General features: G+C 42.6%; 1 protein-coding gene across 1 annotated transcript; it reads left to right on the top strand.

The window, feature by feature from the left end:
* Positions 1–38,259: 38,259 nt before the first annotated feature.
* Sox3 (SRY-box transcription factor 3) lies at positions 38,260–40,628 on the top strand. Its single transcript, XM_052740059.1, has one exon. The coding sequence runs from the start codon at positions 38,573–38,575 to the stop codon at positions 39,896–39,898; it is 1,326 nt and encodes a 441-aa protein (XP_052596019.1). The 5' UTR covers positions 38,260–38,572; the 3' UTR covers positions 39,899–40,628.
* Positions 40,629–72,089: the final 31,461 nt, after the last annotated feature.

The raw sequence follows: 72,089 nt of genomic DNA, 5'->3' as shown, positions 1-72,089 counted from the left end.
TAGAGAAAGAGAAGGTATTCTTCACTGAACTAAAATGCAAAGTGTGGCTGGTGTCAGCTCTGAGATTCACACCCATCAAACAGCAAGGGAAAAGATAAGAATGGCATTTTCAGTTCTTAAACATAATGTGATCATCTTTAAAGACAAAGTCTCGTGTATTTCAGACTGGCCTCCAATTTACTGGAGCAAGAGCAAATTTTGGGAGAGTGTGCTGGTTTAGGAATGGAATTGAGGGAAGAACACTTGGAAAAAGACAAGCCTGGGATATAATCACAAGGCCTGGCTCTGCGACAGGAACCTTGGACTTGGGGATCCAAGTCAGGTTGTCAGGCTTCATGACGAATACCACTTGAGCAAGACGTTTTTCAGGGGAGAATGCTACCCACCCCAACAGGGAATCTATGACAGATCAAACTAATGATTCTCCTGAAGTTTATTGGGATTATATATGGGGATATGGAGAGTGAATTTTTAAGGAGTAAGGGACACCTCAAATGCGGCTGAGTCACCAAGATGCCCACCTCAGCACAAGTGGCCCCTCACAGCAGCTGCATCCCTGGAGTTCTCTATTTGACTTACAGGCAACCCAGAGGTCAGAGCCTCCTCTCTGTACCTTAGCTGATGTGATTCTTGGCTGCCCTCAGCAGTTGCTTGCTGCTCCTGTAAGTTTCAGCTTTTTTGGCCAAGTGACACTCATTTGCTTACTGAGTCTCAGGAGCTTCCCCACTCTTTCTTGGAGGGAATGTTTCAACCTGGAGAAAACCAGATACACAACAGTGCCTTTACCTGCTGAGCCATCTCACAGCCCCAGGCTTTTCCTTTTAAATTAGCATTGAAGGTAACATGTTTTCTGGTAGTGCTGTTTTCTTTCATTCTTAGGTTTGGTCTTTCTTCTCTCCACATGTGCCTCTTTCCTATCTCCTTGCTAACCTCATGTTCCCAGTATTCCCCTTCCCACTTCTACATGTATTCTGTTACATTCCCCACTTTTTTTTTCAAGACAGGGTTTCTCTGTGTAGTTTTGGTGCCTGTCCTGGATCTCACGCTGTAGACCAGGCTGGCCTCGAACCCAGAGATCCACCTCCCTCTGCCTCCTGAGTGCTGGGATTAAAGGCATGCATCACCATGCCTGGCTCCACCTCTCCACTTTAAAGCCCCTTTTCTTCCTTTTCATGGACCCCTCTCTAGTTTCCTGACCTCTACTCACACTCACTCTCACATATATGCATAGATACATTACATATATGCATATATTAGAAGCTAGGATTTGTTAATGAAAGGGAATATGTAATGTTTGCCTTTCTGAGGCTGGGTTATATCAGTTAATATTTCTGAGTTCCACCCATTTTACCAAACATTTTATAATTGCAGTTCTCTTTGCAAATGAACAAAACCCTATTGTGTGAGTGTGTCACATTTTCATTAGCAGTTCATCTGTTGATGGACATGTAGGCCAATTCCATTCCCTAACTATTGTGTATAGGGTATCAATAAACATGGATGTGCAAAGAGAAAGTAGGCTATAGAGTCCTTTGGGTGTATGCCCAGGAGTGATATGGCTGGGCTATATAGTAGTTCTAGGTTTGGAAACTTCCACAGTGATTTCCTTAGTGCCTGTGCCAGTTTACATCCTCAGCAATAGTAGGTAAGGTCTCTTTCCTTATGTCCTCACCAGCATTTGCACTCATTTGTTTTCTTGATGATAGCCATTCTAACTGGGACAAGTTGGAATCTTAAAGTAGTTTGAATTTCACAGTAGCAAATTTGAAAAGCTTGCTGGAATAGCTGATTATGATTCGATGCAGTTTTTCTGAAGGGAGAGAAGAAATGTGGGGGTAAATGATCATTTCATCTCTAGTGGCAAGGATACTCAGTGCATTGCAGACACAGTTCATGTCTGCTTCTGCCACTGAGCAGGCAGTGCCCATGAAACCTGCCATGACTCCTTCCTGCCTACTCACAACCCATTGCACCTCCTGGCCTGGACTTCCCAGCATCCACTACTGACCATTTCCACTTCTAGTTTATGGAGCCATTTGGTGGCCTACAATTGGAAGTAGATTTAGAGCCACATCTAATTTAATGAAATGTCCAACAACATATGAAAGGTCCTTGGTATTGCAATGGCTCAGCACATTTTTTGTATGCTTAATTAAGTAATGGTTTAGAATTCACCATGTAGATCAGACTAGCCTTGAACTCACAGAGATCCCCCTGCTTCTGCCTCCAGAATGCTGGGATTAAAGGCATGCACTAACATGTCTGGGCCCATTTCTTTTATTAATGGCAAGAATAAGCATCATGAGATCTTGGTCTCTGATCATAATAACATTAAAGTCAATTATAAGTTCAAGATTTATTTCCTCTCTTGATGTCCCTATGCATGGGGTTCGTGGACAGCGCTAATTCAAGAAATGAGTTGAAATAAATCCTATGGAACCCTAATGAAAGGCTATGCTTCATGCCTTTCCTCACTGTAATGAGCCTAGTTCTTTGACTTACTAAAGAGAAGTTAGCTGTTTGCAACAGTTGGTGCTAGGAAACTTCCCCCACTGCCTTTGGGTATGAAGAGTGGGGATTGGGGTCTTCTCCCTGGCAACCTTGGGAAATAGCATTACTATCGGCTAATAATGAGATAGCCTACAAGCACATGGACTAATGAACACCAATGTTTAAATCATGTCTGAGATGTAACCTGTAGAAAACCATTATGCTTAATGCTTGTGGGGTGACAGGATACACTGGAGTGTACAAAAGGTGAGATATTTGAAGACAAGGAAACATAAAGGATGTAGAGCTCTACTCCATGGTGGGGGTGCCGGGGGTGACAATGCAAAAGTTGTGAAGTGAAAGGCTGTTAAATATAGGGGAAAGTCAAAACTCTTTAAAATGCCGTGTGCGTACAGTCACAACCGTGACTAGACTATTGGCTCTCCAAGGACAGGAACAGATACCAACCATGTCTGCTTCCTTTCAGTATCCCAAGAAGCCAGTATCTATCCCTTTTGCCTCTGCCGGCAGATAAAATGATGTCTCTACCAGATGGATCTCTCGCTGCAAGTCAGCCCCTTCTCCCAGCACAGCAGACCTGAGACCCCACCTGAAACACCAACAGTAAGACAGCACACCAGATTTGCATTGGGTTCTACCCTGACTTAACAAAGCATAGAGCAGCTGTTTATATATTCAGATTTGATGGGACAACAACACTACCCCTGTCACTTCTATTGCTGAATACAATGATATCACAATAGTCACTACTATTCTATCCTAAAGACTCAAAACAACAATAACATAAATTTCTTCAATCTTAAAATAACCACTGAAGTAGTTATTTCCCCATTTATGAATTAGAAGATTCAATAAAACACCCTGCTCAGATCATCCGAGAGGAGAGAAAGAGAGCAGGCCTACTGAATATACGGCACTGCAATTCACCCATGCATCTTTCCTGGGAATCCTTCAAGCATTGTCCTTCCAGGAGTAGACAGTTTCCCCAGGAATGGGAGGGTATAGATTCAAAGGCAAGAGACTTCCAGTATAAAAATAGGTCCATATTGGCAAACTAAGCTGCATGGGGACCCAAGTAGCAAGGACACAGACTTTATTCACTACCAGATCCCTATAGAACAATGCAGCATATTTGCTGAAGGAAGGGAGAAATGATTCTTTGATGTCTCTGAGACACCTTTTGGCACTACAGTCCCTTTCTGAAAGGTCCTTAATGTCACGTTCTCCCTCCCTCATCAAACAGAGAGAGGATCATAGACTTAACTGTGTGTGAGCTTTTGGAAGTTAAAAAAAAAAAGGAAGACTCGAGAGATACCTTAACAAGCAACTGAAATTGAGTTCTGCTTGTCTTTGTTGCCTTAGAGGGTGAAAATAAATGAGTAGTAAAGTTGATTCTTATTTTCAAATAAATTAAACGTTCAGAAATGTGTTTGTTGCCCACTTTTAACAGCATGCTCCTTTCTTAAGCCAGAGTCCAAGCCAGTCTCCTGTCCAAGTTTTCTGTCATGCCTTTTTGTCTAGTCTGTTCAGCTATTTTTAAAAATGTTGAATATCAACAAAGGCTCTCAGGCAGGCATTGTCAACTTTTATATGAAGCAATCTTGGTTGAATTAGAAGATCCTAGAGCTTACAGTCCCCTCTTCTGTGCTGCCCCAGGCTGGGCTCGAATGTGTGTGACTGATAACAGGCCACATTTCTACCTTTGTTATTACATTCCTGTTCCATAATTCATTGGCCACTCTCATTGTAGGAAAGATCTTTATGGCAAAGTGGACAGGACAGCAGGTAAGTGCTTTTAGGGGGAAAGTAAGTGCCTTGTAGGGCTCTTCAGCTAGACATAGGATCATTAGGGGCTGTGTTCTCTCTACCTTGTCATTGTGATATGGGTTTCTGGCTATTTCAGCCAGGTCCACAGCCCCCACCTTTGGGTAGCTTGCTCAGGGAGGATGTTTTTTCAACAATATGCAGTAGCACTTTATCAAAACACTTGCCCTGCATTAAAGGTGAAAGTGTTGTATGCTGATTTAGAAATGGTTTTCTTTCTTTGTGTTGGTATGTGCTCCTTTCAAGAGGACTTCAGGAGCCGCCAGTATATAGATTCCTTCATGTGTAAAGGGCTCCCAGGCTTGGAACAGGTCTTTTTACTATGGGCTTATACAAATGAGGGTCCTAACATGGGCTCAGGATGTTGGTTCCAGATAAGTTTCACTTAACATTTCTGAGATTAGAAACTGAGAACGCAAAAAGCAAGATTGTAAAATTGAACTCTCCATGATCATATAAAAATGCTAATTTGGGCAAGTGTGTGCACTCAAAAATACACTCACAGGAGCTAAGGAAAACAAGTACAAAGGAACAGAATATAAGAAAATACTCACTGGACAGCTGAGCAAAATACTCAGGAGAGGCCTAGGTGGAAAATTGTGAGTTCTAGGTCAGTCTGGACTACACTGAGAGTTCCAGACAAGCAAACCCATATCTCAAAAAAAGGAGATGGAGAGATAGGAAAGAGAGTAAGGGAAGAGAACTCATTGAAATATGTAGAAAGGATGATTTTGCTTTACCCATGTCTTCTCTCCTGCAATTGCCAGCAGTGTATAATGAAAAGATGTGTCATCCACAAGGAAGAAAGAGAAGAGAATGTAGTCCTATGACTTGTTCTTCAGTTCTAGGTTCTTGGGCAAATAAGGCATTGGACATGGCCCCAAGGGTCCTGGCTCCAGGCCAGTAGTACCTGTCAAGAGATCCTCTAAACATACTGTAGAGTCCGGCAAGCAAACTCTGTATAGACCCTGCATTCTGCCCACACCATTGCAGTGAGCTTCATTATCTGAAAAACCTTAATAGCAGACATGCCATGGAAACTGTGTGCTTTGTAGACTTATGTCATCATTGCCTCAGCTTCAGCAGCAGTGGGGTTCTGGGCTTGTAGTAGGTAGCCATTCCAGCTTTGATCTGGAGGTTCCAACCCCCATTGAGGCTTCGGCAACTGTCACACCTACAAGGCGGGGCCAAGGGAGGCGCCTGGAGACCCGATCTGGATGGGCCAGCGCTCTCTCTGTTCCGGGACCCTGGACGGTGGAGGTGGGTCAAGCAGAGCTCCAGAGAACACCACTGGACTGCGATACACCTTCCCCAGACCCCGCGACCTACCTATCCCTTAATTTGTAAGTTACACCATCAAAATAAATCTCCTTTTAACTACGTGGAATGGCCTTAATAATTTCACCAATACGGGCTGGTGTTGATCCAGCTTTGGAGGCCAGAGGATTGTAGCTCAGATGTTTTCAGTCATGGCTGAGGGTATCTCGTAGAAGAACAAAAGCTTCTACAGCCATGGGCTTCTGGGTCATATGAGAAAGGCTTCTTGGAAGCCTTAGACAATCTTACTATCAGAGAACATTTCCAAAAAAATCTGGGGTATGAAGACTGGGAGAGTAACTAGTGCAGTACACTGATATGACACATGAGCATAAAGATCACAGATGATCAGGGAACCATGACATCAAATGGACAGAGTAAGTTCTAGGTTGCTGTGGGATGTTCTGTATGGCAAATGTGTTGCTAATTAGTCAATAAATAAAACACTGATTGGCCATTGGCTAGGCAGGAAGTGTAGGCGGGACAAGGAGGAGAATAAAGCTGGGAAGTGGAAGGCTGAGTCAGAGAGACACTGCCGGCCGCCACGATGACAAACAGCATGTGAAGATGCCGGTAAGCCGCGAGCCACGTGGCAAGGTATAAATTTATAGAAATGGATTAACTTAAGCTGTAAGAACAGTTAGCAAGAAGCCTGCCACAGCCATACAATTTGTAACCAATATAAGTCTCTGTTTACTTGGTCAGGTCTGAGTGGCTGTGGGACTGGCAGGTGAGAGAGATTTGTCCTGACTGTGGGCCAGGCAGGAAAACTTTAGCTACACTAGGTGGCAGACATGATATACATATATGGAGATGTATTAACTGCTTAACAAATTCAAAGGACAACATGAAAGAAGAGAACTGATTCTTGCAAGTTGTCCTCTGACCTCTACACACATGTCATGATACCCTGTATACACGCACACACACACACATACACACAATAAATGTAATAAAAACCTAAAAGAAATAATAACAGAATGATTTCCAAACACAGAGAAAGATACAAATATCCAAGTATGGCACAACTAAAGGTCTCCAGTTAGAGTCAAACAAAATGAAACAACACACAACATATGATCAAATTTTCAAAGATCAAAGACAAAAAGAAGGTCCTCAAAGCAACAGAAAAAAAAGAGGTTGTATTAGTTACCATTCTATTTCTGTGAAAAAGACACCATGACTATGGCAATTTATAAAAGAAAAGCATTTGATGGGGGCTTGCTTACAGTTTCAGAGGGTTAGTGCATATCATCATGGTGGGAAGCTTGGCAGCAGGCAGACAGGCAGACAGACAGGCATGGTGCCGGAGCAACATCTGAGAGCATACATCTTGGAAGATAGTGCAAGACTGGGTCTAGCTTGAGCTTTTGAAACCTCAAAGCCCACCCTCAATGACACACCTCTTCCAACAAGGCCACACTTACTAATCATTTCTAAACAGTCCACCAACTGGAGACCATACACTCAACATATGAACCTATGGGGACCTTCTCATTCAAACCACCACAGACATCAATAACAAAGAAGCAAGTTCCAATACAGTTTATGCAGACTACTCAGCATAAACCCTACTTGCCAGAGAGAGGAAGAAAATGCATTACCATCTATCTTAACTAGGGTTACTACTACTATGATGAAACACCATGACCAAAAAGCAAGTTGGGGAAGAAAGTGTTTATTTGGCTTAAATATCACTGTTTATCATCAAAGTAAGTCAGGACAGGAATTCAAAGAGGGCAGGAACCTGGAAGCAGGAGCTGATGTAGATAGAGTTTGTAAGGGATGTTGCTTACTGACTTGCTCCTTGTGGCTTGCTCAGCCTACTTTCTTATGGAGCCCAGGACCAGCAGCCCAGGAGTTGCCCCACCTTTAATGGGCTGGGTCCTCCTCCATCAATCACTAATCAAGAAAATGTCCTACAGGCTTGTCTTACAGCCTGATCTTATGGAGGCATTTTCTTAATTGAAGTTCCTCCTCTAGGATGGCTTTAGCTTCTGTCAAGTTGACATAAAACTAGCCAGCACACCATACTAAAAGAAAATTAGTGCCAAGAAGAAAGGTTGTACCCAGCAAAGCTGTCATTCAGAAATGAAGGAAATATTTTCCCAAAAACAAAAACCAAAGTAGTTTATCACCATCAGATCTGTCTTACAATAAATTCAAAAGTAGCTGGAGATGAAAGAAGGGGATTATGATGATGATATAGTAACACAAAATATTTGAAAGTATAAAATTCATTGGTAAAAATAAGTACTCTGTCAAATAAAAATCTAGTATATAGTATCTTTAATACAAAATTTAAAAGATAATACTATGAAAACAAGAAAAATGACAATAATTGGTTAAGGTACATGTAATATACAAAGCTTTAAATTGTGGAAATGAATTCAAAAGTAAGTTGAGGGTGGTCCTCTATGATAGAGTACATATTCAGCACTGGGTACAGTGTCTAGCATCAAAATATAAAAATAAAAATTCAAACACAGAATTAAAAGATTTTTATCTTTTTATTTACTTTTGGTTTTTCTTTTTTTTTTTTTTTTTTTTTTTTTGGTTTTTCGAGACAGGGTTTCTCTGTGTAGCTTTGCGCCTTTCCTGGAACTCACTTGGTAGCCCAGGCTGGCCTCGAACTCACAGCGATCCGCCTGGCTCTGCCTCCCGAGTGCTGGGATTAAAGGCGTGCGCCACCACCGCCCGGCTACTTTTGGTTTTTCAATACAGGCTTTCCCTGTGTAGCCCTGGCTGTATTGGAACTACTTTGTAGACCAGGCTGGCCTCAATTTCTGAGATCCACCTGCCTCTGCCTCACCAGTGATGGGATTACAGGCATGCACCACCACTGCCCAGCTGTCTTTTCATTTTTTTAAAGGGAGCCAAGCAAGATTTATTGAGAGGTGGAGACAATGCCCCCCTGCATCAGGGAGGAAACTCAAAAAGAAGTTGTATTTTTTTCTTCTTTTGACTCAGAGTGGCTTTGAATGTGCTAGCAGAAGATGACCTTGAACTTTGACATTCTGGCCTCCACTTTGAGTACTAGAATCTAATCATTCTTGGGAAAAACACTACTTAAAATGAAACACTTTCTAAACTGCTGCTTAGAGCTCAATGATGTCATGTGCCTGATGATCAGACTGAAAAACTGAGGTCTCTGCATATTCCTCAGGCTCCTCCTCCAGTATCCATGGCCTCACTGAGGGATAAAGATGTGAATGAAGAAAGAAGACAAAAAGAGAATGAAATTTATGACAGGGGGCAGAGGAATGAATGAATGGATAGAAGGCAGACTGGCAGGCTTTAAATTTCTTTAATGAGATGGTTACAATGCCTGGTACTGGGAACCTTGCTAACTGCTCACTACTAGTGAAATCATGGTTATTGGAGGAGAATCTACAACCGTGAAGTTACTAACCCAGCATAGTTCCTAACAACAATCTATAAATATCTGTCATCCCCACAGATAAGTGCAGTCTTCACCACTCATCAATGAAGCTTCTCTTTTCAACAGACAGAGATGATTACAGAAAACCACAACCAATCAATATGTGCAGAGCTGTGGAGCCCAGTCCTAATGGATACATCTAAAAAACACTGCCATACCTAAGGCTCAGGGAACACTGGAAGATGGGACAGAAAGTTTGTAAGAGCCAGAGGATCAGAGTTTGCTGTGAGGTCGTGTCTCTTAGTAACATCAGAAGCAATCCCCATAAAGCCTCCCCAACATGATCATCCAAATGCAGCCAATATGTCAAACTGCATGGGTAAAATCCCACAAGAATTGAACCCTACACAAAGAACTATAGTTGAGTAAAACTGAGAGCAGGAGAGGTGGCCCTCTTCATGGAAGAGAGCACCAATTTGTTGCCCGGTGCCATATGGTCATCCCTGAGAACATACATACAAATAACATTATATAAACTCAACAGGTTTTATTTAAGAATACACATGAATGTATATACAAATACACATATTCCTACGATTAAAAAATGATGAAAAAAGAGGTTATGCATTTGAAGGAGAGTAAGGAGGAGTATATGGGAGGGTTTGGATGGAGGAAAGGGAAGAAAAAAATGTTGTAATGAAAACACAATCTCAAAAAAATCCCCAATATAAAAAGATATATGCATGCAAGTTTCCCTGGGAAATTAGTAAAACTGCTCTGAAAAAAGAAAATCACAATACAAAATAACCCAGACATATGTCATGAAAAGGAAAATGAACAGTCTTCCTGCTCTGATTTATTAGCAAACTGTTTATATATTTATAGTAGATTCAAAAGAGCATAGGCATTCACATTATTTGTCTTGTATGTCAAATGCTTTTTGAACTTAAAGTATTTTATTTGAGGCAACAGATCACAAAAGGAAGAAGAGTAAATAAGGACCTTCACTGTAGCAGGGTCCTTGCTGTTGTTCCGTTTAGGGGAGGGGGCCAAGTAGGCGCAGAGTCAAACCACATAGACTCAGGGAGAAGGTCGAAACAACAAGCTCAGTTTATTCAGGAAGAGGCAAGCCTTATATACCCTCCACCCCACCCTGGGTCTGATGAATATGCATCTGCTGGTGTGACATGGCTGCTTCTCATTGGTCCAGGTCATCTCCAGATCCAGATCATGTTTCAGCTGCTGTTGCTAAGACCATCAGGCAGACCCAGGCTGGCTCTCAGAAAAGTATCTTTTTTACTTGTTTGAGCCGTCTGGCCCTCAAGCCCATTAGGGATGAGTCATCCCACACTTCACCAACATGTTGGGTGACCTCAAGCAAATGCTTTCCTTTGCTGGGCTTCAACTTCTGCCTTTTATACAGAGGCCATTATGGAAGACCAGTCTGTTGCAGCTTCACTCTCCATGATCCTTTTCAATCAGTATGGAGGGTCACAAGCTCAAAGCCTGACTGGGCTACATAGGAGGACCCTGTTTCAAAATGAAAACAACACAGGATATTACATGAACTAGAAAGAGAAGTCATAGTCTCCATGTTTAGCATGTAAATCTCATAAATTAGGTTGAAAAGAGAATGACGTAGAACTTATTCTGGAAGGAGATCGAGACTATCCTGTTTTAAAAGCAGAATCCTGGGTTCGGCTTTGAAATGGGAGCACTATTTGAATGGAATAGCTCACCACCTTTCCAAGAGATGAACCAAGGGAAATGAAGAAAGTTCCTACTAGAGAGCACAGATGAGGGCTAGGAAAGAAAAAACACAGAAGTCGTCAAACCAGGAAACTGGAGAGCTTGGAGGAAGGATCCGGGGTTCACTGCAGACACAGTGAAGGTTTGAAAAGCAGGGTCTGTGTGCTTATGATGAAAATGCACTTCCAACTGAAGAGGCAAGAGAGGACTTGACCAGATTCAGAAGTCCAGGTATCAACAAACCATGCCTGGAGGGCAGGGACCAAGCTGCATGTTTCTCTGCCTTGCCAGCATAGCACTCTAGGACCTGGCATAAGCTGATGGAGGCAGCACCCAGAAGCCATCATCATTTGGAAGGAGAAATAGGCAGAAAGATGGAAAAGTTAAAGGTTGGCTGGGGTGGAGTAGCACACATCTTTAATCCCAGCACTTGAGAAGCAGAAGCAGGTGGATTTCTGTGAGTTGTTCATGGCTGCCTTGATCCACAAGCCAGTTTCAGGCCAGTCAGAGCTACATAGTCAGATCCTATCTGCAATGCCCTAATGCCCCCTACACACACACACACACACACACACACACACACACACACACACACACGCCCCCTACACACACACACACACACACACACACACACACACACACACACACACACACACACACAAAGTTAATGGCCAGAGGTTTACTGCTATAAATGCTCGAGAGAAGTCAAAAAGTTTTGAACCTTTAGAGACACACAAATGGAAAGCAATCAATGTGTAATTCTCTATGAACTATGTTTAGGGATGCGGAGGGGGTATGAGACACAACCCTTACTCTCTATTCATTTAATTTTATTCCTCCCCTCACCGTGTGTGTGTGTGTGTGTGTGTGTGTGTGTGTGTGTGTGTGTGTGTGTCTACAAGCAAATGAGTGCCACGCTGCACGGGTGGAGGTCAGAGGATAGCATCCAGGAATCAGTTCTTTCCTTCCACCTCCTTGAGGCAGTCTCTTTTATTTCTGCCTCTAGGAGCTTCACACTCCAACCTGCATAGCCCTGGAGCTGCTGGGCAATATTCCTGTCTCCAGTTCTCATCTAGCTATAGGAGTGCTAGACAAGATCACAGATGTGAGTCATTACTCAGGGCATTCCGCATTTACATGAGGGCCAGAGATCAAACTCAGGCTTTTCGTGAAAGTACTTTTACCGACTGAGCTATCTCACTGGCCCAGTCCTTAATGATTCAAGTGTGGTCCACAGCCCAGCAAGCTGGGTATCATCTTGTTACAAGCTCGTTATGCATGCAGATCTCTTGCTTCAGATCCATTAGATCATAATCTACATTTTAAGCATATCCCCCAGGAAATTCGGAAACATTTATGTGTGAGAAGCACTGCGCTGAACAAGGACAGCAGACTTTCCAGAAACTAAAAATGTTTTGCTGACAATACTCAGTCATTGTTATTACTCCTCCATCTCTTCCTGACTCTTTATAATCTATTAAAAATCTAATATCTGGCTATAGGTGTAGCTCAGTTGGTACAGTGCTTGGCTTGTATGCACAATGCCCTGGATTTGATCCCAACAACACATTAAGCAGGTTTGGTGGCACACATCTATAATCCTAGCACTAGGAGGTGGAGGCAGGAGGCTCTGAAGTTCACAATCATCCTCTATACAGTAAGTCCAAGGACAGTCAGGGGTGTAGGAAACCTTGTCTCACACACAACCAAACAATAGCCCTCTCCCTTGCCAGAAAAATGGAGTCTATTCTTTGCTCACAGTCACTAGTGACCTGAGACCACATGCCTCCGTGGCTGCTCGCTCCACTCTAAACCATAGCCCAGACCAGAAATCAAGGTCTGCAGGAAGAAGTGCTCCTGGCACAAGTATTTCTCTATATTACAATCTTTGTGTCTGTAAAATGGGGCCAAGAGCATGCCTACTCACAGAGCTGCTGAGAAGACAAACTAAGATCATGTGTGCTGAAGCAGTTCAGAAATAAGACTATTATCCTGATTTGTCCCATTCAAAGGGAAAGAAGAGCTGAGGGTCCTGGAATGTAGTATAGTTGTCCTATTGACCTTCACAAGTCACCTGCCCCCAATGCTTCTGAGGCCCAGAAACAAGGCAGTTATCAGTCCAAACCTCAGAAAATAAAAACAAAAAGAACAGGGTTGGAAATCATCAGGCCATAAAATCTCCAGGCACGTTTTTGCTTTTGTAACATCTTCTTCCCTTCTCTCACACTCTATAGTTACTCTAAATTGGCTTTTCACTTGGATTCCCCTACTTATCTAATCTGTGCCCCAAATCCCCATGATCCTATTGACCACAGCACATTTGTATCAATTTTGTCAGGCTCACCATGTATTTTTCGATTGTGCTAAGTGCTTATATACATTAAAGCATTATCCTCATAACAGCCCTGTTAAGTAGCTATTATTACATCTAATATTTTACGGATGAGGAAACCAATTCAAACAAGTAACTTGCCCAAGGTCTCCCAGCTGTGGCAGAGCTGGGATTCCAAAGCCCGTGCTGGTAATAGCAAACATAACCTAGTAAAGGTGAGAATGAATGCTGAGATTTACAGATAAGCAGCGAGATGGAGGTTAGGCCAGGCTTTTGAATGCTATGGTGCTCTCTGGCCAGGTGGAGGATGGTCAGAACGGGTATTTGACATTTCTGAAACATAATGTGTGGAGGTGACAAAAGGCAAGATGCATGACCATGAGGGGAGAGGTGGATAAATAAATTATCTCTTCTCTCCACACAGGTGGCTAAACTTTTCTAGCCTGAGGAGATACATTTGCAATATTATAGTTGCCTCCTGCTGGAGGGCAGTCATGTTTTGTTATTATCTAAAAGCTGAGCGTATCCAACAGCGTGCACAGCCTGAGGTACTGGTGACACAGGCTCTCATGGAGAAGCAAGTCGGTGCACAGAAGGCCCTGAGAGCCATCTCACCACGCTCCACGGTCTGTCAAGGTTACTATTTTGCCTTTTTGACATACTATCAATTATTCTGCCAACAGAGATACTGGACCTTTAGTTTTCTTATAATATAAGAAATTGACTTTAATTAAACCATCAGTAACTTGAACCTAATTATTTCAGACAGTATTTAATTAATGTTTCATGGGTACCTAACATAATTCAGGTTCCTTTAATAAGACCTTCTGTGACATTAAAATATATGACCTTTATCTTCCTTATCTACCACATTCTGACAATTCAGATTTGTCATTTTCACTAAAAGGTATAGTTTGATTAAATAGAACAGGCCATAAAATTAATCTGGCAAATTATACTTGTTTGTTTCTTTTTTTTCCTCCCCCCCAAGGCCTAATAAGTTAAGTCTTTTAATTAGCACTGCCGATCCAAGTGTTCATACCACCATTTTACTTTTAATTTGCCAAAGTGTTTCTTTTGTACATGAATTTTCGTGACCAAAGCAGATAACAACTATCCTTTATTAATCATGGTGAAAGGCTCAATCTTTAAAATATGAAAAATAATGCGCTGTTCTTTACTTTAACAATGACTAGAGATTGTCTTAAGAAGTCTCACCTTTAATAAGAGGCATCAGTTTCTAGTATTAACAAGGCAATCTAAATATTAAAATCCTTATTGGCACTGGCAGCAAACACAGTGCTCCTCCTAAAGTGACTCACAAGGGGGTTTATGTCCTTGTCACCTCCAGCTCAGAAGCTCCCCATGACCCACTATTATAAATGTCCTCACAAGCTTCTACCCTCAAACTGCAAACATGCAAGACCTCATGCTAAGTTTGTAATGCGCTGAGAAATGATCTTGCTTTAGGGTTAGGGGTTTGCATATACATAGCCCTGGATTCAATCCCCCATCACCAAAAATAAAAAGAAAGAAAAGAATTATCATGCACCATAAATGTGGAGAAAGGTATGCTAAAGAGAAACACAATTTAAGTAGGAATCCTTAAAGCTTCCATCTCACTTTCAAGACCCCTAAAGGCCAGTAGTACTTTAGCAACAGAGGCAACAGACTACTGCTCCCTCTGAAAAATTTTGATCTGTTTCTACTATAAAAAACAGAAGTTGGGAAGGGAGAAAAGTAGTGGAGATGAAGGGAGAGGGATGCACAGCCACCCTGAGGTTTACAGGGAGCCTGAAGTACACCTCTCCAGACTCCGTACCTGCCAGAAAGTTCTCAATATATAGGACAGAGGTTGCCACTGTTGTGGTGTCCAAGAGATCTCTTTGCTGTGAAAGTAGCCTTCTAACCTACAATAATCAATATGGTAGTCAGGGCATACTTGAAATGTGCCTAGTGGTTAACGTATTGAACAAAGCAATGTTCAACAAGCTCATCTACATCTCTGCTCACACAAAGAGAGAATGTGCAGAAAAGACAGCCAACCTGGTAGATGACTTCCTTTGCTGAGTAATGCCATATCTGGGGACTACCCTCCAAATCCTAAATTCTAGTCCAGACTCTATCAGTTTATTTGGACATCTTTCCCAAATCATACCACTTCCTTTCCCAGAAACTCTGGAATACGTCTATGCCATGGGAGGTAGAAAGGGAAAAGTCAAGAAACACGAACTCCTATAAGCCACTTTCCTATAGGAGAAACACACACACACACACACACACACACACACACACACACACACACAGGGAGGGAGGGAGAGAGAGACAGAGAGAGAGACAGAGACAGAGACAGAGACAGAGAGACAAGGGAGACAGAGAGAGACAAAGACAGAGAGAAAGCAAGCATGAGAGCATATAAAACAGAGCAAGTATTCTGGAGGTTTGGAGCTTCGTTAATTGGCTTTGAGATCAGGGCAATCTAAAGCCAAGTTCCAGAGCAGTGTGCTGACACAAACTTGTAATCTCAGCACTTGGGAGGCTAAGGCAAAAGAATTCCTGAGTTCCACAGAGAGACCCTGTCTCAAAATAAAATAAAATAACAAGTTCAATACCAGCTTGGGATATAGAAGACCCCACTTCAAAAACAAGACAAAACTAAAATTGATCTTTTTCTATACTTAAGATCTAGGGAGTTCACTGAATGTAGATTTGTATCTCAGTAATTTGTTTTTTTATTTTATTTTATTTTATTTTTTTGGTTTTCCGAGACAGGGTTTCTCTGTGTAGTTTTGGTGCCCGTCCTGGATCTTGCTCTGTAGACCAGGCTGGTCTCGAACTCACAGAGATCTACTTGGCTCTGCCTACCAAGTGCTAGGATTAAAGGCGGCTTTAATCCATCGTCCGGCTTGCTTTTTAATTTTAATTAATAAGTTTGTTTTGCTATGCTGGTGATCAAAGCCAGTGTCTCACTCATGCTGGGTAAGCATTCTACACTGACTAAATCCTCAGGTCTCAATTAGCAAACGTTTAAAAATATGACCCAGTATACAGCACAGTAGCATGAATGCAGACATCTATGAAGTAACGGACTGAAAAGAGCCAAAACCTATATGCTTTGGAGCCTCAGAACAGAGCTACACTCTTGAAAAGAGGAAGGTTAAAAAATGAGGGGCTAGAGAGATGGCTCAGCAGTTAAGAGCACTAACTGCTCTTCCAGAGGAACTGGGTTCAATTCCCAGCACACCCATGGCAGAACACCAATGTACATAAAATAAAAATAAGTAAATTAGAAAATGAATAGGAGGTGCAACAATACACCAGAATAAATCCAGTAACATTTGCTATCACTCATGCAATTTCCATGAGCAGCTGTGTTTACTGATAACAATTCATTTGAATTAACAAAATAGTTGCAGGATGAGTTTACGTGTAATAGCAAAGTTCTAGCCATATGTGGTGGTACATAACTATAATTCCTACACTGGAGGCTGAGCCAAGAGGATAGCAAGTTCAAGCTAAACTGGCGTCACAGCAAGAGCCTCCATTTTTTTTAAGTTCTAATATCCTGATATTAAATATAAAAAAAGTATTTCCTAAAACAGAAAACAATTCTATTTCAATGAACGAACTTCTCAAGTCAGATATGTCTACCATCTTCATCTATCGTTTTGTTAAACAAATAGGGTAGTTTTTGGCATACATTTTCCTCCTGTAAAATCTACTTCCATTTCATAAATGTGGAAACGTGGTCATAATAGAAAACTCACCATCTTAACACAGAAATCAGATAGATGTAGATACGGAAAAGCATACTTGGGTGAATGAATTCCAAAAGGAAAAAAAGTTTGAATAATTGCAGCCAGTATGTCACGACAGATACAAATCAGGCATCATTTTAATCAAACTGAATTTAGATGATAGACTTTCATGGAAAACCTAATTTACTTTGAATTCTGCGGTCATGACTTGTGCGCGCTTTCCAGGACAAGGTTAAAGAGATTACATCTGGGTTCACGTCAGCAGCATCTGCTGGTTAGTGTCCACAAGCTGATTTAATGAGAGGTCAAGCGTAGTGTGTCCAAAAGACTTCTGCTTCAGGCAGGCGATGGGAAGAAGTCTGCACTTCCACTGCTGCGGCTTAGCAGACTTTCAGAATCAGGAGACTGATGTGGCATCATCACGGCATTTACAAACTAGCCTGACATTTGTCACCATATTAAACTATGAAGCAGAAATCACAATCAACGCTATTTTTTGGAAGTTCAAAAAAAAGGAAGAAATGTTGTTCTTCTGAGGTTTGGCTTTTTCAAAAACTGACTTCTATGTATTTTCTTAAAGGTATAGTCATGCTAAAGAAGAATATTTCTATGTGACACGATGTTATGGGCAATTGCATAAATAATGTGTAGAAGACAGAAGAATTCATTAACAACTTATGCTTAATAAGCAGGGGATCAGAATACAGAAATCATTCATCCTGAAAATTCGAATCCAAATTTTTAAATAATTTAAATTCATTAAAACATTTTCTATTTCAATTCACAAGTTAAGAAAAGAGCTTAAAGATGTTCCTGTAATTATTGTAACAGGAAGGGATTCAAGCCATTAAAATAATCTTGGGCAATTCAGTGTGATTCCCCTTATTTATGCAGCACTCTTTTCTGAGTGTGCCTAAGTCCTGCTTTGCCTTCTCCGAAATGGTCACTTCTAAGCAGTATATCACAAAGAAACTCAAATTCCAAAATCAATCAAGTCATTTTGCCAAAGACGGAGGATTTACAATTGAGTAATCTGTAATCATATAGATGCTTTATGATAATTATCTTCCTTTTGAGCACACGTTTGTGACCAAGAGTGTTGCAGTGGAAAGGAGAAACAAGGTAGATGTGGTTTGTGTTATTTTATTAGGATGAGACTGCAAAATCCCAAGTATTTTATTTTTATATTAAAACCTACTTTTGCACAGGCCCTGCTCATACATCCCTGTGCAATACTGACAACTGGACACAGCTCTTGACAAATCACAGTTTAAATATTCATTTTGAGTATGCATAAAAATTATAATAAGAAGATGGGCAATTTTCTCAACAGGCCTATCATAATCATGAGAAGAACTGATTATTCGTGGTAGGGGATACAGGATGAACAGGTGTTTGGGCTCAAGAGAATACATTAATTTCTCCAATTTCAACAACTGAGAGCTCTACTAGAGATGACAGAAGTTTTCCCTTGCTTGTGTCTTTGAGGGAAGTGGGCATGAGCACAGAGGACTAAACTGGGGTGTTCTGAAATACCTTCATCCGAAGGCCTAGCTGCTTCAAAATACATTTGCCTGTGCTTCTTTTTCATGTACTCACTTCACTAGTGTGTATCAGCTTCTGTACAGTCTCTATTTCTTTCTCACAGAGAATTGTCACCAGACTACAAGACCATGGTAAAGGTCTTAACTCTCCAAGGATCTGGCACAACCCTCTAATTGCTTGAGACAAACCCAAAGGAAAATGGGTTCTATTACAAGCAGTGCAAAGGATTATGATATGTAATAACTTACAAGTTGTTACATTGAGCAATAATAACAATCCATCCAATTTTTAAATCAAACATTTAAGACTAAAGAGTCAGACCAGAGTAGTTTAATTTCAGGACAATAAAAGCAAAGAAACCATCTCGCTGAGATAAGTCAATTTCTGACAGAATGACAGTATGTCAAAAAAAAAGTTTCTCCTGCCCCACATCTACAGCAGCAAGTGGATACAGGATTTAACTTGACAAAGAGCCCGGTGTTCATATGTTCCAAGGTCTGAAGTATGCCTTGCCCAGTTTGGACAATGTGTGAAATAATAATAACAACAGAGATAGCCTACTATTTTTTGGTTCCAACATGCTTGTTGTGTGGTTGTGTGTTGACTAGGCAGGGGAAAGGGCTTATAAGTAGTGCATAAATGTCTAAAATTATGTCCTTTGTGAATCTTCTTGTACCTTTGTGAACATGCAGAAAATTAATACAATCATTAAGACTCGATTGTACAATATATTATGAAAACTAGGCAGAATGGTGTTTTCCTTACTGCAGAAGTACTCAGTTTGGCAGAAGTTGTCATGCTTTAGTATTTGCCACATTCATTGCCTGTTGGAATTACTGCAGGACACTTTTAAAAAACTAGATACACAGCATGTATCTATATTAATCCACCAGAATTCAAAAAAATCAAACCATAAACTATTTTCTTGTCCTATGGCTGCTCATATGTGAGATGTCCTTCTCCAATGAAGCCTGCAGATACAAACATGAGTCCTGACTGTCAGCCAGTTAGTAAGGTGCTCCCTTGAAGAAGGATGTGGTGGGGAGGGAACTGGCCTGAGGGACAATAAATAAACTCCCAAGTAAATGGACCTTGGATAGAGCATTCAGTGTACTCTGAAATGCCCATTTCCCCAAGACCACATGAGAATTTTCCCTAAAGCTTCTGCCTTTGGATCACATGAGAAACTCCCTAGGAACAGAAATATTGTGACTCCTTATTAGCTTCTGGATTCCTTTTCGAAATACAGGCTGCCCCCTCTTAGCTTAGGCCAAGAAATAGAAAAGGTTGAATTCCAGGAAGTGAAAACTGTTTCCCTGCCAAAGCCATCAACTCTTCAGGTCCAGGTGACCTCCTAGGCATTGTGCTGGGGAGCAGCTGGTCAAGACTTCCCACTCAGCCTCTCCCTTCCCCTCCCCCACACCATCCCCTCTTTCCTCTAACCTGAAGAAGCAACTGCTTTCTGCAAGACCCACTGCTAGGTGCTGAGGACACAGAGGCCCTGGCATGAAGAAGCTCGCATTCTTTTCACCAAGAAGCAGGTCATAGCATTACACAGTGGCCAGGGCTGACAAAGAAGTCAGTACAGGAGGCTCTGCCCACACAGAAGAGATAGCCAGTAGTCCTGCCCCCAAAGAAGAGACACACTACACCATCTCTTCCAGTGCCTTGAAGTAGCTAAAAATGTTGCCTCCTCACAGATTGAAGACTAGGAAGTAATAAGGGAAAGGGGCATTGGCAGCAGCAAAATGTGAGAGAGCAAGTAGGAGATGGTGAGAAACAAGTGGATGAAAGGATATATACCTACCTCCATCCCAACTCCCTGAACATGTAAACAGAGTGGCTGGGGCTTAGCAAAGAAACAAGCTTCTGCCAAACACAAGGCACAGTACTCTTTTGTTTAGAATGTTTTCATAGAGCTTAACGCAGTGTATCATACTTTGAAACAGTGATATCCAAACAATTGGGTTTCTGCAGTGGAATCCCTTTACCCTACCACCAAAACAAAAGCCTCTACAAAATCCCAAGAGTAAAAGAGACAGTCAGAGCTGCTCCTGGTAAAGACTTAAAGGCCTTCCTGAAGACTCTTCCTCCATAGACTATGTTGGGGTATTTCTTCACATTACACCATGAGACCCACCAAACAGCAGAAACTACTGCATTGACAGTCAGTGGCTTGAACTAAACTGAACTAAATCGAAAAACAATGTAAGGAATGGGAAAAGAAAATGAGATATAGCACAAAGATGTTTGATGTGTCAATGGGCACAAGGAGGGTAAGTTACTCACATCATGCAGTGACTGAAGGAATAGAATAGCTGGGATGGAAAATGAATAATGCTGCTCTCAAGTAACTAGAAGCCTGGTGAGGAGATAGATGAGAGAAACAAGCAAATAATTAGGACTCTCTATAATTAAAGCAGCATTTATAAAAAGCCAACATAGGCAAGAACACACACCATGAAGGGCCATTGAGGAAGGCTGCTTGGCAGAGGTAACAGTAGAACTAAAACATCAAGGTCTTCTCATTTAAATAAGAGGAAAGAAAGGCAACATAAGCCACAAATAACAAAGACACTTAAACACTACATCAAAAAGTTTATCTTTGTCTGAACATGTAGTTCAGTTCATAGAGTGCTTGCCTAGCATATATGAAGCCCTGGATTTGATTCCCAGCACTGAATAAGTGGGACATAGTGGCACATGCCTGTAATCTCAGAATTTGGGAGACAGAGGCAGGAGGACCAGAAAGTCAAGGTTATCCTTGGCTACATATTAAGTTTGAGGTAAGCCTGGTATACATAATACATACATACATATATACATACATGTGTACATACATATATACAAGTAGAGAGCCAATGAATAATTTTAAATAGGTAAGCAGAAAGGTTTGGATATTAGAAAGCTTAGAATTTAAGAAGTTATTGCCATCAACCAACTATTTTCATAAACTAGAGATGGTGAGACAATGCCTTTGGGGATAGAAAACAAACCATGACTGAAGAGCTATAAATTAGTGAGAACTTGATTGCTCACCTCTGGGTATCATTTATTTCTCCAACAGGAAGAGTATCACCTCTGCCAGGGGCTCCATGTTGGCAATAGTCAAATATTCAGTGAGCTGCAGAGCTTTGGGAAGGGAAGAAGAGCAAAGGACGAAATGAGGAAGGAGAGAAGAAAGAACCCAAAGGGAAGAAGGAGGGGTGAAGGACAGAAGTACACAGTTTGGAAAGGAGGAAGAGAAGGGAAGGGAAGACAGGCAAGTTAGGTCCACCTGCTAATTGATCAGAGGCCAGCCTGGCCTGGAAGGATGTCAAGGACCTTTCATATGCCTTTCTTCTTGGCTAACAATTCCAATTTTTCCAAGTCCCTTCCTTGTTGTTTTCTCTCAGTCAGCAATGTGAAGGTTAGAGTGTTCCTCTCCTAATGCTTCCAACCTACCTATATATTATACCTACTATCTACTCTATGGCTATAATGGAAGAAAACTAACGGTTTCTCTGTAATGAAGGGACACTGGATGCCACATTACAAACTCCAGGAGTTTAATACAGGGTTCCTCAAGGATGAGACTTGCTCACCTAACCACTCCAATGTGCCTACCTCAGCAGCTGGTAAGAGATCTTTGCAAAAGCCACATCCAGAGTCTACTGAAGACTTCTCACAAAGCAATGGCAATGAAAGGAATGGAAATCGGGTCACTGACAAAACTTGCTCATCTGAACATCAGTACTCTTCATCAGAGCCGTTTCTCCCCACATTAGCTGTTCAGCATGAAGAAGGGCTTCCCTAATTACACTCATTGCCTCCACTCCATAGTGTGGCTCACTTGGAGACATACGTCTACATGGCTGGGTTGTTACAAAGATTAAATGAGATCACATATATAAATAATGCTTTAGTAGGCACTCCATCATAATAGCCATCATTATTATCATCAGCATTTATTCATTCAACCAAGCAGGCACTCAATAAATATTGATTGACTGTATGAATGAATGATTAAAAAAAAGTTCCTTCAAGCAGACCAAGTTAGACAAAAGATGCAGACAATTTTGCACTTTTCAAGCCGTTCTACACATAGTTATAGCTAATATCTGTTTAAGGCTCTTCCATTTACCTTTCACAAAAGGTTTTTATTTAAATTATAAATTGTTCCCATGCCCAACAGACACAAACACCCTTACCCTATTTTCCCCACAGTATTTATAATATCTTCTCATATGTTATAGTTTAATTTTGTTTTATTTACCTGTTTATTGCTGGTCCCACAGTCAAACAGTATATAAGTTGCTGAAGAGTAAGGATATTTACTGTTTCCAATGCATCCTAAGTGCTTATGAACGTTCAGCATAGAATAGGGACTATAAAAGAATGGATGAATGAATGATGAAGAATACAGTTAGTTTTGCAAGTTGTCAGCTCTGGGGAAAATGTTAAAGTTGGGTTTATTGGGAGGCAGACTACAAAATCTGAAAAGCTGATATGAAGGCTGGAGTTGGAAATGAAAGGAACTCCTTCACCACTGACCTTAGTCTGAAAAGTTCAGGATGCTTGTAGCAACCTCATTTCTGAAACACAGCTTCATTTTATCCTTTTGTCCTCAGGAGATCCCAATTCCTCACCTATAGATGATATTTTAGATACAGAGTCTTTTCTCTATCAGCTTCTAAGATGGCATCTGTCCTAGTGTGCTGTCAGTTGCTGTGATAAACCCTGACCAAGACTAACTTGTGAGGAAAGGGTTTATTTATTTTATCTTACAGCTTGCAGTTCATCATGAAAGGAAGTCAGACAGGAGAAACTCAGGTCAGGAACTTGGAGACAGGAGCTGATGCAGAGGCCGTGGAATAATGCTGCTTACTGGCTTGCTCCTCATGGCTTGCTCAGTTTGCCTTCAAGGGTGGCACTACACACAGTGGGTTGGGTACTTCTTTGTTCCATTTTGAATTGATTTTGCGGGGGAGGGGGCTCAAGACATGGTCTCTCTGTGTAGCTTTGGAACCTGTCCTGGAACTCGCTCTGTAGACCACACTAGCCTCTAACTCACAGAGATCCGCCTGCCTCTACCTCCCAAGAACTAGGATTAAAAGTGTACACCACCACCGCCTGGCTTGAATTGATTTTTTTATGAGGTGAAATATATAAATCTATCTTCATTTTTCTGTTGGTAGAAATCCAGTTTTGCCATCATCATTTGTTAACTAAGCTATCTTTTCCCTCCAAAGTATGCTTTTGCTTTCTTTGTCAAAAATAAGCGGGCATAGCTATGTCATTTCATTTACAGTTCCTCTATTCTATTCCACTGTCTTCCTGTCTATTTTTATGCCAATATAGGCTGTCTTTATCACTGTAACTCTATGGTATAACTTGAAGTCCAGTATCATAATACCTCCAGCATTCTTACTCCTTAGGATTGTTGTGTCTATTCATGATGTTTTGTGGTTCCCTATGAATTCCTGTATTATTTTTTTCTAAACCTGTGAAATGTGACATGGGAATTTTGATAGGTATTGCATTAATTCTTTATATTAATTTTGGTAGTATAGAATATGGACTATGTCCTCTTTGTCAAGGCCCTGTGCTCCTCAAAACTAAAGAGTAACTGAACAAAATGGAGGGGGGCATGGAACCAAGGACTGGAGAAATGGCTTAGTCAGTATAGAGCTTGCCACACAAGCATGAAGAGTTCAGAATCCCAGCACCCATGTAAATGACAGTATGCAACACATCTGTAATCCCAGTGTTCAGGAGGCAGAGATAAAGTATCCCCTAGTAAGCTGGCTAACTAGACTAGCTGAATCTGCAAGCTCTGGATCCAAATGAGATACCTTGCCTCAATATATAAGATGGAGAACTGCCGCCGGGCGGTGGTGGCGCACGCCTTTAATCCCAGCACTCGGGAGGCAGAGCCAGGCGGATCTCTGTGAGTTCGAGGCCAGCCTGGTCTCCAAAGCGAGTTCCAGGAAAGGCGCAAAGCTACACAGAGAAACCCTGTCTCGAAAAACAAAAAAACAAAAACAAAAACAAAAAAAAAAAAAAAAGATGGAGAACTGCCAAAAAAGACACACAATGTTGACCTCAAGCCTCCATACACATATGCATGCATGCACACACACACACACACACACACACACACACACACACACACACAAGTTTATACACATATGCTCACTCACACACATGCACATGCAAAATCCATAACAGCCTGGTAAAATGGAGTCTCTGTTCTCACCAAGCTCTTCCTGGAGATCACTCAGTATGATTACATGCTTTCAGAGAATACCACCATATACTTAAAATATCACATGGAATCTTGTCCCCAAAATTAAATGGATATTATGTCTAGTGAAAAATAATAAATCCCTGTGAAATCAACTAGAGTAGAAACCCAGTTATGGGCAAAATAAGAAAGAAGAAACAACCATAAAGAACAAATGAATGAAGGAACTATCTAGACAAAAGGTCAACTAAGAGATGAGAAATGGTTCCTCTAAGCTGGGAAACAAAGCCAACTAAGTTGACCAGGTGTGGTGGCATACATCTGTAACCTCAGAACTTAAGACACAGGAGTATTTCTGGAAGTGTGAGGCCAGCCCTGGTTTATAGAGTGATTTCTAGGCCAGCTAGAGCTACATAGCATAATCCTGTTCCTTTTCTTTTAGGGGAGAGGAAGATGAGACAGCATGTACACCAGGCTAATCTCAAACTCACAGAGATTCCCTGCCTTTGCTGCCCAAGTACTGGGATTAAAGGCATTTGCCCTCAGGCTTGTGTGATCATTTGAATAAGAATGGCCCACATAGGCTCATACATTTGAATGCTTGGTCATTAGGGTATGGTATTATTTGAGAAGGATTAGGAGGTGTGGCCTTGTTGAAAGAAGTGTGTCACTAGGAGTGAGCTTTGAGCTTTCAAAAATCCCATGCCAGGCGCGCTCGCTCTCTCTCTCTCTCTCTCTCTCTCTCTCTCTCTCTCTCTCTCTCTCTCTCTCTCTCTTTTCTCTCTCTCTCTCCTTCTCTCTCCCCTCTGCCTCTATGCATGAATCAAACAATGAACATCTTTTGAGTAATAATCATTTGGCAAGGACTCTCACATATGTTACTGAACTCAAACACCCCTCCTAGAAGATAACTTAACAGCCAAAACAAATATTCCAACCCCAAAATCTGGCTATGTCTTCCACCCTATCTTAAAACCCTTCAAGGAGCCGGGCAGTGGAGGCACACACCTTTAATCCCAGCACTTGGGAGGCAGAGCCAGGCAGATCTCTGTGAGTTCGAGGCCAGCCTGGGCTACAGAGTGAGTTCCAGGAAAGGCTCCAAAGCTACACAGAGAAAACCTGTCTTGAAAAACCAAAAAAAAAAAAAAAAAAAAAAACCTTCAAGGATATGCAGTGACTATGGACATGGCTTAGGGAAGCTTCCTTTAAAAAGCATCTATAGCCAATTATAATTAATAATAACAATCATTTAAAGACTGGAGATTGATAAGAAGGCTACAACAAATTATAAATTTCTTGCTCAACACAATCTACAGAATGTCAGTGGTGTATGGATAATCCTCTACTGTGGAAGACTGAGTCATTCAAACTATTTCGCCACCTCCATTATCCCAACTGCTGCACTTTATAGATCATTGTACAGATTCATATAGGTTGGAGACCTATTAAGTGAAATTCCGAGCACGATTTTAACAATGTTTCCTCCTCACATTTAAAGTTAATATGAAGTCTTGGACAGAAATTATTTAGACTCTGGATATTATTATGGGAACTTTCTCATGGTTCTAATCTTCAGTTTCAGCATCCCTTTCCTTATTAGCAAAGAATGCAGACTTGTCCTCCAGATGTTCAAAGACTTCTCTGCTTGGTTAAGCCAGCAAGTATGAAAGCACATCCAGGGTGAACACTTTTTAAGAAGCCCCAATGCACGTGATCATTTGGAGACCTCTTTTGCTTATTCTTGGATCCAAATCATTGGTTCCACCAATCATATAGAATGCTGTTCAAAGTATAAGGTGGCGCACCTTGAGGAGCATATAGCCTCTTAGGTAGATGGCTTGGTAACTGGAGACCTTTTTAATAAAAGGAGCCCATTCCTCCACAGAAATAGAGGATTATATCAGGGTGCACAGCTAGCAAAGAGAATGTGTACTATGCACTTATTTTTGGCCATGTGCCCTTCTCCTCACTACCTCCACGGATAAAATCGGTAGGATGGGCAAGGGATCAGTAAAGGAGGAAATATTAGCAGGACATCCATGACCAAGCCAATACTAGAACTCCATGTATGTCTACTTGCTTGACATTCATTCTCCAAGTCTCATAGGCAATGCCAGAACTACACCCTATAAAGACAAGTTCCTCCCTACTAAGCTAAGAACACTTTGAGGCTAGCATGCAAACATTATGTGGTTCAGTGATACCCATTTCAGTACCTATAGTAATGTAGGGTAATCGATCTACTAACAAATGTATTAATTGGAAACATGTAAGCTGACTGCAGTTTGCTGGAAACATGGCTTGGCAAGGAGTCAAGAAGAATCCTTTCTCTCTGATTTTGCTAACAATAAACTCTACCAGTTTAAACAAGTTTGATCCCACCTACACTACATGGCTAATAAGGTTGCTGTGGTAATGATTGTATCAATAATCAAAAATTGATTGAGTCCGAGGACTAATATTCCTGTATTGTTTAATAGTTTGTTTACATAATCTGTATGTCCCACAGTCAAATTATGAGGTACCACTAATCTGTACCTTCTTTGTTTTTTCTGTTTTCTTAATATTTTATTAATTCTTTGAGAATTTCATACAATGTATCTTGATCATGTTCACTCCTCACTCCTCTTCCTCATGTCTCCCAAATCCACCCCTCCTCTTTAACTTCTACCAACTCTATGTCCTCTTCCGTTTTTTTAAACCACTTAGTCCAATTTGGCTTTTGTTTGTTTGTTTGTTTGAGACAAGAGTCTCACTGTGTAGCCCATGCTGGCCACAAACTCAAGATGCTCCTGCTTCAGCTTCCCTCCCAAGTAGCCATGATTGTAGATGTGTACCACCACACCCAGCTGTCAAATCACTTCTCACAGCCTTAGGCTAAAGCTCAGAGAACTTAAGCAATATCTACTAAGGATCAGGAGCAGGTTAACAAGCCATATCTGGGCTGTTGACCATTTCTTTGTGCTTCATTTTTCTCCATTGAGCCCTACTTACACTTTCAGCAAGATGTTTAACAAAGAGTCATCAATTCATGCTAGATTTTTGTGCTTCAAATGCAATGGTACAGACATACCATAAAACTATTTTAAACATGAACTAAAGTCTCTCTTATTTATTAAAAATAATTTTTATAATATTCTAAGTTTTTTTGGAAGCCCCTGTGAGAAATGATAAGACTTTAATCTCTCCCAGTGACTAATACTGCTTTTTCTCATTCCACCTGGTCAGTTGAGCTGATCTCTGAGGTGTTGGAGAAAGCATAAAAGCTGTGAAATTTGAACAAGACTTCTTCTCTAATTCCACAAGATTCCTGATAAAATCTACAGAGCAATAATACTTTCTATTGGGCTCTGAAAGGAAAAAATTAAATCTTACATTTTAAGCAAAAATAAAGGCTGTAAGATCTCTATGTCCTTAGTTGTATGTACTTAGCAGCAGGCCTGTCTCTTTAATAGAGCTACTTTATGTCAGAATTAAATAGCAGAAAACTGCTTGTCACAAATCCAAACCACATCGTTTCAGTGAGTGCTCTCCAGAGAGCCTTGACAGAAACAATCTCAAGTGACTGTGCCAAACTGTGGAAGTGTCATACATGATCAGCTCAATTTTTAAAAATTCCTTTCAAAAACGACTTCCTCAAATACTACAATTAATTCCACAAATATCTATGCAGAGTCCTTGTAAAGGCTAAGGCAAATGAGACATGTCCCTCTTCTCCACATTAAAAAAAAAAAGTTCAATCCTAGTTAGTGCTTAAGAAGTCCTATGTAAGAAACAAGACAGCTTTTGACTAAGCTTGTTCTGTGTTAAACAGATTTCAGGTATGTGCAGCTGTACTGAGAATTGAACCCAGCAATGACAAAGCTGACTTTCAGCGAAATTAATAAACTGGTCCAACTCATACAGATAGCAACTGTTTATACTCAAGCACAAACCCAGGTTTTGTAGACCTCTAGATTTGCTTCTCCTATCATAACACAGAACTGAAAGTAAATAACTCAAATAGCTTCAGGAAGTCCCTGAAACTGACCAGAGTCAAAAGGCTCCTCCCTGCCAGAGTAAACAGAGCCAAATTGCAAAGAAGCCTCTCAGACCATACCAACTGCTTGCAAGAGGTTTAGACCAACTCAGGGACCTGGAAATGGCACTCTCCAACTGGCTGAGCTGTTTGCAGGTTGTACAGTGTGCTCCAGGTTCTCAGCTTTGTGAGGTATCACCCATGCTGGGGTGGGCTTTGGTGATGCAGCTGTCTTTGAGATGTTTAAGTAACTCCTCACTCATATTCCTATAAGGAACCTTAATAAAACTAATTTGTTTGCCCCACAAAAATAAATTTAAAATGGTAAACAAGGTCTGGGGATATAGCTCAGATGGGAGAGTGATTAACTAGGGTTTAGGGAGCCCTGGGTTTCATTTCCAGCACCAAAGAATAAAACCAGACACACCTGTGCATGCCTATAATCTTGACATTATGGAGGTGGTGGTGGAGGTGGAACCTTCAGAATTTCAAGTTCATTCTCAACAACATAGAAAATTTGAGACAAGCCTAAGATACATAAGACTTTGAAGAAAGAAGGGAGGGAGGGTGAGGAGGGAGAGAGGGAGGGAAGGAGAGAGGGAGGGAAGAGTGGAAATAGTGAATCATGGTGAGCTAGTTGGTAGTTAGTGAGGAATTAGGCTTTAATGCTTAATTCTTAAATATTTACTAGAAGCTAATTAAATGCCAGTCCAAGGACCAGGGCAAGGCAAGGAAGGTACCTACAACACAACATTGAAGGAGACACATTTCCAGGGTCATGCAAAAGTACTCTGAATCGGGGCTGGAGAGATTGCTCAGTGGTTAAGAGCACTGACTGCTCTTCCAGAGGTCCTGAGTTCAACTCCCAGCAACGACATGGTGGCTCTCAACCATCTGTAATGAGATCTGGTGCTTAAAATAAATAGCTAAATCTTTTAAAAAAAAAAAAAGTACTCTGAATCATTGTACACAAAACCCAAGCAAGTATGTGTCCAGTTCTCTGACCATTAGAAGATCATAGTGATTTAAAACATTTAAACTCCAAGCCTTGTCTTCTGAGCACATCCAACTTAACTATATTATTTTTCTTAATTCTATTTAATCAAGGATTACACTGGCAGGACCTTCAATATCTATACTAGGTTCCTTGCTAATCTCAATCCTTGCTTGGAAACTTACTCTCTAGCTACAATCTCAGACCTCTAGGGCCAGACTGAAAAGTAAAAATCATTAGCAAGAAAAGATGATAATGGTGATGATTAGTGTACTTTAGATTTATACCTCAGTATCACCTCAGAGAAGCATGTCCTGAGCACTCCAAAACATCATCTCCCATCACTCTCCACCCCTTAGTCTGCTTTGACTTCCAGAAGCTCCGATTCACTTATTTACTGGTGACTATTATTTCTGTCCGCCACTAGTATTGCACGTATCAGGAGTATTAGGACTTTGTTTAATCCAGTGTGGTAACTAGAAGGGTTGAAGAGTCTAGCCTATAGTTGATCTACAATAAAAATGTATCAACTACATAATGACCTCATCTGTATTCACGTGGCACTAGGGCCTGTGCTCTTACTATCATCTAAGAAAGATCTACAGGTGCAGTAGAAATCTTCTACACAGTAATTTTGCCCTGGGACATTTCTTCTCAGACATTAGGAACACTTCGCTTTCTTCATTTTTAAAACAAGGAAATACTCAGATTCTATTTCTGTCAATATTTTCAGAAACAGCACTTTCTATTCATCTCCTGAATATGTTGTCTCTTTGCAAAGCCGTTGCCAAAGCCCAGGCTTGTTTGCCATGGGTTCTGTTACTTTTCCAAGCTCCAAATCAGTTGCCCACATCACATACTTGATTCCTTCCAAAATAAGCGTTAGTGTTATAATACACAGACCAGACTCATGAAAATACTTAAGCAGTGCTTAATCTGGGCAGCTTCTAGGCTCTGATTAGAAACCACACTTTGCTAAATCCTGCCACTACACCTCATCTAGAGGAGGGGGCAAGTGCTTCTGCTGCCAGGATCCAAGATCCGTACAACTCTAGGAAAACATGCAATAGCAAGAGGAATGTTCTCCCTATGCCATCCATTCTATATTATAGGAGACCAAAAGTAGGGAAGGAAAGGAAAGTGATTTGATTGTGAAGGAAGATTCCTTTTGTACAGCTGCCAAATAAATCAGATATGCTCTCTTCTCTTAAAAAAAATGCTTTTAGCAGCTGTGCTCTGACATCCTTTTGAACGGAGCGACAAAGAAGTTAATACTTTAAGGAAAAGGTAAACATAACAATGTACTCGATATGAAAAAATAAAGTGGGAAGCCATCAATTGGAAGCATCCTCCTTCAAGGAGGGATGCATGCTAAAACAGGAGCATAGGAAACAGTGAGGTAGCAAGTTCTGGGATTGTTCTTTAGAAGCATGTTGAATAGTGATCCTACTGGCTGCACTCTGTATCTTCTAGTTGGCCAGCAATCTCGTTTTAAGTTGTTTTGAAAGACAAAGGGAAGGAACCCAGCCAATGACAAGCCCACAGCCATTGTGTTATCTATTAAATGACTTTGCAGTCAGGTAAAAATATGTCCTTATTTTGTGAATAAATTGGCTATTTTTGGTTGTATTTTAAAATGATCCGAAGTCCTTTTCTGAGCACCAATAAAAACAAGGAGCTCACAAACAAACCCTCCTTCCCACTGCTGCTGCAGTTTCCTACTTTAGGAGATTTACATAGCGATTTAGAAAGAGCAAATCGATTGGCATTCGTTTTCAAAAGAAGTAAAGCCTTCTGAGCCTGCAACTCTATTTTAATGTTTCTAGAACATACATTTACAGACTTTCTAAGATTCATGGGCATTATTATTGAATATTTCCTTCATTATCACTTCTTATGTGATGATGGTTTTTATTTTCCAGCACACCACACTAAATGGGATATTTTCTTCTCTCCTGCTAGATAATTTCACCAAAATGGTGAAGGCAATATTTTAAAAATGAAATTATATCTAATGACACATAACCAATAGGGCCAGAAAATTTTCAAGATTTAGATTTTTAAAACACAGGGCTATGTAAACCAAATTATGATCTAAAGGCCATGGCAAAATTATGTAGAGATGGAGTGAGCTCTGTGAACAATTAGAAACAATGCTGAAAGCTGCTCATTTATACCCTTCCCGGTTATCACCTCGTCTGGGTCTTTCAGTGATGGACTAAGAAATAAAGGGGGGAGCAGGGTTTTCAATATGTTTTTTTTCTTTGAGAAACAATAAAAACATTAAACTTTATACACTGAAGGATCTCTGCTCCGAATGGTAGCCCTTTCATGGGAGTCCAGTTTGGGTTTTGTCTGGGTGGGGATGTAGGGAGGGAGAATGTGAATACCCCCAGAGTCATTTAAAATATATAGTATTAGCTAATTGATGAGAGGACTAAAAACAATAGTAAGTAGGCAGCCTGGCTACGAGCCAGCAGCAAGGCTTTATGGTGAAAGCGAGTTTACATTAGAGGCCTGTTTTTCCCCTTTCCTTATATGAAATGAACAGCTGTAATTGAAAAGCAAGGAGCTCTATGGTTTATAGAAATAGGTGTTGTGAAGAGCCTTGGCCGTCTAATTTTCTTCCTATTGCAGGGCAGGCTTCCATTGTCTGTTTTTTAGAGCTAATTTCTTTTCTGATCAAAAGGCCCACGTCGTTGAAAAGGTAGTAATGACTATTCATTTGGCTGAAGCCTCCATTCTCCAGACTGCAAGCTTTATTTAGAAATGGCTATTTCTTTCTAAAAGGAAAAGTTCATTTATGTCCTCTATAATGTCAATTAAAGTAGAATATATTTTAATTATTTATCCTTAGGAGAAACCTTTTAGGAACTTAATTTAGTATGCCTATGCTATGCAGACACTACAATAAGCGAATGTGAAATGATATCTAGGCACATGGGTTTTATTTTATTTTACCACTAATGAATAGTTTATTTGCAACTAATTAACAAGTTAAATCGACACAATTAGTGTCGGATTTCTTTAATAATATAACTCATAAAAGGATAGTCATTGGAACTAGAAAATAAGGTTGGTTGTTGGCTTTGTAAAGAAACCATTTCACAAAAGGAGTAGTTTTTTCCCATTAGAAGGGGTATATTGAGACGTTCTTCGCGATGCATTTTCAAATGAAAAGCTAGGTTGTGCGGGCGGAGGAAATATGTTCAGAAACAAGGGGAGATGGTGTTAATTACACAAACATCACATTAGCAAAGCTTCAAGGTCCTAACCTGTAGACACTTTCCCGGGAAATGTAATTGGAATGACAGCGGCCTAGAAGCCAAAACGACAGTGTGGACAAACCTCCCAACAGAACGGGCTTTGTCGCGAGGTCTGGCCCCCAGTCTCCTGGGAAGCAAGTCGACCTTCAGATGGGCAGCACATAGCTCTTCCCAGTCCACCGCCACAGCCGCGCCCCGGGAGCTGCGCAAGCCGGTCCCTGAGACAGTGGCGCTGGGGTGCGCAAACGCTTGCTAGGCTCGCGCTCTCCCACAGAGGGAAAGTCGCCATGGGAAAGCGCGCGAGCCCACAGGAATAAGCATGGTCACTGCGGGTCCGGGGCGTGCCACCTCCAATCAGGCCAGATCTTGGTGAAGGACTTTCCTCTTCCCACGGAGCCGTTTACTCCGTGGTTCTGCTAGGAGTTTGGGAAGAGCAGTAAGTGAACTTTCATTTGCTCAGTCTCAAGTCCTCTCCGAGACCGCTTCCACTTTGCAATGCAAAAAAGGGCAAGGCCTCGCTGTTCCATACTAGACACACAACTTAGTACATATTAAGTGTAGGGCAGAAGTTTAAAGTAACCAAAAGAAATGTCGGGCCAAGAAGAAAGAGAAAAGAGAAATTCTGTGCATCGAACTCCATGGCTCTCCACTATAGAAAATGAAAAAGTTCAGTGAAAAGAGAGAAGGAAAACATGAGAAGGGGGTAAGGGAACAGCTGGATGTTGCCTTGAGATTTATTTTCCCTGGAAAGCCACCCAGACCCTCACAAAGGTAACAGGCACCGCCCGCGGTAGGAGAGGATGAACCTGCATAGACGCACTGGGGATGTCTAGTCTACATCGGTTTTTCCAGGCGAGGGTAGTCAGGTCTAGTGGACTCATGCCCACCCCCACCCCCGCGAAATTGTAAATCTGCAGATAACGATTTTAAGATCACTTCCCTGGTCCCATATTCTTACTCATCAGCTCGCTTCTGCTTAAGTGGGGGCCATGCCTTTGCAAACCCAAAGGAAATGGCCCCCCTGCCTGAGAAGCACAGTGGGAGGGCAGGCCCAGCCACCCCAGAGCCAGTTTTCTGGGAGTTGCACCGCAGGGGTGTGTGAGTTTGGTGATCTGACCAACGGAGCACCTGGAGTTGTGGGAATGGGGGGGGGGGTGAGGCGGAGATAAACAGGGCAAGGAAGGTGGCTCTGGCAGCCCTCTGAAATGGGACCCAGTTCCTGGGCAGTGCCTTCTTCCCTCTAGGGAGAAGGTATTCTGTACTAGTTAAGAGGACAACTGAAGGCAAAAATCTGTCAAATTCCTCAGAGTTGCTGTATACCTAGGGAAAAGAGAATGGGTGATTAATAATACCTTAACACCCATGTTGGTAAGAGTCATGTTTACAACTGAGAGCCCCGAGGTGTGTGGGGACCAAAAGGACTCCAGTATCTCTACCAAGTGTCACTCAATTAAATACATGAATTGAATTTAGAAACTTGCTTCAAAAAGTGCCCACCCCCCAAAAAAATCTAGGGCCAAAATGCAGTAGAATACAGAAGTGCCACCCAATACAATTTGTCACCTCCAGAACAATGCCATCCCATGCTTCAAGGCTCCCAGATATGTTTCTTTAGAGAGAGAGCATCAACTAGGTTTTTTAAAATCTTGTATTCACCAACCTAGGATCTTCAGATCCTTCCTTGACCTTAAAGACAGGGAAGCTGCACCCCCATCCCCACAATGCTCTGTAGTGTGTGGGAGAGGGAGGGTCCTACATAATGCTCCAGGGATTGGAAAGTGATGTCTCTTCCACCAGTTGGAGTGACCTTTTCGACCTTAAAAAAAACCCACCGCCACCACCACCACCACCAAAGAACAAAAAAACAAAGGACGGTTCTAAAGTAGACCCAAGCTTCTTGATCAAGGCCCTCCCTCTGTGGCCTGAACACAGTCTTGGATGGACCACTGTAAGTAGTCCAGAGATGTTCTCAAAGAGGCAGGATTGACTTCAGAAATGTAAGGCTTTTGTCTGCAGGAAAAGGTTTCCAAGATAAATTGTTTTCATTTCCTCAAACTGGTATTTGGCCCTGGGCATCTACACACTTGAAAATGTTAGACTACTATGGACCAGCCCCCTTGGATGGCACTAACTCTCAGGCCTGAACTAGCCTGAACAAACTTCAAAATTTTGCCACCCTCTCCATGTGCCAGCAAGCACCTACACAGATCTAACCATCGCTATCCAGAATGCCCAAAACATCCCTTCCAAAAGGATGTACATTAATCAGGCCTGCGCCCCTGACAAATTTCTCCCATGATTCGTTAGTGAAGAGTCAACACAGGACAGCCCTTCCCCCGCTCCCTCTACCAATAGCTAGCTCTAAAGCACAATGCCAAAAGTTCTCTTTGCAGATATGAGGCCCTCGGAACCCCCGACTTCTCCAGCAGTGATGGGAGGAAGGGAGATAGGCAATGAACTATACACCTGGAGTTCGCCAGACTAGGCCTGCCCGAATCCAGATCACCAGTGTTTTACAAATAGCTCACCGAGGATAGGTCCTGCTCTGCCCCAAGTCAAGCCAGCTGCTTGTCTTTCCTGGGTTGGAGGGACCTGGAAGACCCTGAGGGAGAGAAGGGGCTCCTCTGGGTGAAGTTTCCAACTGAAGCCAACAAACGGCGCTCTTGTCCCGCCGTGGGTCCTCGGATCCCCTGGCTCGACCCCAATCTGAGGGAGTCTTAATGCTCCTGGGAGCGTTGGGGGATGGAGAGGAGGCGCTTGGCCCAGTTCCTAGTCTGGGCTCTTCGTGTTGCCCACGGAATCCCGGAGGCCCCTAAGGCTAAGAGTGTTGCTGAGCGCGCTCTTTCCCCCTGTGTTTTGCTTGTTGTTGTTAACGGATACGGAATGTATAGGTTGAAGACTCTGCAGTTCAACACCTTGCCGTCCAGAAAGCCTCTGCCTGAACTGGAGCCACTAGGGTTACAATACCTGCTCAGACACTTCTGCCGACCCTCAATAAAAGTAACTTGACTGGTGTCTTAATCTTCAATTGCCGGGAGGGCTTCCGCCACCCCGCCCCCAATCTCAACAGGCCCACAAAAGTGATTTTGCTTGTCTGTTGAAACAATAATTTGTAATAAGAAAGTTTTCTTCTACGGGTTTTGAAGGGAATTTGGTGCAGCACTTATTTGATGCTGTGTAGCCCAGCCCAGGGCCACCAGACGGAGGTCAGTTTAATCCCAACCACCTCAGAGAAGCTGAGAGAGTGAGAGAAGGTGCCTGATCCTACCAAGAGACCTCCGTAAATCTGGCCGGATGTAATGTGAAAATGACCAGGACAAGGTGTGATCAAACGACAAGCAGCTCACCTGCTTCTGGGAGGAGCGGGGGACCAGCCCCACATCCTCTGCCTTGGGAAATACGCAGCTCAGGCGCTGTCACCACAACGGCTTACTTGGGTCCTAAAACTTGGAAAGAATCCTGACATCTGTCAGGCTACTGGACGCCAGGCTGCGCGTCGGTTGGGTAGTTTCCTAAACCGCTCTTCACTTAGCAACAGCCTCCGGGGCCCAGAAAAACCTAGAGAGGGCATGAAGAGGGTGGTGGGAGGGCAGGGGCCAGAGCACATCGGCTTTTTAGGGGACCTTGGGTGTGCCTAAGAAAATCTGAGTCTGTCAGCCAATTTACCAAGAAAACAAGTGCAGGTGGGGTTTGCTGAATCATTCTGTTTTTGGAGACTTGTTTTCCAGCACAGCTGTGCGCGTGCGCAGGCACACACACACACACACACACACACACACACACACACACACACACTAACATATATCCCTACACAGAATCTTTCCAGAGACTTAAACCCCCTACACCCACCTAACTGACTGATATCCTTGACAGGAAACTACTCAGACCAGGTAGAGTGCAAATTTAAAAAGGAAGGACTCAGGACCACAAACTTCCTGGAAGTGATACCAGCTGGAAATCGAGATTCTGGCGCTAGCGGTCCGTCTGGCCACGAAAGGGCTGAACTGGTCTGAGTCCTGCAAACGTCGGCGGCTTTTTAATTAGTGCAAGAGAGAAAGAGAAACAAGCCAGGGGTGCAGGCATCTAAAATCACCTCATTTTGCATTATCACTGAAAAACTAGAAGCCTGGAATGCCCCCGCATATATGTTTAAGTCTTAAGCTTTCCTTTGGAGTCCCCACCTTTCCACCAAGCTAAAGGAAGAGGCGGGAATCCAATACTACGCTGACACCTTATTTCGATTTCTGCCACATCTGCCCAGATGGCTTCCCATTCCCTCCCTCAGGCGGCTCCGAGAGTTTCGAACGCCATGCCACTTGCTTGAGTTGGCAGCAGAGAATGTCCAGGTTCCCTCTCTCGGCAGCTGGGGTTTCTCTAGCCGCTAGTCCTTGGCAGATAACCCGACAAAGTGCCTGAAGGTTCAGCTCTGTTTTTCTGGGCTTCGGTCAGAAAGGCTGTAAAACAAGAAAGGAGAAGCGAAGTCTGTTAGCATAGCCTGCTCGAGGGGGAGGTGGCGCGGTTGCGCGCCCAGAGCGGCTCACAGCGGTCGCGGCAGGTGCGTGGTTAGAGGAGGGGGCCCGGCGGTCCACCCGGAGCAAGGCCTCGGCTCAGCTCCGGCCACCGCACACACAACCCCCCCGCAAAAAAAAAAAAAAAAAAAACTTTTCTTTTACTCCGAGAGGCTCCGTGTTGCCATGAAAACGGATTTTCCAAGGGGCCCGACCCTCCCCCTCAGGAGCATCGGACTGGAAAACCCGAAATGGCCAGACAGCAGAGACAAAAAGGGGCCTCTATGCGGGGGCCCGGAGCGAGAAAGTGGAGGCCCGTTCGCCCTTTCTGTCCCACACACGCTCCCCACGCCACCGCGTGTGAGCGCCTCCCCCAGGGCCCAGGCAGAGGGCCACTCACCACTGGCACTTGCAAAACCCCCGGAGAGCCTCACTGCCAGGTGCGCTCGCAGTCTCCCGCCCCAGTCCCTGACCCTCGCTCTGTCGTGGACGCACTGGCCCTCGGGGTGGAGGGTTCAGGCAGCCAGCAACCAATTAATTCCAAGGAGGGCTCTTAGAGGCTCAGCCTAGCGCACCTCCGTTATGTATTGAATGTCCCAAGCATGCCTGGGCTGCTGGCGGTCCCCAGGGTCTTCAGCGCTGGCAACCGCAACGGTTGCAGGTCCTCGGTGCAGACAGCGGGAAGATTTTCAGGCTGGCCCTGGGATGGGGCGCTGGTCAGCCTTGTCAAGGCTGCAAAGTTGTTTTCTGAACCCCGCGGGCGCTCCTCTGCCCCTCCCCCCTAGCTCTATTCGCGCGCCCTCTTCCCCTCCTCCCTCACCTCCTCGGGTTTCGTTCTTTCAAACTTTTTGAGACCCTAATTGGTGGTCTCGGAGCGGGTCTCAGGGACTCCCGCCTCCTGAATAACTCTCATCACGTCACTCGACCCAAGAAGGGTACGGAGGGTGAACTAAAGGGCTCCCCGAACTTTTTTTTTCCTCCAAGCTGGGCCATAGGGGGCTCGGTGTTGATTGGCCAGGGCTCATCACGGCAAGCCTGTCAATCACGGGGCCCACGGGTGGGGAGGGGCGGACCGAGCCCCAACCCTCCCGGATTGAGCAGGTATATAAAGAGGCCGGGCTGACTTCCTGGGCAGGCTGCTAATGCGACCAGCTCGAGAGAACGCATCAGGTGAGAGAAGCCCGCGCGTTCCCGCCGACTTCGCGCGGAGCACTTCCGCAAGCCTGCCCTTCCCGCTCGACCCGCCGGCTCCCCGGCCCCCAAGCGCCACTCCGACGGAGTCCCCTGGCCTTTTCACCGTGGCCGCTCCAGCCCCTGGAGCGCCTTCTCCTCCCGCCACGCTGGCGCACCTTCTTCCCGCCCCGGCAATGTACAGCCTGCTGGAGACTGAACTCAAGAACCCTGTAGGGCCGCCCACCCCGGCAGCGGGCACCGGCGGCCCCGCAGCCCCAGGCGGTGCAGGCAAGAGTAGCGCGAACCCAGCCAGCGGCGCGAACGCAGGCAGCGGTGGCGCGAACGGCGGTGGCGGTGGCAGCGACCAAGACCGCGTAAAGCGGCCCATGAACGCTTTCATGGTATGGTCCCGCGGGCAGCGTCGCAAGATGGCCCTGGAGAACCCCAAGATGCACAACTCCGAAATCAGCAAGCGCTTGGGCGCCGACTGGAAACTGCTGACCGATGCTGAGAAACGACCGTTCATCGACGAGGCCAAGCGACTGCGTGCAGTGCACATGAAGGAGTACCCGGACTACAAGTACCGGCCGCGCCGCAAGACCAAGACGCTGCTTAAGAAGGACAAGTACTCCCTGCCCGGCGGCCTCCTGCCCCCGGGCGCCGCCGCCGCCGCGGCCGCCGCCGCCGCTGCCGCTGCCGCGAGCAGCCCAGTGGGCGTGGGCCAGCGCCTGGACACGTACACGCACGTGAACGGCTGGGCCAACGGCGCGTACTCGCTGGTTCAGGAGCAGCTAGGCTACGCGCAGCCCCCGAGCATGAGCAGCCCGCCGCCGCCGCCCGCGCTACCCCAGATGCACCGCTACGACATGGCTGGCCTGCAGTACAGCCCCATGATGCCACCCGGCGCCCAGAGCTACATGAACGCCGCCGCCGCTGCCGCCGCCGCCTCGGGCTATGGGGGCATGGCGCCCTCGGCCGCGGCTGCTGCAGCTGCCGCCTACGGGCAACAGCCAACCGCCGCCGCCGCGGCCGCTGCCGCAGCCGCCATGAGCCTGGGCCCCATGGGCTCCGTGGTGAAGTCGGAGCCCAGCTCGCCGCCGCCCGCCATCGCTTCGCACTCGCAGCGCGCGTGCCTTGGCGACCTGCGCGACATGATCAGCATGTACCTGCCACCTGGCGGGGATGCGGCTGACGCCGCCTCTCCGCTCCCGGGCGGCCGACTGCATGGCGTGCACCAGCACTACCAGGGCGCCGGGACTGCAGTCAATGGAACGGTGCCGCTGACCCACATCTGAGCTCCCGCCTGCGCTCCTAGCTCTTCGCCCCCACCCTGCCCCACACCCCCACGTTGGGACGCCTTGTTGTTTAGCTTTGCTTGCCTGAGACTGTTGCCTTGTACCGAAGATGAGGAGAACCGAAAGTTTTGCTGTAGCTGTCGGGTTTTGTACAAAAGCAAGAAGTCAGGAGTGGCGGAAATGGGACTTTCTAGAGCCGCCGGCTTCTGACCGCTGCCCCTCCCTCCCCCTTTGTAGGCTGGGAATCGCTGTGATGTTTGCGAAGAAAATGCAGCCCCTTTCTCCTCTTCCCGGGTTCCTAGGTTCTTATGTTGCATTTGAAAATGTTGTCTTGTTAGTTTGCTATTAATCGAAGAGTGAGTGAAGTTGACCCAAGAACTGCAATGCCTCCAACCCCCACCCCCGTCGTATTGCTTCTGTTTTCCTGGTTTTTATTTGGGGGGGGGGGGGTGACTGGCCGCGCCAAGTGGCGCGACAGCTAAAGCCAATGTTAATTTATAGCCAGGTGTGCGTGCGTTTCCCGCCTCGCCGCCCCTGGCCGCGGGACAGCTTCTGTCCAGTGCGCATTTAGGCTGTTGAGTTTGTGATTTCTTGCAGTGATCTGTTTGCTATTTCGTCTTGCTAATGTGTTCTTTCGTTTGGGTGGTGGGGAGGGGGTTATTTTGTTCCAGGTTTTTTCAAGATTTTACTCTTAATTCCTAAATGAGAGATCAATAAATTTTATAACCAACATGCTGGAGTCCTGATAATTTTGTGGGCCCGAAATTTTAAGTGCAGATTGGGAGGGAGAACAACACTTAATTTTATAATTGAGTTTGCAGACCTGGGAATGAGTAGGGCTCAAGTGGGGTGAACATGACCTGAAATGATTTCTTTTAAAGTACTGGAGATCCAAGCTACAACGGCTCCCCTCCAGATACTCTCAAATGAGAAACAGTCTCAAGTGGAGGAAAAGGTTTGTCTTCTGGGAGCGCCTAACCAGGAGCCGGCCCCATGCTACCTGAGCTGCACACTCCGCGTGCAGCCGTGCACTTGTTGATTGCGGCGGTGAGAGCATTCAGGGATTGATTGTCTACTTCCGCAGCCATGCGGGGCGGGAGGCAGACACCTGCGGCCAGGAAAACTTCCCAAAAGCGGGCCGCTTACTTCTGTGCACTGGGGCGGGAAGATACTTGAGCTGAGTTTGAAGTATTTACAAAACGAAAGCCCTTCAGAAATCTCAGTGATTGTATTTAAAATAAATGGTTACAGGCGTCCCCATCAGGAAATAAATACTTCCACCGTGGTAGCTGAAGCGGAGGTGTGAATATTCAACGCTGGAAGATTTTGTTTTAAAAGTTACGCTGTAGATGTGTAAAAGAGTTCTAGAACTCCTCCCAAAGCTTGCTTTTAACTTGTCAAAGCAGTTTGCTTATTTATTTTCTAGAAAGGCTCCCTCTCATCTTGAGCCCAGGACTTGTTTTTTTATTCCCTTTCCCCGTATTTCCTCCAACCCATAACCATTGACCATTCCATTGTACTCCCTCAAGGGTCCTTCCTTTTGCATGGAGCCCCAGCGTATCTGTTTGGGGCCTAGGAAGAAAACAAATAGAACCCGTGTTTTTTTACCCTCTCCTCAGCTGTTTGAGGTGATTTCCTTAATCCCTTTAATCCTGTTACCTCGCTATCCCAGAATAACTAAACTCGGCTTTTCCAATAAGCTTGGCCTGGTGCACTGTTTTTATCCTCATCCACTCCTGACCACAGGTTTCTTTGCTTGCGGTCTGTTGGGACCCTAGGCGACGGAGTCCTCTGTAAATTGGTCCGAATTCCACGTTTCCAGCCGGCTTCCTTTGTGTGGACTAGCCATTCACCTGCGGGTCTGGGCGGGCCTCAGGGGGAGGGGCGGGGGTTTCTGAGGCTTCGGGGGTCGTGCCCGCTTTTTACACACCACTGCAGATCCTGGAGACTAAAGCCACCCCGCCTCTCCAAGAAAGGTCGGGTCTCCCTGGGAAGGCAGCACCAACCCTCCTCCGAAGACGTTTGCACAGTCCTCCCCACCCCCCGCACCCCATCCCCCACTGTCCAGCATGGGGTAGGAGGGGGCCAGCGTTGATTTACAGATGCAGTCCCATTGCCCTCCTCGCAGGGCTCTTCCTGGGCCTGCTGTGTTCAGGCTGGGCCTCTTACCTCCAGACCTCAATCCCCTCTTGACCGGTGGGAGCTTCCACCCTTTACTGCAGTGATTGGCGCAAAGCCACAGGCTGCTTGGTGGGCGAGCCTCCCCCACTTCCAAAGTCCCAGTGGGAAACCTGTCAGACCTACCACCCTATTCCAATCTTTCAGTCTTTGGTCTTAAGGAAAATATCTGCCTAAGGTTACTCTAGATTTTGGTCTGAAATGACTACAGGAAAGGGTGGGGTACAAACAAGCAATGCCCCCCACTGAGGGGGCGGTGGCAGAGGGGGAATAAACTCTGACATGGCTTCTTTGCAAGAGCTTATTGTGCTGCTGCCTTCTTAGAAGTGCCAGGGTCACCCTTTCAGCATGTCGCACATACTGCTCACCCTCTCTAAGTATCCATAGCTTTGTGCTCCACTTTGTCTGATTTCCAAATTGCCTTTAAGAAGAGAAAAGATTTCATCAATCAGCACATTTGGAGGATTTAAATACAGATGAAAGATAATGTTTTTAAACTTCAGCAATAGGGGAGAGAACTAGAATGAACTAGAATGAAGCTTCCATTCTCTAGCCCAGAATTTTCACACCAGACACTGTTCTCCCTGCTCTAGTCAGCCGGAGTGACCGCTCCTTAATCTGTTTCTACAGAGCTGAGGTTCTGATACGGCTTAATTTAAAATGAGGGCTCTGCTGCTGCTAAAACAGCAACAAACTCACAATCTGCCAAGACTCCAGTCCCTCCTGCTTTCTCTGGCTGGGTTTGTCACCAAAAGGGGAAATGACAGTGCTCAAGGTTGCCTAGCTGCTTCCAAATACAGCCCAGTGGAAGCAGCTTCTCAGACCCTGGGGAAGGATTCTCCTCACTATGCCTGTCTGCCACAAAAGGAAGCTAGAATCCAAGGAACTCACAGCCAGCCCCAGCTGCTTCTACAGCCAAACTCCAGCGAGATATCTGGAGAAGAGGGAATTCCTGACATGGTGACACTTAGGCACTGCTTGGGCAATGGTAAGAACTAGGGAGACAGTGAGGAAACACATGCATCCAAAGTCTTCGAGTTTCCCTGCCAGGACCAGAGCTACTTTTGGTGGAAATTATCCTTCTAGAGATTTGCTTTCCTGTCCTGTGACTATATAATTTCCCTTATTAATTCCCCACCTGGAAGTCCACAGGGGTGGGGCTAGGTGTTGAAAGTGCAAATAAAGGTTGATAACCTTGTCTGTCGTAGCTGCTCTTACACTGCTTATATGTTATAACTACCTTAAGTGTCCAGGAAAAGGGGAAAGAGTAATTAAATACGTTTTTTTTTAAAGCTGCTGTATAATTATCAAAATCATTTATGGAGTGGCTTTAATAATACCGAGTGAAGAGAACAAGATGCCAGAACTCTTATTTAGCATGCATGACTTTGACTATTAAAAAAAAAAAAACAAGTATACATGAGAGGGAAAGATGCAAAACGTCCAGGGTAGTATTATGAATACTGGCGAGTCTTCCTTATACTTTCCATTTTTTTTCTAATGTGATTGTATTTCTGTTATCACCAGAAAAGGCAGTTTTAAAATATATGCCTTCCTCATCGTGAATACTGAAATGCCCCTCTTTGTGAAAGAATGTTCAAGCCTTTTCTTCAGCTGTTTTGAGGGGTAGGAGGGGGGCAGGGAGCCCCAGGAGTAGTAATCCCCTAGCTTTCCTCCCAGCTGAGGCTGCAGTTAACAGAGGCAGGAGGAGCACCAGAGTAACCCCCTGCCAGGTTTCCTCGGAAGAAAGCTGGAGCAGAAGCAGATTAGTGAGTGGCTCATCATTCTTCAGACTCACTCACTGGAGAAAAAGACCTCCTTTGGAGACATGCCTAACAGCCTTGGATTGTAAGGAGCAGGGGCCACTGAGGTACCCCAAGATCCATGATCACAGGTGCTCCAGCAGCTTTTGCTGCCTTCTTGGGAAGGGCAGAGAGCAAGCCCAGGAATGGGATCCTGGCTAGGGGGATAAGAGACTAGGTGAGCAGCAGGTAGCAATGAAATGGAATATGTTGGGTCTTTTCTTCCCATTGCCATCGTAATCCATCCCACCTCCTCAATGCATGACCTGTTCTCTGGTCTTCCACTCTGCCCTCTAGCATATGCAAATAAATCCTATTATGGCATTTCCTTTCTCAAATAACTTTCTGGTGGCTTCCAGTGGAGAGCTTTTAGGGGGAAAAAAAGTCCTAACTACTCCAAAGTTTTGCATGATCTAGTATCTTTCCATCTTTCTGAGCTTCACTCCTTCTTTTTCTATTGTTCCCTTCCTCCCAGTAGGCAGGATTCCTTTGAGAAATGTTTGTCGAATAAACAAATTGTGATTCCTAATGTTGTCATTAAAAAAAATTCTGAAATCTAGTAACTTGTAAATACTTGTTAGATGCAGCACATATTTTATGTTTTGCCTTGATCAGATTTCCTCCACATCAAACCCAGATTGCCTTACAATTAATAAAACCTACTACCAAAAATGTATGTTCTTCTCATCTTGGGGCTTTTGAGCTTCCTGTTTTCCTTTTGCTTGGAATATTCTTTCTCAAGCTCTACCCTCAGACTGTCCAGCATTCTTCAGAAAAAAATCTCAGTTCAAGTATCACCTCTTCTGGGAAGCCTTCCATGATGCCTACATCTTAAATGTGCACCAGTTTCTTGGTATGAGCTCTCCCCGTGTTCACAGCCTCTACTAAGCACTGTGTGTGTGATCATTGTACATTTGTGTGATTCTGTCTGATGTCTCCCTCCTATTGTGTAAATTCCATGACGGCAAAGACTGTGTCTGTTTGCATTGCAGGCTCTCAAGAATATACATGAAGTGTTTACTGCAACTTTAAGAAATCACAGTATCAGTGTAAGGTGTTCAATGTGACGGGCGTACTGGTGTATACCTGTAATCCCTGCACGTATGAGGCAGTGGCAAGAGGATCAGGAGTTCAAGCCAGCCTGGTCTACAAAGCTAGTCCAAGGACAGCCAGGGCTATACAGAAAAACCCTGTCTTGAAAAAAAAAAAAAAAAAAAAAAACAAAGCCAAAACAAACAAACAAAAAAAAAATGGGAAGGAAGAAGACAAAGGGGAGGAGAAGAGAAATCAGGACTGAACTTATAACTTAGGCTCTATCTCTCTCCACCTGTGAGCTATTGAGGACATCACTTCCTGTATACTTCAGTTTCTACAGGTATCAAGTGGGGATAGCATTTCTGGTTTGTGAAGATTCAATGGAGCAGAGCTTCAGGAGCTGAGCAGTACTAGGCACACAGCAATTATGCATTGTAAGTTGACTGTTACTGCATTTCTCAGTAATGTTTGCTGACACTTGTGAAGGAGCTGGTCAGACCTGTACATATAGTTTGTTTGTTTGTTTGAGACAGGGTTTCTCTGTGTAGCTCTGGGTGTCCTGGAACTTGCTTTGTACACCAGGCTGGCCTTCAACTCACAGAAATCCACCTGCCTCTGCCTCCCGAGTGCTGGGATGAAAGGCGTGCACCACCAGTCAGAGCCCATACTTTTAAGGTCAGTAGTGAAGCTTCTCATGTTGAGGCCTGTAATTGGTATGGGAAGATAAAAAATAAAACTTCATACTAAATGAAGAGGGGGAAATTTCTACATGGCACCAAAAGCATAAATACAAGAGAAAAAAAATGATAAATCAGGGCTGGCAAGATGGCTTGGTGGGTAAAGGTGCTTTCGACCAAGCCTAATGACCTGAGCTCAATCCCAAAGACTCACATGGTGGAAGGAGAGAACTGACTCCAAAAAGTCCTCTGACCTCCACACGTGCATGCATGCACCCCAACTCACATGCATGCAAAATAAATAAATATTTTAAAGCGGACACATTAGACTTTATCAAAATAAAAAAAAATAGGGCATTTTATTTGTTTGTTTTATCTGTTTGTTCCAGAGGGAAGCATCAAGAAAGTACTTCCTTTGCCAGCACACAGAATGGAAGAAAATATGTGCAGGTGATAAATCTGGTCAGGGGTTTACTTAGATCAGGCAAAGACTCCTAAATTCAACAACACTAAGACAACTACTTTTAAACAGGCAAAGGATTGGTTTTAGGCTTTTTTTTTTCCAAAGGGGAATATACAAATGAACACAGACACACACCATTAGTCAGCAGGGAAATGCAAATGAGGAGTTACCACTTCACATGCCCGATAATGGTTATAAAAATAGTCAAAAACAGACAATACAAGTATTGCTGACGATGAGAAGAAATTGTAATTCTTATAAGTACTGATGAAAGTGAAAAAAAAAAAACACCTTTGGAAACAGTCTGGCAGTTCCTCCAGGGGTTAACCAAACTTCACATAGCAGTCAGTAATTCCACACCTAGGAAAAGTTAGGGAAAGGAAACACGCACGTCCATATAGGATGTATACACCAATATTCTATCAGTATTATTAATATTACCCCAGTGGGGTAAACAACCTACATATTTATTTGCTAATTAGGTATAAATCCAGTGTAGTTTTTGAGAAAGAGATGTTGTGGGATATTTGTATAATGTCTGAAGATGTGTTGCTGTGATTAGTGTAATAAAAAGTTAGACAGCCAATAGCTAGGCAGGAGGTATAGGCAAGATTTCTGGGGAGAGAAAGGAAGAGGAGGAGGAATCTAGGCTTTCGAGGAAACTCCGAGACACAGAGGGAGTGGGAAATACAGAATGAAAGAAAGGTAAAAGGCCACATGATAAAATGTAATTTAACAGAAATGGGTTAATTTAAATTATAAGAGCTAGTTGGGGACAAGTCCAAGCTAAAGGCCAAACTTGATCATTAATAATAAGTCTCTGTGTCGTTATTTGGGGGCTGTTGATCCAAAGATAGTCTGACAACAAAGCTTACTACAAGGTGGAGGGAAGGAAGAAGGAAGAGGGAGAAAGAATTGAAAACAACAAATGGGGTGTCAGTGTCAGAGGGAAAGAGAAGTCAATTAAAGCAGCTCCTAATGATCAAAGATGGAACCATTTGAACAATAAATGATTAAAGAATACTGAACTATAAACCAAAGTATAATTTTCCAGGTGCTCAGACTGATGGACATTGAAATAACTAAATAAGCAGGTAAGGAGAAGAGAAGAGTCCGGGCAGAACAATTCCAAATAATGTGTATCACTAGTCTGGCCTCAGGGAGGTGGAGCATAAATCCCTACTTCTGAAGTTCAGGCTCCTGATGACTACTTTTCAAAGAGTAGAGTAAGGGAAGGGAGGACATGTAACAGCATAGTTAAAAAGTCTAACAAACATGACGTCCACCACACTATCAAAGTCAATATCAATTATTGATAAATAATACATGCCCTTTATCCAATACACTGAGAACTGTACTTCCGTTGTCGCCCCACCCCAAATTCATAATCCTAGGCTAATCCTGAGCAAAGCATCCAATTTTTTTCCAAAACAGGTTCTCACAATGTAGTTCTAGCTGTCCTGAAATGCACTCTGTAAATCTCGAACTCACAGAGATTGTCTGCCTCCCAAGTGCTGGGATTAAAGGTGTGTGTAGTGGGTAGCTGTTCCAGCTTTGACCTTGAAGCACTGCCCCTAGTGTGGCAGCAAGTAACTGCCACACCTGCCTATGACCTGCCCCTGGGGTGTGGCCAAGAGGAGACCCCTTAAGACCCAAGATGCACACATGTTCGCTGTCTTAGCTCCTCATGGTCCTGGAGGCTGGATTTGAAGACCAAGTCAGAGTTCCCCAGAGAACTACGCTGAACTGTACCTCTTCTCTCCCGGATCCTGTAATTGACCCCTTATTGGTTGAAAGTTACCCCTGAAATAAACCTCTTTTAATTACCAGATAAACTACATGGGATTGCCTCGTTAATTATAACAATAGGTGTGCACCACCACAGCCTGGCTCCAGTTTGATTCTTATGGTGGTGACTCTGTTTGAAACGCATTTTAAAAGTGAATGCACTTGTGTTAAAGGATATTCTCATTTGAAAAAAGAAGATGCTGCTGAAGGAAAAGTATTGAGGTGGGGATGTAGTTCGGTGGTAGAGTGTTTGCAATATACTTTTTTAAAAAAAATATGTGGACCTTCTAAGTCCTAATGAGCAAAAATAAAATAATGCTTACTAAACAGTATTCAAAACAATTAATGAACTTTAATATTTACTGAAGTATGAAATTATCCACTTTTTTTTGTGGTCCTGCAAGTTTTAAACTTGGACTTCATTCATGGAAGGCAAGTGTTCTACCACTGAGCCATAAGCTCAGTCCAAGGACGTTGGAAGTGTTTAAAGGGTAATCTAAAATCCATGACTTATTTATTCCATAAAGGCTTTTACTTATTTGTTTCAGAATTAGAAATGAAGGCAGTTTATTAAGAAAGGGAAAACACTCCTGAGAAGAAAATTGGGCTCCGGAGCTGAGAGAAAAAGCCCCATAATGATTACTAATACATCCTCTGCAGCAAGAAAAGTGCAAGGATTCAGGGACGCTAGGAAGCTGTGGGACTCACAATTTGAGTTTAGAGATACAAGATCAACAAGTGATTTGGTCTTGAGAAAGAATGAATTGCAAATGCTTCATAATGCGTCCATTCCTGGTGAGTGAGTCCAACAAGGGTCACCCTGAAGGTCATTTAAATGGAGCCATGTACTCTATGCAGACCTCTTATATGGAAGAGTAGGTAGAAGACACTCTAAGCAGACAGATAATTACTTGAAAGACAGTTATATATATTGAAGTCAAGGAACTTCTTATGGTCAAGGACCATAGCTTCAGAAGAAGAGAGAAAGATTATGGGAAATGAAGCTAGAGAGGGAAAGATCCCGCTCATTTGTTTTGGACAAACACCATGCCAAGGAGTTATGGTTCAATCCTGTCCTCAGTGGGAAGCATGAAAAGATTTTGGTCAGTGCTTTGTAAAGATCAAGCTGACTGTAGTGTGAAGGACAAATTGGAGCAGGAAGAGACTGGAGTCAGAGAGATTAGCCAAGAGGCTGTTTGATTTGGGACCAGGCATGACAGAAAGACTCGACTAAGGACAGTAGCAGTAAGAACAGGAGGTGGTAACATCAAGAGGTGTGAATCTTTGCTTATCCCTGGTCAGGGGTAGGGAGTCTGAACAGGGCACAAGGAACAAGGTGGAGGGTATAGGAATGGAGGGATGAAGGGATGGAGGTAGCATTCGGGGAGATAACACAAGAAAAGGAGTCTAACTGCTTAAGCTTTTAAAGTGAAAGGAGTGAATTTGGTTATATGACCTCAGCTTGGTAGTGTGTTTCTACATACAATAACATTCATATGCAGGTTGTTTTTGTTCAAATCAACTGTTGCTCCTTCAAACTTAATGTGACTTGATAGGTTTCTATAAACTAAATTCATCTACTATAGTGCTCAATCAAAACCAATTCTGCTTTTTTTTTTCTAATTGCTCAATTGAAATACCATTTGTTATTCGCAAATACATAGTTTGGAACATTGACTATTCACTCTATTCTGAAAAGACCCTGAACTTAAGATTCCTCTATAAGTCTCTATGTGTAGAAACAGGATATCTGTAATGTCAAAAGCTCCAAACAGCTCAGCCAAATTGGAATAGTAACAAGCATCTGTGCTCACACCCTGGGTAGGATAATAGTGTCAACACCTCCAGCAGAACTGATAGAGCTGTCTTTCAGTCTGTCTACAGGCTCTGTTTTACATTCTGCAGGTTAGCTAAGAACACACTCACCACTAACAAACCCTGAAAAATAGCTCCAGGTCAATTTAACATCTTCTGGACTCTTCGTGTCCTGCATTTCTTCTGCTAACAAGCTCTCTTGCTATGTCATGTAATACGATTTCATTGCAAGGGCTAAATTAGGTTGAGTGTGTAAACACCATGAGCTCTAGTGATGTTGCTAGTAATTACAAGCAGTGTGGCAGATTTACTCAGAATTCTTTCAATGAAAACTTATCCCATTTGGAGAGGGCTCAGCTAAATCTACTGCAGACACTAAAGAGTCAGTAATTGGAGTCTTCAGTGAGGTGAAATTAGAACTTAATTATAGAGTCAAAGCCAAGGGAAAAGTATTTAGAACAAGAGATAGCTGCTTAGGAATATATACTTATATACAATATACCACCCCCCACACACATATACTTGATGAAAGGATCATCTCAACTGGTGAGATCTCTGGCATTTCAGCCTTGGTCCCCACATTTTCTGAGCAACCCCTAGTTTGGTATTACCAAATGTCTTCTCTAGATAGTTCTCCTGAGCCTCAAAACTGTGAATCCAACTGTCTTCTGAGTATATTTGCTTGAATTTTCCACCAGCCTTTAAAATTTGACCAGCATATTCCTTTCCCAAATAACAATTATTATTCTATTTTATACCTCAATTAAATAGGACCAACATCAACCTAGCCTTCTCCTTTTTTTCTTATCTCAACCCAACTCCTCGACATTTCCCAAATCCTTTAGTTCTTCATTCCTATTCCATAACTTGTAGTAACTATTGTGAAAAAATTATCAGAAATTTAGCAGTATAAACAGCAGGTAATACCCCTTGCTTCTGTGGGTCAGGAATCTAGGCTTAACTGGCTCAGGGTCTCACATCATGCTGCAGTCAAGGTGTGAGTTATGGTTATCTCAAGGCTTCACTTGGATAGAATCTACTTCCACACTCAGATAGCTGCTGCCTGCCTCAGAAGCTCCAGTTCCCAGCAGATGCAAGTGGCTGGTGCATAGGTGTCTGGTTATAAGCTGGCTTTTGTCCAGAGGCATCAATTACTTGCTATCTGGACCTCTTCAAACAGCTGCTCATAACTTGGCAGCTTCAAAAGTGATTGTTTTTCTGTAACTTCAGATGGGACAACCTAGCACCTTTACTGTGCTCTGTTCTTCAAAGTGAGGCAATTGGTCTAGTCCACACTTAAGCAGAGAGGAACAAACTAGAGCATGGGTATCGGGACTAAGAGATGACTGGAGGCCACTCTAGAGTATTCACTGGAGGAACCTTGACTTTTATTGAAACATGGCTCATGTACTAGCATTCTATCATGGTGCATGTACTACCATCCTATCTGGTCTCTAGGCCTCCAGAGGCTTCTTGTTGCAGGTCATTGTCTGGATTGAGACCTGAACAATGGTCCCACAAAAATAACATGAAGAAGAGGATCCATTGCCAAAAGACCTTTGTTGGTAAGCAGTGTTGCTCATAAATACAAAGTCCAAATTCCTTGAAGCACTCCATGATCTAGTCCTGGCTTTTTAGCTCTTTAGCCTCCTTTACTACCATCATATGTATATATATATTCATCTTGTACAACATAATCAATTCCTCCATGGTCTTCAGCATTCTTGAAATAAGACAAGTTCTAGGCCCTTGCATAAGTTCAAAGGAAGTGAAGTGTGTGTGTTCTTTCTGGCTGTTCTCTCAGGTACAGCTTCATGAAAAGTGCTTCTGACATGCCTGTTCTGATTCTGCTTCCACACTCCCTAAGCACTGGAGACATTATTCTATTTAAACACATGAGATTCTAATGCTTCTTTTAGGTTGTTAGTTGCCAGGAAAACAGACAGTGTTAAAAGGGAATCTGCCTTGTGTTACCTTCAGATAAAGGTCCTGGAAGATTAGAATGTGACCTAATAAGGCCAAAATAAACTGGATTCTCCCGTGTCTGTAATTCCTGTTGAATTCGTTGTGATAAATCATGAATAGAGGTGCCTGATGAAGTGATCTATGTTGTTTTTAGATGCTGTATTGCCAAGACTGTATATTGTGAATCAGAATATAAGTTTACAGGTTGAGGGTAACATTGTAAGGCAATGTAAATAATGTGTAATTCCATCTGCTGTATAGAAGCACCTGGGTGGGTAAAAATCAGTGAAGCATCTCTAGAAACCAGGGCACCCTACCATCTTTTATGGCATTTTCAAATACTATTTGTGCAGAGGATAACAGCCAAAGCCTAGTACATTTAGGAAATAAAATAGCATGTTTTGATGTAAAATCAATAAGTTTACTGAAAGGAAAATGATTATCGATTTGAAAAGGATGTACAGCAAAAGTCAGTGCCAAGCCATCTGAAGTACGACTTAGTGAAATTTGTACCTGGTATCCACCATCTCCAAGGTACTTAATACAAGTTTACCATTTTCTTTTCTTTTTCTTTCTTGCTTTTTTTTCTTTGGGGGACAGGATTTACAGGATCTCTCTTTGTAGTTAAGGCCCACTCAGAGTTCATTATATAATCCAGGCTGGTCTCAAACCATAGGAGTTCTCCTGCCTCACTCTCTTGAGTACTGAGATGACTGACATATGCCATCATGCCAGACTAAGTCTATTTTATTAATTAAAATTAAGAGAAAGAAAAATACATATCAGTGAAGTTTAAATTAAGGAGAACCCGAAAGATCTTAGAATAGAAAAGAGAACATGTGTCCAAGCTTGCTATTCAGTGGCAGAGCAGAAAATAACTAGTTAGCTGAGCAGACTTTCTTGCACAGACTCAAGGGCTCTTTGGGTTACTACCAGTGTTCCCTCACAATTTACACCCTGTGTCCTGCTACCCTCTGAATTCTAGAATTCTCTGAAAGTAGGAAATACAGAAGTTCAAAGGGAAGCCTGCAGGTCATGTTCGACTCTTCCTGTTTATCTCCCTGTACTGTCTGCAGTTGAGAGGAAAATGAGAATGACACTCTCCAGGTTTGTTTGTGTGTGTCTCCATCTCTCTCTTTCGTGTGTGTGTGTGTGTGTGTGTGTGTGTGTGTGTGTGTGTGTATGTTTATATGTATCAATACATGTACATGTGTAAGTATATATGCACATGTGGGCAGCTGCATATGGAGGCCACAGGAAAACTTTGGGTACCAATCCCCAGGATCCATTTACCTTGCATCTCTGAGACAGGTTTTCCCACTAACCTGGAACTTTCCTCGTAAGATAGGCTGGCTGGCCAGTGAGTCCCAGGGATCGGCTTTTCCCTACCTCACAGCACTGGAAATAAAAGTGTGCACCACAATTCCCAGCTTTTTTTTCTTTTGACATGGGTTTTGAGGACTGAACTCAGGCCCTCATGTTGTACTGCAAACACTTTATCAATTGAGCTATCTCTCCAACTCCACTTTCTACACTTGAGTAACGAAACCCAAAGGAAGTATATCCAGTTTTCAGTTTTTGTGTAGGCTGAGTTTGTTTGAAGAAGTGGATGGCTCCAGACACCGCTCTTGGGCCTCCACTTTTACAACTTCATGCTGTTTTTTTGTGTGTTCCCTGAGCATTCTTCTTCTTTATCATGCATGTGGATTTTCATTTTCAGGGCTTTGATCCTCAGAGGACTTATATGGGGAAAATACAAGGGCAGTGGGAGGTTCTCCTTTCCTGTGTCTTCCTTCTCTAGAGAATAAATCCTTAGCATACCAAAACCAGCTAGCCTAGAGATAACAAGGGCTTGCAGCATGTGCTGCTTGAGTAGCTACAGCAGCAATGGCAACTCCAGTGACAGTTCAGTCTCTGAGATCAACAAGAAGGAGGAATCTGACAGGAGGTGCTGGGGGAGGACTCTGCTGTAACAGCTCAAGAGGTGCTGATCCGGGGAGGTCTGTGGCAGAGCAGCTGTCTGTGCTTTAAACCCTAAAGATATGGCCAGACCTTTGCAACATGCTGTGTACTGTCAGTGGGGAGAAGGGAGGATTAGGGCTAAAAGTACATCTTTCCCATAGCTGGACATTCAAAGGGTGTTCAAATCAAACAGACTTCAAACTCCAGCTCTTCCCAAAGTCTACACACAAATTGGCTTTCTTTGATCATGTTTTGTTAATATCTCTGAGACTCAAGTTCCTCTTCTATAAAGTGGAACAATCACAGAACTACCTTTAGAGCATTGCTCTGAGTTTAAATAGGATGATGCATGTAAATAACTTAATATTTAACATACAACAAATATTACCTTTATGAAGTCAGGAGAGGTGGAGCAGGGTTGTAATCCCAGCACGCAGGAGATGAAGACAGGAGAACCAGGTATTTATATACAGTGAGTCTAAGGTCAGTTCAGCTTGGGCAAACAAAACAAAAGCTGTAAATATCACCTTTATTAATATAGGTTTGGTAGAATCCAAAATAACCACATTCCAAGTGAACATTAAACTTTTACCTCGAACACATCAATCCATGGAGCTTCTCATGGTAGCTCCTTTGATTACTAGGTGTATGATCTTGGACATATTTCCTAACCCTTTTTCTGTCCATTTTTAGTTTCCTTACCTAAAAAATGAGAATAATAATGATATTGGCTTTATAGAGTTGTAATAAAGATTAAACAAAGGCTGGCATATAGTATTGTTATTCTATACATAGCTTTGGGACAGGCCCATACAATCCAAGTTTACTTTCTTCTGTGGAAGAAAGGGTACAGGCCTTGCAATCAGATCTCACTGTGTGATGTCCAGAGCACAGCTCAAGACTCTCCGTTCCATAGTGTCAATCTTAGCTTCATTGTTGTATGATCAGCTATGTAATCTTGGGCAAGGATTTCAACTTCGAATGGAGATTAACCTTCGATCTTGTTTACATTTCAGTAGCACTCACTAGCCGCATAGTGTTTTTAGGTCTAAGTTGAAATTTTAGCACTATATTTATTTTCTTATGTGGTTTCTATAATTTTATATGCTCTATAAAGTTCCTGGAAGTACTCTGATCTCTCCATTCCTCTGTCCCCTCACCTGTAACATGCTCTGATATTATAACAGCACATACCAGACCAAGATGAGTCATGGTCATCTACTCAAAATTTGGTTTTAGGGAGCTAGAGAATTGGCTCAGTGATTAAGGGCACTTGCTGCTCTTCCAGAAGCCCTGGGTTTGATTCCCAGCACCTGCACAGTCATTCACAAAATCCTTAACTCCAGTGCCAGGAGATCCAATGACTTCTTCTGACCTATTCAGACATCAGGCACAGCATACATAATGCACACACGGGCAAAATATTCACATAAATAAAAATTAATCTAATTTTTTAAAAATTGGTTTTAATGTCATAACTGATAATGACACACACATACACACGTATACATGCACACACCAAAATGGTGCAAATTTTTAAAATTATTATTAAATAGTGGATTTTTTTCTGGCAAGAAGAAAAATATGTCTTCCCAAATTGATCAAACCAGCTGTGAAATAACAAAAGGAGAGTGCACAGAGCTTTCATTTTGATTTGGAGGAACCAAGATGCTAGCTCCCACATGTATTCAAGAGGTTATGTGGTTCAAATCCTAACAGCACAAAGGAAGGGAATCCTGGATTATTCTTATCAGCTTGGCAAGATATGGAAAACAAGAAAGGTGAGGGTGGAGGCCTAAAAGATATTATTGTTCAAAAATTTAGAATAGGAATTGGACCACTTTTTACAAGCTAGGACCCAATTAATGAAATAACATGCATAAAGTACTTAATGGTTATTATTTAAACCATTTCTTGATAGACACATTGATCTGCTCTGTTGAAAACCTGTGCTTTCCTTGTATCCCTGGGATTTGTGATATAATGGAAAGAGTGTTAATGGGCTGTTGGGCAACCTCAGGTCTGCCCTTCATTAGCCCTGCTGAACTTAACTTAGCTCTCCTGTGGGCTTCCAGTGTAAGACGGTGATGATGGGGGGATGTTTTGTGAGACTCCCTGCAGTTCCAACAGTATTAGAAAGCCACAGTGGTTGGCTAATTAAGTGGTACTGCTACTGAATAGAAGAACACTGGCTTTCTTTTGCAGCCCATTTTCTACCATAAGCCAGATGTGGTTACATCCCATGCCACCTGTCTCTTAAAGAGAGATTTAAATGCTCTACCAGCAGAGCAAAGTGAACAGAAATAGGAATGGAAAAGATAAGTTCTAGACAAAGTTCAAATAGGTCAGCTGTTCTATAACTTGCCCACAGTCAGACATGAATCTCTCAGTCTGGAAGACCCTTAATTTTTCCATTCTTGTAAAGTATTTCCTGTGTCTTTATCATATAGATATATCTACTTCAAAATATTTTTGGGGGATAATAAGAGGTAGGAGAAGGAAAAGAAATGTCATATAGTCGGGAAAATAATTGTTTAAAGAGTCTCCTACCAGAGGGGCTAGAGGTGGGGCTCAGTAAGTTAAGAGCATGTACTGCTATTGCAGAGGACCTGAATTGGGTTCCCAGCACTGACATCAGGTAGCTCACAACTGCCTGTAAATCCAGATCCAGGGGATTTAATGCCTCTGGCCTTTGTAGGTACCTGCACACAAATGCACACATCCATACACACACACACATCATATAATTTAAAATAAAATAAGGCCCCAGAAATTAGGAGGTCATATGTTACCTGCATTGAACACCACTTTCATCTAAGAAACGCTTCCACTGGTGGGCAAGATAGTGTTACTATGTCTGGAGGGGGTATTGGCTTATAGGGCAAGACACAGAAGTACAAGTCTTTGATGGACATTTCTCGGTAACAATTAAGGTTGAAAGACAGTGTCCCAAGGGATTGTAACTTGTATGTGCAGAACAATTCCTGATGTCTAAACTCTCAGATGTCCCTCAACTCAGCCATGCATATGAACATTCTTGTCGACAAGAAGTTTCAATCTACTTTTGATCACTTTCTTCAAGCTTGTCAGCACCTCAATTTCAGTTCATTTGAGGAGGGTGGAAAGGGTCTAGATATGAAAGAGAATGGCAGACTGGGAGGTAAGTCATTCCCAAGAGGGTGTCACAAGGGACCATGCCTGCTTAAAAAAAAAAAAAAAAAAGAAAAAAGAAAAAAGAATGGGTATGTCTACTCTCAATAAGGACCACACAGGTTTCTTCTTGCCTTGTTTGGCTCTGGGAAAGTCATCATATGTCTCTGTGTCCTTTCTGGTAAAAGATGAATATAATAGAAAGTCCTCATCTTTTCTACTTAATCAAGAGGAGTCTATTTCAGTATTTCCACATGTTGAGAAGTCAGGTCATGGGCTACAGATCTCAGCCATGCAAAATCTGAATGTCCCTTTCAGTGTTCTAGCCAAGTAGATGGTCGGCTTGGGTGTCTGCAGGGATCGACAAATCACTACTAAGTGGAGAAATCTATCTCTTATTTGGAAAGCTCATATTATCTCATATTATTCTTCCTGGACCCTTCTACCCATTGTTCCTTGTTGGAATTTACAGTATTCCCTGTTTGTTTCAGAAGAACTCTATGGACTAAGGTTACTCACTTCCAGCCCAATAATTCTCTCCAACTTCAACATATCCCTCACTTTTTTTCTTCTTCTTGTTGTTTTCTTTTGCAGGACAGGGTTTCTCTTTGTAGCCCTAACTGTCCTGGAACTCACTTTGTAGATCAGGCTGGTTTCGAGCTCAGAGATCTGCCTCACTCTGCCTCCCTAGTGCTAGGATTAAAGGCGTGCACCACTATGTCCTGTCCTGAATAGTTCCAAGTGCTAATTATGACTTCTCTGTCTCTCTTAAGAAAAATTTTCAATATCTTTTCATCCCTCGGCCCCATGCACCAGCAAAAAAAGGACACATTAGTCACCTGGTGAAGGACTTGACAACAACAAACAGGGCAGGACTCACTTCTCATTGGGAAGCAAGCATCCTTAACCATCAATGTCCATGTGCTGGCACATTACATTGTTGGCTCACATTAAATTTCACAGTGTTTAATTGAGCTCTGAAGTACAACTTCATTGACAGGTCTTCCTTCTGCCATCCTAACATGCCCTACCCAGTAGCTAGTTTATGGGAGTAGCCTGGGCCAATCTTGTGTGTAAGTGTGTGTGTAACACAGATTATAAATAACTATTGTACTCATAGGTTATTTGGCCTAACTGTGGGATATATAATGTCATTTAGAACTTTAAAATGCTAATTCAAGTTACTGGGTAAGTACATACCTGTATCTTGTATGTCCTTAATATTGACAATGAGAGTGGAGGAGATGCTAACTTCCAGTCCGATTAACTTTCTCACCCCAGTCGATTCACTTTCTCATCCTGTGCATTTAGAGAAATTACTTACAGATGTTGTATATTCACTTGAGTTTTGGCTTATTTTTCTCATATCTATTACTGAACACCCTTCTCACATTGAACTGAAGCTGCCACTATTATGTTGGAGTCCTAGGCACATTGGGCTAAGAGCTGGCATTTCTACTTAGACATGAATTTAGAGGAATGATCTGAGGTCTAAAAAGAAATGACTGGATAGTGTGGGCTGCACAGTACTAGTTCATGTGTCTGAGAGGGGCTGGAGTAGTTCTCTTTCCAGGATTGTAGGACACTCTTGCAAGTACTTTTCAGAAAAGGATCTGCCCCTTTCTGTCTCTCTCCTCTCTCTCTCTCTCTCTCTCTCTCTCTCTCTCTCTCTCTCTCTCTCTCTCTCCTCTCCTCTCCCTCCCTCCCTCCCTCCCTCTCTCTCTCTCCCTCTCTCTCCCTCTCTCTCCCTCTCTCCTCCCTCCCTCTCTCTCTCTCTCTCTCTCTCTCTCTCTCTCTCTCTCTCTCTCTCTCTCTCTCTCTCCTCTCCTCCCTCCCCACTTCTGTATGTTCTATGCACACAGGTATATACAGGTACACATACATATTCATACATTCATAGAGAGGCCAGAGGAAGACTTCAAATGTTCTTATGTATTATTCTCCACCTTATTCTTTTGAGATGGGAATCTCTCACTGATTTGGAGCCAGGTTAGTGGAAAATAAGCCATTTTTATGTGGGTTCTAGGGGTTTGAACTCAGGTCCTCATGCTTCTGCAACAAGCACTCTTACCCACAGAGCCATCTCAATGATTGCCAGTCATTGGAACCTGTAACTCAAATAAACCCTTTCCTCCCCAAGTTGCTTTTGGTCATGATGCTTATCACAGCAACAGAAAAACATACTAGGTTTTTACTCTTGATTTTTACCTAGCATATGTTTTTCATTCTTTTGCTTTAACCAGCCTTTGTTATCATCTTTTAAGTGAATTTCTTCTAGATATCATGTACTTGAGTCTTTTTCCTTATCCCCTCTGCCAGTTTTTGTTTTGTAATTGCTATTTTTAGATTGTGCATATTTAAAGCACTAGGTTAGTGTTTCAGCCATGATGCTATTTGTTTTCTCTTGCTGTATTCATTTTTCTATAGTCTCTGCTGGCCTTCTTGTGGTTTGCTTGAAACTTTTCAAGGATTCAATCTGGATTTTCTATTTTGTTTTCTAACATACCTTTTCATTTGTTTTCTACATAGCTTTTCTATAGTTCATGTCGGTGTTATCACATAAACACACAACATCAGAACCTATTTGTTTTGATACTTTTCTATTTCAAGTAATTCTTGGAACTCTACTTCCATTTAAGACTCTATCACCTCAGCTTTTAAAATGTCATAATTATTTTCTCTGCCTACTTTGAACACTACCCTGGATAATGGTGTTATACTTTCTTTTAAATATTTATTTATTTATTTATTTATTTGTTATGTATACAGTGTTCTGCCTGCATGTATCCCTGCATGCTAGAAGAGGGCACCAGATCTCATTACAGATGGTTATGAGCCACCATGTGGTTGCTGGAAATTGAACTCAGGACCTCTGGAAGAGCAGTCAGTGCTCTTAACCTCTGAGCCATCTCTGCAGCCCGGTGTTATACTTTTTGTTTCAATCAACAAACATAATTTCTAAGGATTCAACTTTGTCCTACAAAAAGATATGTTGGAGTCATAACCTTCAGCACCTGTGAATATGACCTTATTTGAAAATAGGATTGTTGCAGATTACAAGTGAAGATGACATCATCCTACAATTGGGTGGGCCCTTACCCTAATTCAATAGGGCTTGTGTTTTTCTTATTGTAGTTTGTTGGTTTGTTAGTTGGTTGGATGGTTTGAGCTGAACTGGAGCTTCCTATGTAGTCTGAGTTTCCTTCCTCTACCTCCCATTGCTAGGCCTGGATTATGCAGTGACTGAAGTAGAACTCAGGCCTTTGTGCAAGGACTCTATTGACTGAGCTACAGCCTCATTAAAATACATTTTGCTATGTATATTTGAAGTTTTATAATATGTTTCAAGGATATACACAGAAACAGCAAAATGGTTAACATAGTGAAGTGGTTTAACATATGTTTTACCTCACATAATTGAATTTAGTGTCTTTATAAGCACATAAGGACATGGAGAAATAGCCACACGAGGGAGAACATCTTGATTTGAAGGAGGCAGAAAGCAAAGTGTTGCAGATGCAAATTTATTTCCCCTCTTGACCCCATTAATTAACACATTCCAGGAGAAAGCCAAGCAGAGCCTTACTTCTCCTCATTCCTGCATTGGAACCCAGCTCCCAGCAGGAGGGAGAGACTGCAAGCTGAGAGGCCTGCAACACAACTCAATACAAGGAGCACTTACTTCCTTTACCTCACTGATACTGAGAGGGGGATGAAAATTCAGGTTCTTGCAGTCAGCCTCCAAGGCCAGTTGGAAAGTGGGTAATTGAGGTATCTTGCAACCTCACTTTGCAATGCTTCAATCTACCTCATTGACACTGGGCTCTACTCCCTTGTTAGGCCCTGTTTGGGGTGGGAGAGAGTATAAGTCAGCCTTTCTTTGTGCCATCTCTTCTTACCTGATACTATTGATTAGAAACTTCATCCCTATCTGATTCAAGGAAAAACATTCAGTCATACATCATTATCACATTAGCTGTAGGTTTTCTTTTCGTTTCTTAGATTTATTTATTTTTATGTGCAGGAATGTTTTGCCTGCATGTATGTGTATGCACCATGTGCATGCCTGATACCTGCAGAGGTCAAAAGAGGGTATCCAATGGTTATGAGCCACCATGTGGGTACTGGTACAGAATCCAGATTCTTTGCAAGGGAAACAAGTCCTCTTAACCCCTAAGCCAACTCTCTAGCCCCCAAGTATAGGCTCTCAATAACTGTTCTTTCTCAGATTGAGAAGGTTCTTAGTTTGCCAAGACTTTTTATAGCTAAGAGGAATGGATGCCAGTTTTTGTTAAATATATATTGTGTATCCACTGAAATAATCATATGCCACACAGTTTTGTATATATAAATATGTTTTATATTGATATGGTGAAATATGTTTAAGTGATTGTTGAATGTTAAGGCAACCTAGCATTTCAAGAGTAAACTTCAATAGGTTCTGGTATATTATTCCTGAATGTATCATTTGATTCCATTCATTAAATATTTGTTCCAAAAGTCTATATTCAAGTTCATGGCTTGTTAGGCTATAATTTTATTTTATTCTAGTCTTCAATTTTAGTACCAAAGTGTTATATGTTAAATTATGTCCTCATAGAAATGCATATGGTGAAGGCCAGTTCTCCAGTACCTTAGAATGTGTCCTTATTTGCAAATAAGCTCCATGTAGAGAAAATTAGTTAAGACAAAGTCACACTTGAGAATAATGTGCCTCTAATTCAACCTGAATTCTATAAGAGGATAGAATTTAGACTCGGGCCTATACACACACACACACACACACACACACACACACACACACACACACACTCTCACGCACGCACGCACGCACGCACGCACGCATGCACATGGGGAAGGATTTGGGGGCAAGAACCATGTGAAGAAAAAGGCACAGGTGAGGGTAATGTATCTACAATTTAAGGAATACCAATGATTGCAAAAATCTGTAAGAACCTAGGGTAAAGAGCTCCCACAGATGCTCCCTCTGATTCATCAGTAGGAACTAACCTTGAGCGTACCTTGATTTCAAACTTCCAGTTTGCAGAACTAGAAGGTAACAGATTTTTGTTGTTGAAGCCACCCTGCATCTAATACTTATGCCTACACTAGCAAACAAACACAGGATAATTCTGCCCTCATAGACTGAAAGTATTCTTTCCTCTTCAATTTTCTAAAAGGTTGTGTAGAATAGGTATCATTTATTTCTTAATGGTTTAGTAGATCTCATCTGAAACAATGTATGGGCCTGGGGTTGTCTACATGGGAAGGTTTTTTTAATTATTAATTAAATTTGTTCTTTCACCTTTTTTGAGATAGGTTTTTGTGTGTGTGTGTGTGTGTGTACTCCTGGCTGTCCTGGAACTAGCTCTATAGATCAGGCTAGACTTGAACTCCTGATCCTCCTGCCTCTGCCGCTTATGTGCAGGGATTACAGGTGTACACCAGTATGCCACCACTGCCGAGCTGTTCTTTGACATGTTAATACCTGTATAAAAGATATCCTAGTTATCCTCACTTTTCATTACTAACAACCTCCCCTCCTACGTATAAATCTCTTTCCCACATTTCATGTCTTTTTGTATTGTTTTGTGACCCACTGTGTTTTACCAAAGCTGTCTATGTGAACACAGGTTTGGGACTTAAACAATAGAATCTGGTGTGGTCACCAATTTAACTAAGCTGGCTGGTCACTGAGCTGCAAGGGATCCACCTATCTCTATCCTGCCCCCAGCATTGAGGTTATGCACAAATGCTGCCAAATCTGGCTTTGTACATGGGCTCTGGGGATCCAAACTTAGCTCCTCATGCTTGCATGGCAGGCACCTTACTGACTGAGCCATCTTCCCAAATCTATCAACGTTTTCATTGTTTCTATAGTCAATAATATCCAGGTGAAGTTTATTCAACATTTTACATTCAAATTGCAAAATGTTCTGGGTCTGCAATCATAGCCTGGCATACCATTATCTTTAGTCAATCTGTTATCTCACCACATTCACCATTCCAGCACAAAACTTCCTGATGAATCACCAAGCCCTAGGCTTAGCAAATGACTATACCTCTTCTCTTGCAGAAAAGCCCTTCAGATACTTGGGCAGCTTCTCCTTCCTTATTTCCACACTCATCTTTCCCTTGTTATCTCCATCTCAGAACACAATTTCCTTTTTGAAAACTGAATGTTGGCTTTCATCCTTCTTGACACCAAGGAGACTGACTCATCCATCCATCCCCTTCAACACTTCTGTATTTCAGTTCCATAATCTTCATTGTAACATTCAAATCATCTTGGAAACACGATCAGATTTCTCTTAATACCACATTGCCAGACAAATCCTGCTCCTGACTCAATATTTACTCAACTTATCACTCTACTTATCTCTCCTCTTGCAGATGTCCTTTCTAAAGGAGTTCCCTACATGCTCTGCTTCCTCAGAGTAGGAAAGTCATCACTGTCTTACTTCCTTACTTCTTTATTCCTCAACTCACTGTCATATTGTTATACCCACACCCTCTGCTGAATCCACTCTCATTCAGGTAACTAAAGGTCTTTTCTTATAGATGCTTGGACACGAGTTCTGTGGCTATACCAGAAATGTCAGATAAGAGTTGTTTAAAAAAGATTCAAGTTGAATTATTTCTCATTGAACTATCTGGAAGCAGGGAGTCCAAGGCTAATAGAGTAATTTTATCTAGGAACCCAACTTCCTTCTATCATTCACTCTGTCACCCCTCAGATATTATATGCTCAAAGATAAGTCACAATGATGTGCGGCCAGTAGGGAGGTGGGGAAAAAAAGGGTAGGCACTGTCTTGGTTATTTAAGGCAACAATTCACATGCCATACATGTATTATCCACATCTGCTAACTTCCCACTGGAATAAAGTTAGTTTGAGGGCCAAGCCTGACTCTGCCAGGGAGATCAGAAATACAGCCTTCACTTTGGGTGTGTATGTACTCATCTCAATATTCTGTTATAGAAGGGTTAAAGAAATGCTGGGTAATAACTACAAGTCTCTATCAGGCTAACCATATCACCTTATAAATGGCTTCAGGTGAGAGATGAGGCTGCTTTCCAGTCATGCCTCTATACTCTTCACCCCCAATTTCACTATACTAGGAATCAGAGCTGACTTCTAACTTCTGAAATTCTGCTATGGACATTGAGTCCTAGCTCAGGCTTGCATAGGAATAATAGATCACATAGAATAGTCAGCAAGAAATGGGGAAAGGTCCAGGAATCTTGCATAGAAAAATGTCTGACATCATAAGCGAAGTTAGTTTTTTACTCTTTGCTCTTTGGGGGCCCACCACTCAGTTCCCAAATAAATACATGGAGACTTAATCTTACTTATGAATGCCCAGCCTTAGCTTGGCTTGTTCCTAGCCAGCTTTTCTTAAATTATCCCATCTACCTGTTGCCTTTGGGCTTTTACCATTTTCCATTCTATATTTCTTTCTTTTCTTCTTACTCTGTTGCTGGCTCTGTGGCTGGTTAGCTGGCCCCTGGCGTCCTCCTCTCTTTTTCCTTTTCTCATTCCCTCCTTTCTCTCTCTTATCTCTTTTTCTCTCTATTCATTCTCTGCCCGGTAGCCCCACCTATCCCTCTCCTGCCTAGCTATTGGCTGTTCAGCTCTTTATTAGATCAATCAGGTGTTTTAGATAGGCACAGTAACACAGCTTCACAGAGTTAAACAAATGCAACACTAAGAATGCAACACATCTTTGCATCATTAAACAAATATTCCACAGCATGAACAAGTGTAACACATCTATAACTAATGTTCCACAACAAATAAGTGTTCCATTAATACATTCCAGATGTATAGATTTACAAATACACATTTAGTGAATAAAGAGGAACAGCATTACAATCTTACAGGCCTTGAGAATACCCAAGAAGAAGCTCAAGTTTGGGGCAGTAGAAGACATGAAAATAATTAGATGAATCTAATGATATCACATTCCTCTTAAAGATCAATTTCTTTCCTCATTCCCCTGAAGCAGAACTCAACCTCATCCTAGCTTACTCTAGAAATGAGTTTCTACCTATATGACTGGTTGAATTAATGGCTTGATGGGTGGGAAAGTGGGTATAAAATCAAAGTATTGTCATGCCTGCTTACTTTCTTAATGATGGTTCCTCTGTTAGACTTGCCTCACACCACAGAATGTCTTAAAGTTTTCCTGAATGACATCCACTTGCCTAGTTTCTTTTTCTTTCTTATTGAAGCTAAATCTCCAACCCCAAAAGGGTGCAGTCTGGCCTCTACTTCTTCAGCATTGCCTACTGACATGAGCCACCACAACTGGCCTGCATGACATCCAGATGACTGGGTTCCAAACTCAATTGCATCTGAGAATAACCCAGAGTATCTATATATTCTTAATTTCTTGCCAGGATTCCTTATATGACATGCCATGCTCTAAATAGTCACCCAAGACCTACAGGTAGTCATGAAATTAGATTATGCAAAGGAAGAGTGAATCTGGATGCTGTGAGCAACACAAGCCTTATAAGAAGTCTAAATTCCCATTGATATATTGATGGAATAGGTGTATGAATAGGCTTCTCCTTTATAAAACTCCCATAGTTAAAAAATTGATTTATATTATTTTAAGTGTGTGTATGTGTGTGTGTGTGTGTGTGTGTGTGTGTGTGTGTGTGTGTGTGTGTGTGTGTGTGTGTGCTCGTGTGTGCAACCTTTTTTTCAATACAGATGAATAGGACTTGGGTATGAGAAATGTCCAGGATTTTGGATACCTTGTCCGAGTATCCAAATTTTAATTTAACTAGTGCTGGGTCCAACTGGTTACTCAGCTTCCTGTTTCCTATGGATTAGATGGTGATGCAGCTGTTCTACTTTGCTCTTAGAGGACTAGGTGAAGAATAAATTGGTATATAATTCAGTTATTCACATAGGTCAAGACATGTGTTAGTTTTTCTGATTGACCTCAACAATATCTTAAGAGGCAACAACATGCTCTGAGAAGCTCAGATTTGTGGCTATCTGGGACCCTAAAACTCTCTGTATTGGCAGAAGGGAGCAGGGAAAAGTGGGAAAAGTTAGGTAGCTCTTACTATCTCAGTACTGATGTCTAGGTGATTATTGCCTCTAGTTGCTGTTTTCTTCCCCATTCTCTCCCTTCTCTTTAGTCAGTTATAGATTGCATTTGTTTAAATATTTGCAATTCAGGAGGGGAGCACCTGCACCCTGAATAATGAATGCTCTGTACCCTCTTCTTCCTAGCACAAGGATGCAGACTGACCTCAGCTGATTCTTCCAGTGTTTGTTACTAGTGACATTTCCTGGTAGTGGGTTATTTGATTGATGAATTGTGTGGGAGAGTCCAGCTCACTATGGGTTGGTGCCACCTCTGGGTTGGCCATTCTGGGTGTTACAAGAAAGCAGACTTAATAAGCCACAAGGAACAAGCCAGTAGGCAGTGGTTCCTCCATGGCCTCTGCATCAGTTTTAAGTTTTAAGCAAAGTTGTATAACATTGTCAGATGTGAATGTGAAAACAGTAAGTTTGGTTGCTGTGAAAAACAATGGCAGCTTAGATCATAGTGGTTGTGATGTAAATGGGGGAAAACATGTCACCTTCAGAGAAACATTCATGAGCAGAGTCAACAGAACTTGGTGATGGATTAGTTCTGGTGGGATGGGGAGAGTATGGAGGAAGTATGATCCTTTTGTTTCCATTTGATGAAATCAGTAGATGGGAAGTCATTTTATGATATTGAGATCACTGGAAGATGATCAGGCTTTGAGGGGAAAAAATCACAAGTTCCTGTTTGTACCCACTGAGTCTGAGGAGTTTTAGTGGTCTCTGTCAGCTCATCTCTATATTTAAATATCATAATATAATAAAAAGCCTTTGCTTTCCAACTTGTATCACATTTTAGTCTTAAACCATGTCATCTTCTATGACTTTATTTTAAACCTTAATTTCTCTAATTATTTAGATAGTCTCTATGTTTTTTCTTCCTTATTATATTACCCACACCAAAATATTACCACAATGAGACAGAGATTTTTATCTATCTTATATTGCTATAATCTTTAGCACCTAAAATCATGATTTAGCAAGTGTTGTCATAGTTAATCTCTACTGGCAACCTGATTGGATTGAGAGATTGTTAAACCATACCTCTTTGCATCTGAGTCTGTTTTCAGAAACATTAGATATTTAGAGCCCTGACTCAATCCATAAACTCAGCTCTTGGTGGATTCAAAATGTGAATAGTTCATTGAGAGAGGACAAAACTGAAAGGTAGGGCTTTGTTGGGGGAAATCGGTTTTCCTTGCCCCCTTTCCTGTCTTTCTCTACTCTGTTTCCTGGCTGTCATAAGATGAACAGCTTCCTTTGCCACATAACCCCGCCCCAATACTCTGCCCTTCCTCAAACTCAAAACAAAGAATTCAGCCAGTCTTTGAGTAAAACCTCTGAAATTGTGAACTAAAATAAATATTTAATCTTTCTTTCTTTTAACTTGTTTCCTTCTGGGGCCTGGAGAAATGGCTCAGGGGCTAAGTGTGCTGGTTGCTCTTCCAGAGGACCCAGGTTCAGTTCCCAGAACTCACATGGCAGCTCACAATTGTCTCTAACTCTAGTTCCAACACCCTCACACAGACACACATGCAGGCAAAACATCAATGCACATTAAATAAAAATAAATCATTAAAAAACTTTAAAAATAGTTTCTCTCAGGTATTTGTCACAGTGATTAAAAATTCAACATAGAAAATTGGTATCAAAGAAGGTGGGTCATGGCTGTGGTTGCCTTACAGTGTGGCTCAGAAACCTCTGGAACTGGTTTGTAGGATGAAGTTGGGAATGTGTAGAGAAATGGGCTAGAGATGCCCAAGAACACTTAATGGGTTGTTCTGGTGGGACTGGGAAGTGTGGATACAAATGTAGGCAGTAAAGACAGCAGCCATGAGCTTTCAGATGTGAATAAGGATTCCTGGAGAATGGACTACAGATCATTTGTGTTATTTTATGGCAAAGACCTTGTATAAGAAAGTAGACTGATCATGCCATGATGAGCAAGCCAATAAGCAGCACCCCTCCATGGCCTCTGCATCAGCTCCTGCCTCCAGGTTCCTGCCATTTGAGTTCCTGTCCTGACTTCTTTTGATGATGAACAGCAATGTGCAAGTATAAGCCAAATAAACCCTTCCATCCCCAACTTCCTTTATGGTCATGGTGTTTCGTTGCAGCAATAGAAATCCTAGCTAAGACAGTGGGTTACTGTGGAGATGAAGGTTCTGGGTGATAGGACTGCACTGGAAAAAGTACAGAGGCAGATATGTACAGGACATGTCTTACAAGGTGGATCAAGATAAGGCAAGAGCAAGTGCGCAGAGGCTGACAGTGGCAAAGAAGTTGACAAGTGAGGTTGAGAACAGGTGTGGACAAGGAATGGCAGTAGGGCTTAGCGTGGTCCAAGTTATGAGTCGTCCTAACTGTCCTTGGTGTCAGTGATGATACTCAACTGGCTAGCTCCTTTGTATTGATTATTTGACTACTCCCCTCATGATACCTGGACACATTCATACCATGACCATGTTGTCATGTGTTGACCATCTATTTAAAGGCCTTTGACCTGATCAGACTCTGTCATACTTTAACAACCAGTTTGTGCTTTCAGTGGAGAATGGACCTTGATAGGTCACATCTTGATAGGTATTCTTAGTGTCCTTTTGAGGCCTTGACCATAGAGTACTCTAATAGCCTAGCTGCTAGGCCATAGCACAGCAGTTTTCAACCTGTGGGGTGCAACCCCTCTGACAAACTTCTGTTTCCCCAAATACTTGCATTATGATTTATAACAGTAGCAAAATTACAGTTATGAAGTAGCAATGAAAATAATTTTATGGTTGGGGGTTACACAACATGAGGAACCGTATTAAAGGGTCACAGCATTAGGAAGGGTGAGAACCACTGCCCTAGCACATGCCTGGTTCCATCATTCAACTGATTCTCCAGGGCAGGTCATGTAGTGTATTGCTGATGTGTCCCCAGAACCCAGTACAGTGCAGGGCTCAATATTCTGTTCACAAAGGAAGGTAAAGGGGTACAGATTGCCACCATGACACTGGTAACTATTCCATCACCACTAAAAGCACTGAACGCTACAAAAAAGGAACACAGCCCTCCTTCCACAGCTTTATACTTTGTGTTTTGGTGTTAACAATAACCATAGTAATAATATCCACTTAGTCTGGATGAACAATTTGAGGAGGGACGGGATTTTGTGGGATCCATCACTTGTTCTGGTATACGCTGAGTATCAGATGCACACAAGATTATATAAAAACATTAGAGGTCTTTATTGTTGCTTTCTTGCCACCACTGCCTAGCCAGCTCATGTTGGACATCTCGGCCTTGCCATTTTCTTTCTTTTCCATTTTTGGCCAGGCAGCCAATTGCTTCATACTGCACAGTGGCTACTGGAGTGGCAGTGGGCAGATGGGGACATGGCTTCCCTCCCACACTTGTTCTAGCGGCACAAAGAGAATTAGTGATGATTCATCTCTACCTTTCTTGACCCTCTTTCCTGGCTCTCCACAGCTTAGAAACAAGGACCAGGAAAATGTGCCTAGAGTTAAAAGAGGCCATTTCCCTCCTGTCCCTTTATTCTCCACCCTAGGGGATGGGGCACAGGAGTGCGATGCAAAGTGGGACACGAGGTGAATAAAGGCAAGTCGGTGCTCCCTGGATTTCAGCAAACCATTTGTTCCTTGAGTCCTCACAATAAATTTGTCAAGTTCAAATTCTCCTCATTTTAAAGATGAGCAAACGAGTTCACAAAGCAGGGCGCCATATGTTAGTAAAGAGGATGTAGGATCTGAACTCAAGCTACCTGCCCAAGAGCTGTGCCCTTAACCACAGTAATCCCACACTGCCCATGGGCAGGGGTTTTTTATCTGATTTTCTCCAGGCCACTCTGGGATGAACACTGACAAGGAAACTGAGACGCAGTGCCCCTCTTACCAACCTGACCTAAGTAAGGACAACAGTGTAGAGAAGATAATGAGCTTAGTTCTATTCCTGTTAGCTTCTGCCCTCCTCTCCTTTTTGCTGGCCCCTGCTAACCCACTCACTTAGATTTTCTCCTCAACAGGATAACAACATAGAGGGAAACATGGTGTGTTCCAAAGAGTACACTCTCATTTGCGTTGTACTTTTTCATAACGAAGTTATTTTTTTCCTTATGATGATTTAAGCAATGAGGATAATGAAAAACCAAAAAGAACAATGGCAATAACAAAAGCTATGAAGAATAAAATAAAAATAATCCCTAAGTCTACCATTTATGGTTTCTGTCAGCATTTCAACATTTTGGAATATATCCTTGTAATCATTCTCCCTCTCCCTCCCTCTGTCTCTGTCTCTGTCTCTCTCTCTGCTTTTGTGTGTGTGCACTGCTATTTCTTTTTAAAGTTCTTATAAGGATATATTAATTATGCATAATATTTTCCTTATGACATTTTCATATATATATATATATAATGTATTTTAAGTATATTCCTCCCTATTCTGTTCTTTGTCCCTCTCCCAATCCTACTGATCCCCTTTCTCTCTCCAACTTTTCTGCTTTCCTGTTTTCCTTCTGATAGCCCAGTGAGTTTAATTAGAGTTGCTTACAGATCATGGTAAGGGGTCATTTACAAGAGCATGGGCAACTTGCCAGTGTCTACACCACTGAAGAAAATTTGGGCAGTATTTTTTAGTGACTTTTTTTCAAATGGGCTTTTTTAATTGATGAATTTTATACATGCATATAAGGGTTGTGATCAGGTCTACTCCCAGCCCCTAGAAATGGGAATGTGTGATTCATAACGTTTTTTTAAAGTATCGTTAAAATTTTATCATACATGTGTTATCTCATTTGTTCTTTATAACAACCCCATCTTATGGGTTAATTATTCCTTCATAGGCTCAAAGGAAATTAAGACATGGAAAGGATAAGCAACTTGGCCATTGCCGAATTTGAAGCAAGATCTGTCTGCCCCTAAAACCTATGCCTTCCCTATCAAATGTCAGTCATTACAAAATAACGCTCCTCATATCCTGGCACTGAAATGAGGAAAACTGCAGTGCCCTCGTCATTTGTGATTTTCAAATGATGCTAGCTGCTAGGTTGCCTACTTTGGGGGACAGTCACCTAAGCTTTCAGGAGAAAAGTCATCTGGCCCTTTAAATCACTGTGAACCTGCCGCTAAAGTTGCTTTTAGTTTCAGACCAGGCCAAGTAGGGAAACTTCTAAGGTGACCTAGAAGTGACCTATGCATCAGCTAAACTTGAGAGTCATTCTACCCCACCCTTTTAGGTGACCTAGAAGTGAACTTTGCTCATTATAATACTAAATTCTCTTCTGAGGGGCACTCCTATCTCTTCTTTTTTGAACAAGCGATGATGTTCAAAATGAGGTAGCATGACTCTGACTGAGCATGCTCAAGAATGTGCCCCTTTTTTCTGTGTGATAACAACAGTCTGTCCTGAGTGAATATGTGACTTTCTCCTACAAAAGCCTCTTGCTTTGTTCAGAGGGACACTGCTTTGGGAACTGACCCCAGTGCTTTCGTCATGTGCGGCATGAAATAAACTTTTATTTATCTTTTAAATAGTTTATCTACTGACTGTGCTTATCATCACCTTTGCTGTCACCAAGAGCAGGGCTCTGTGCACTGGGTTTTGATAGTAATTATGCATCTTCCCGCTGCCTATTTCTATGTCCCTACCTTCATCGAGATTTGTACCCTGATGAGTAAGGCAGGAATCAATTTGTCAGGAATGAATGTGTTATTTGTATAGTTTAATGTGACAGAAAGTAACAAGGGGAAGGGAGGGTCTATTTTGTTCCTTCAAAAAAGGAAGACAGTGCTAGGGATGTAGCTCAGTGGGTAGAGTGCTTGCATGGAGCCCTAAAGTTGATCTCCAGCACGGGGTAAACAAGGAGTTGTGGCATTCAACTAGAATCTCAACACTGGGGCCGTGGTGGCTGGAGGATGAGAAGTTCAAGGTCACCCTCAGCAACATAGGGATTTCTACTTTTGAGGAACTGGTATAGCAGTGAGCTAAATGGCTTGAGGTAGCGAGCTATGTAGCTATCTGTAGGGAAAGTATTACAAGAGGATGAAACAGATAGTGCAAGGACCCAGAGGCAGGGGCACTGTAAGCACAAGCATAGCAAGGAGGCCAGTGTCCCTTGAATGCAGCTTGTACAGGGAAGGGCAGCAAGAGGTAGATGATGATGGAGAGGCAGCCAGGGAAATAGGTCAGGCAGAGCCCTGCAGGCTATTGTAGGCCTTTTGATTTTATTCCAAGTATAACTTAGGGTT

This window comes from Peromyscus californicus, unplaced genomic scaffold (genome assembly GCF_007827085.1).
Source record: "Peromyscus californicus insignis strain IS unplaced genomic scaffold, ASM782708v3 Scaffold_10__1_contigs__length_136768540, whole genome shotgun sequence".
Classification (NCBI taxonomy): Eukaryota; Metazoa; Chordata; class Mammalia; order Rodentia; family Cricetidae; genus Peromyscus; species Peromyscus californicus.
The sequence above is the reverse complement of the archived record's forward strand: the minus strand, read 5'-3'. Positions and strand labels throughout refer to the sequence as shown.

Bases quoted from the DNA above. Each gene is read 5' to 3' on its own strand.
- Sox3 (XM_052740059.1), top strand. From the start codon at position 38,573: ATGCGACCAGCTCGAGAGAACGCATCAGGTGAGAGAAGCCCGCGCGTT.